Source organism: Hydra vulgaris, chromosome 08 (genome assembly GCF_038396675.1).
Source record: "Hydra vulgaris chromosome 08, alternate assembly HydraT2T_AEP".
In the NCBI taxonomy this organism is placed as follows: domain Eukaryota; kingdom Metazoa; phylum Cnidaria; class Hydrozoa; order Anthoathecata; family Hydridae; genus Hydra; species Hydra vulgaris.
This window is the reverse complement of record NC_088927.1, coordinates 14,258,675-14,330,763: the sequence shown is the minus strand read 5'-3', so window position 1 is coordinate 14,330,763 and position 72,089 is coordinate 14,258,675. Positions and strand designations below refer to the sequence as shown.

Sequence of the window (72,089 nt, the reverse complement as noted above, 5' to 3'; positions counted from 1 at the left end):
GTTTTATAATGACTTGTTTAAAAATGGAGCAATTCCTTTAATAAATAGACCAACAAGGGTAACTGCAACATCTGCCTCGTTAATAGACAATATCATAACAACTGACACATCTAATAATTTACTAAAAACAGGAATAATTAAAAGTGATACCTCGGATCATTTTCCTATTTTTTTATCTATAAATATTAATACAGATTCGATATTACATGAAAAACAGGTCATTATCAAACGCTTTATTAATGATAAAAATATTTTAGCATTTAAGGAACAATTATCCTTAATAACTGGAATTCAGTAAGTAATTTCTCAGAGGCAAATAATATGTTTAATGCATTTTTTAAAGTTTTTTATGAAGTTTATGATGTAAACTTCCCAAAATGTAAAATTAATAAAACAAAAAAAAGTTTTAAAATCACCATGGGTAACAAAAGACCTTAGAAAATCCTCAAAAATAAAACAAAAACTATATATTAAATACCTTAAAGCAAAAACAATTGAAAGCAAAACACTCTATAAAACCTTTACCAAACTATTTGAAAATAAAAAAAAAAACCTTAAAAAAAATATTACAGCGACTTATTTGATATATATAAAAACGACTATAAGCGAAAATGGCAACTTGTTAATGAAATCACATGTAACAATAAAATGAAAATATGCTCTTTGCCAAAGGCAATTAAAATAAATACTGGCATTTTTTATAACCCTACCATAATAGCAAACGAAATAAACAAGTTCCTTTTATCAGTTGGACCAAACTTAGCCAAAAACATCCCCATTAGTAATAATTCAATCAATTCAAAAAAAGATTCGACTTCCCCTGAAATATCTTCTCTAAATAAATTTAAAGTATCTTATGATGAATTTGAGATTGCTTTCGAAATGCTTAAGACTAATAAAGCAATTGGTCCAGACAATGTAAACGGGAATATTGTTATTGGTTCATATGACATAATTAAAAATATTCTCTTTAAGGTCTTTACGTGCTCAATAAACCAAGCAGTATTTCCCGACAAACTCAAAACAGCTAGAGTTACCCCAATTTTCAAAGGAGGAGAACTTACAAACCTCAGTTATTATCGCCCAATATCAGTTCTCCCAGTTTTTTCAAAAATTCTAGAAAGAGATTATATAATAAAATTTTTAATCACTTATCAGAAAACAAAATATTATATAATAACCAATATGGATTTAAAACAAATAATTCTGAAGAACATGCAATTCTTCAACTAACAAGAAATATCGGTGATTCATTTGAAACATCGCAATACACATTAGATATTTTCATAAATCTATCGAAAGCTTTCGATACTATAGATCATGAAATTCTTTATAACAAACTAGAACATTATAGAATCACTGAAAATACTTTATTATTACTAAAGAACTATTTAACTAATCGTAAACAGTTTATTCAAATAGGCTCATCATTATCATCAAATTTATCAAACATAACTTGTGGAGTGCCACAAGGCTCAATATTAGGCCCATTGCTGTTCCTGATATACATCAATGATCTCTACAAAGCCTCAAACTTAATGACAATTATGTTTGCGGATGACACTAATCTTTTTTTAACCAGCAATGATCTAACAGCATTATTTAGAAATATGAACACTGAGCTTATTAAAATCTCTGACTGGTTCAAATCAAACAAATTATCAATTAATATAGAAAAAACTAAATGGATGCTTTTTACCCAAATTCAAAAAAAATTTAATTCCAAGTATTACACCACTTATTTTTGTTGACAATATTGAAATAAAGCGAACAAAAATTACAAAATTTTTTGGCATTTATATTGATGAAAATCTTAAATGGAAACACCACGTTAACAACCTAAATAACAAAATTGCTAGAACTATAGGAATATTATATAAATCAAGAAGTTTCTTAAATAAACATACTTTAACTCAATTATATTATTTCTTTATTCACTGCCATATTAACTACGCTAACATTGCTTGGGGTAGTGTGAACAAAAGTATACTAGAACCTCTTCATCGTCAACAGAAACATATTGCACGTCTTATAAACTTTAAAGACCGTTTTACTCATGCCAGGCCCCTCTTACTTGAAATGAATATTTTAAATATACATCAGCTAAACGTTTATAATATTTTATGTTTTATGTATAAATGTAAAACCAACGATTCCCCTTCTTCCTTTCATAACCTATACTCAATAAAAGAAAAAAAAAAAAGTACAATCTACGAAATGATAATTCTATTCGACAACAATTTTCGCATACAAACTTTGGTAAATCTTGTGTTTCTTTCCGAGGAACCTTTCTATGGAATAAAATAGTTTTGAAACATTTTGACTTTTCTCATGAATGGACTTATACCTCTTATAAAAGGAAACTTAAGAAAATCATTTTGTCTATTGATAATATACTTTTATACTTTTAATAGGAAATTTATTTGAAAACTTCTATTTTTTATTTAAACTATGTTTTTCTTCTAATATTGTTAAACACAGTTTTTTTTTATTTATTTTAAATTATGTAATACGTAAATTTGTAACGAGGTTGCAGCGGTTCTCGACGACAAGACCTTAAGATCTTCTACGAGTCTCCGCATTCTTTTTTTTATTATTTATAATAAAAATCCTCTTTTGTAATTGTTTATATTATTATATCTAAACTTGTAATTTTATAAATATTGAAGAAATGTAAAAAAGAATTAAAAAAAAAAAATTGACGGTAGTATATTTGTTAGTCGGTTTGAGATTATTTTGGTAAGTATTTTGTAGTCCGTGTTGAGAAGTGATATAGGTCACGAGTTTGAGATATCGGTTTTATCCCTATTTTTATAGAGACACATTATTATGGCTTGATTTTTGGGTTCCTGGCCTTTCGTTTTTCTTTATTATATTGTTTAGGAATTCAACTAAACTTTCTCCTAAAATATTAATGTTAGATTTATAAAATTCTGCAGATAGCCCATCTTTGGTGATCCAAAGTGATTTGTTGGTTTTCATTGTTTTTATTGCATTTTTAACTTTGGCTAAATCAATTGCCGAATAGCATCTATCTAACAACATCAGTAAAACCATATTATAAAAAATTGTAAATATGCAGTTTACATTTTCTGAAGAGCTCAACCACCATGTAGACGCATTTCTGCTACAAATATTTTTGTCGGTTTTTATTTCGATCAATCAGCCTTCTTCAATGTTGCTTTGACTTTCCCTGTTTCTTTTTAGTTTTATTTTTTCTTCTCATTTTTGGTAACGGCTTTTAACGACTTCAAAGCTTGATTTTGAAGAAACACTTTTTAGCAAGCTTAATATTTTCAATCTTTTTCTCCTTCTCTGCCGATTTTTTGCTATTTATTTCAAGAGGCTGTTTTCTTTCTTTCTTTGGGTTTTTCTGTTGAGTTTTAAATAATTTTTTAGGGTTCCTTATGTAAGATGCATTGTTGTTAGAATGGGTGTGAGTTGCAGCATGTTTTGCAGAGAAAAGATTTTCCTGCAAAATGTAGAGCAATATTTATTCCATCAATTTCGATTGTATGTGGAATTTCTTCTAGTCTTAAAGAAGGCTTTATTCGAATCAGCCTTCGAATGTCTTTCATATTTCTGTTAGAATCGTACGTTGTGTGAGTTACTGAGTATAACTCGCTTATAAAGGGCTGGGTTTGTGCTCAAATTTCATAGTACTCAATAAGAGGGTCACGTTTAATGGTTATTATAAGACCAACTTCACTCCGTATCTTAAAGTTTTGTACTGTTACTACCATATAAAAAGTAAATAAATTTTTTTTAGTTAATATGAACGCCTTAATTTTTATATGAACTCTTTAAAATTTTTTTTACTTTATATGAACTCTTCCTCAACTTTTTTTGTCGTCCTTGGTGCACGAAAAACTAACCTTTATATAAAGATTAGCTACTAAATTGTTTGCGGTTTTGTTTTTTAAAGTAAAATTTTTTTATTAAATCTTTTTATTTTTAAAATAATTAATATTGCATGTGGGTTTGTACTTTATTTTTAATATAACTTTGTTCCCCTTTATAAATACATTTTTTTATTTTTGAAATTGGCTAATATTGCTGGTTTGATTTTTTTTTGAAAAAACGTTTCTAACTTCGAAGTCAAAAATATCTTCATCATTTTCTTCAATATCTGTATCAGATAAATTATCTAAAGGTGTATCTTCTTGCATTATCAATGCAGCCACTTCTTTAGCAGTATACCTTTTTTTAAACATTTTTATTAATTATTAGTCTCTAAAAACAATAAAATTTTATCAAAAATTGAAGGGTAAAATAAAATGAATCTTAAAAAAGTACTACATAAACGTTAACGGGACATTAAAGTCTCAGCTATAGTTTGTTAATTATCTGTAGTTCAAGTGATGTAATGCTCTAAAAAACAATTTTAAAATGATTTAAATAGTCCAAAAATTATAATAAATAAATATAAAATATGATTTTTAACAAGGCTGTAAGTTATGATTACAGACCACAACGCTTCACCAATATTTTAACGCAAAATACCAAAATCTATATTGCTTCGAGATAAAAGAAAATAAGTTTGTTAGATTGGTTTAATTGGTTATAAAAATATTGTCATAAAATATATAGTCTGGCCAGTTTAAAAGCGCTATTGTTTATCTAATTTTTAGCGTTTTTTAAAAACCCAGGCGTATGAAGAAGAATATTTACAAGAAGATTGTTGATTTATCCTAAATTTTTTGCAAATGCCGCGTCCTAATTGTTACATATTTGGTTCTGTAACTTCTCCAAGAAGCATAAATGTTTTTCGATTTGAAATATCTTTTTCCAATGATGTTTAAACAAAGAATCGAAAAGAAAAGTTTTACAAATTGTTACTAAAATTAAATCTTTTGTTATCTATATATATCTTTAATATATTATAACTTAAGATAAAATATGATACACTAATCAAATAACTTTTTTGTTTAGATCGCCAGGTTTATAACCTTAAATAGATTAACTAGTTAAGAACTTTACATTGGCAAATCCTTCTTTATGCAGGTTATAGTAGTTTCTCATATTACTAAAGCTAAACTCAAAGAAATCAACTTTTTCTTTTGAAGCGAATGAAATTTATTTTTTAAATATTTACATTTAAAAAAGATCAATGTTTAATGCAGTTGCGTCTAACCCTACCTCATTTTAAAAAATATCAAGGATCCAAAAATTTAATTAAGGCTCATTTCTATTTATTTTGCAACCATATAGGGATCAAAGTCCACTGTGTGTGCTTGCGAGCTGTCTTATTAAAACAAGAAATTAACAAGATTAAAAATGTTTTTCTCTTATCAGCATCTTTAACATGATGGTTTTTAGTAGTATCCAAGTCAAAGAGTCCAAGTGGATCCTTTAAAAACCTGAAACAAAATAAATTTTAGATTTGAAGCCCATTAAATTACAACATATTAGTTAAAAATTGTTTATAGATATCTATGTTTTTTTTTTTTTTTTCCCGTAATCCTACTGGTCCTGTAGGACTTTTTGGCCAGAGCAGCCACGACGTAATTAAGTAAATATAACTCAAAAAATAATCAGTGTTAACTGTCTGCTGGCACAACAACATAATTAAATTATAATATTTTATTTATAACAATATTATTTCTAAACTTCCGGTAAAACTAAATACTTTATATATATATATATATATATATATATATACACACAAAAATTAATCTTAACTGTAGGATGAGGTCAGACGTGAAAACTAATCTAAGGGATCGTCCATAAATTACGTAATGCAAAATATTTTTAAAAAACATAAGTAGGAGATATGCTCTTTTACGCAGTATTTTTGAGTAAACTTAATGGGCTATTTGAATTTTTTTTATCTATAAAAAAAATTCAAATAGTCCATTAAGTCCATAATACATAAAAAATCTACTAAACAATATAAAAAAAATCTACAAAACAATAACTAAAAAAATTTTAATGTCGGCATACTAAAGTAATACTATGATCTTTGTTTGACACAGGAGACTAGTACACTATAACAGCTTTTTGAATTGTTCCATAAAGGATTATGTTTATCCCATCCGAACTTGTTTAAAGAAATTTTGACGTTTTTGTAACAGTTGCTTAACGTTTTTTATTTGTATCTATGCCATTGTAATGTATATATGTATATATCATAATGTGTGTGTGTATATATATATATAGATATATATATATATATATATATATATATATATATATACACATATATATATATATATATATATATATACGTATATATATATATATATATATATATATATATATATATATATATATATACACATATATATATATATATATACGTATATATATATATATATATATATATATATATGTATATATATATATTTATATACATATATATATATATATATATATATATATATATATATATATATATATATATGTTTGTAAATCAGCTTAAAGCGGACATATATGTATTAAAAATCCATCCTAAAACAGACCGTTTCGTAAAGCGGACCATTGCTGTCCGCTTTGCGTTTTGCGACTAAATTTAAGCAAAGTTACATGGTTTAAGTTACTAAAAATTAGACTATAGTTTTAAAATTATTTATAAAGTAAATATAATTAAAAAAAAAGCGATTGGTTGATGGATCTCTTTAAATTTTTCACTTTCTTTTTTTACCAGTGTATATCTCCTGTAATAGTAAAAACGTGTCCTAAAACAGACATTTATAAAAAACCTTGTTTTTCATAGTTTAATTGAAATTCTTCTTTTTTATCTAAGTTATAATTGTTAATAAATAATATTTATTTGCTATATAAGTTTAGTGGTACCTTATATAAAACAATAATCCAAAATTTTGTAAAGTGTATATCTTATACAACATCTACAATTAATTTTGATCCAAGAAAACAGAACAGTTTTTACTATTTCTTTAAAACATTTTTGACATGAAAACTATTAGTTAGCAAACTAATTACTAACATTTAAGTTATTAAGAACCTTAAATTTCGTTTATTAGCTTTTTTATTCATAATTTCATTTTTTTATAAATGTCCTTTTTAAGTTAATTTTTTACTCATTACTTTTTGAATAAAGAACTCTTATTGTTTGCAAATATATAACAAATTTGTCATAAGAAAACAATACGAAATAATATTGTGTTTTGTTTTTGTTATTTAACTTTGTTATAGTTAACTTTTTATAATTAAGAGAAAAGATACAGTAGAATCCCGTTAACTCGGGACTCAGCGGCTTAGCGAATGTCCGAGTTAAGTGAAGCTTTTGGTATGTATAGAGAATTAATGGGGTATTGAAAATTTGTCCGACTTAGTAAAAGTCTAACTTATCCATGGTCCGAGTTAACGGGATTCTACTTTAAAATTGTTAGATTTTTTTGTTGCTGTTGTTGTTGCTTTCCTTTAAAGACTGTTTTTCGTTTGTTTTCAATTTTGTTTTTATTCAATAAACTGAAAAATATTTTTATGTAAAAAAAAATTCTGCCTATTCATTTAGTTAATTTATTTTATGTATGTGTGTAAATGTATGTATGTGAATATTTTATAAATGCTTTTATAAAAAGAAAAAAGAAAAACACAAGGTTTATTTTATACAAGTATACGTTTGTTTTACGTAAAATTTTAACATAAAACTGATTAATTGAACATAATTGAACATTAAATATACTAAATGACTTTTGTAGGTTTATTTCGTATTTATTTTGTAGCTTTATTTAAAATCATTGATTGATGATTTATATATTTTTAGCATTTCTTCCGAAGACCGTTTTACGTTTGTTTTTAACGCACTTGCATGATTTACAAATATACTTTTATAAACTTATTCAATAAACAAAAATTTATATAGAAAAAATTTTATATACAAAAAAAAATGTGCATATATTAAGATAATTAATTTATTTATTTTAATTATCTGCGTTAATATTTGTAAAATATTTTTATAAAAATAGTAGAAAAGTAAAAAGTTATATTTTATATATGTATATGTCCGTTTTATAAAAATATTATAAAATATTTTTCTTCGGTGGTAAGTCTTCGCAAATGGCGGTCGCGTTTTTTTAACGGTAAAAGAGAAGAAAAAAAGAAAAGAAGAATATGAATATTAAAGATAAAACCAAATTATAATAACAAGTAAATAATTATTGATTTTGTACGCATAAATAGTTCGTTAACAATCTTAAAAATCATCTTTAAACAAACGCACATAAAAAGTCATACAAAAAGGAAGGAAAAAAAAAGGAAATAAAAACTTCGAATTAAAAAAAAAAAAAGAAATTAAAAGAAAACAAAAGAACGAAAGTGAAGTAAACAAATAAAGTAAAAATAAAAGTTAAAAAGTAAAGCAAAGAAAAAAAGAAAAATTAAGTAAACTAAGAAAAAAGAAAAAGCAATAGTAGAACTAGAAGATTGTAGTGAAATTTAAGAAGAACTTAGTTTGTTTATTTTATAATACGTTTTTAATTTAATGTAATTATTCTTATTTTATTTTATTTTTTCTAGCTTTTTTTTGTTTATTTTTCATTAATAATATTATTTTTGTTGTTAATATTGCTATAATTCTTTTCTATATTAATGTTTTTTTTTAAATAGCTATTGTTGCTGTTATTATTGTTATCATTATTGTTGTTATTATTATTATTTATATTATAGTATATTATGTTAATATTATTATAATATACTCTTATTTATTACTTATTACTGATTTATATTATTTTAACTTTATATACTATTGCTTTATTATTTTCAACAATATATTTTGACATGGAAGTAAAGTACACTTGTAAATTCTGCAATAAACTAGTAGCTGAAAGTCATAGAGCCATTTTATGTGATTTTTGTTCTTGTTGGGTTCATGCTAAATGCAGTCAAGTCAATAAATCCTCATATAATCTTCTTGTAGAAAACTCTTCTGACTGGTTCTGTAGTGACTGCTTAATTAATAATTTGCCTTTTAGTATACTCTCTGACTTTGAACTTTCTTTGACTTTTTCATGTCAGACTCTTCCAACTAATATATTAAATTCTTTGGAAAGTCCAATACATTTCAAAAATTTAAGGATTTAAATAAAATCTCTAACACGAATACTAACTGCAAATATTATGATATTCTTGATTTTAATAAAACTATAAAATCAAATTCTGAATTGTACCTTCATCTAAACATTGGATCTTTACCTTTTCATATTGATGATCTTCGCAGTCTCATAAGTTCACTTCTCTCCCTATTGTGTTTGGTATTTCAGAATCTAAATTACAGATTAATGATTCTAGCATAACTGATATAAATATAAATGGCTATACTATCGAACATTGTACATCAAAAACAATTATTGATAACATCTTTTTAAATTTTCAAACTCCTAATCTAATTTCTGGAAACCTCACAATATTAATTTCAGATCACTTAGCACAATTTGTTTGTATTCCAAATACTCCTCCTAAAAAGAAAAAAGTAATAACTACCAAACGATCCTTTAGGAATTTTGATAATAATAAATTTATACAGGCAGTATCAGATATTAATTGGGAACTTAATACTAAGAATGGTGACGATATTAATGAATCTATGAACTTCCTTCTAAAATCACTTAACGCGATCCTTGATCGTCATGCCCCATACAAAAAACTTTCCGCAAACCAAATTAAACTCAAATCTAAACCTTGGATCACCTATGGAATTCTGAAATCAATTAATATAAAAACACAAGCTCTATAATAAATATATAAAATCTAAAAATCCCAACACAAAAATTAATCTATTCAATAAATTTAAATTATATAGAAATAAAATAAACAATTTATTAAAGAGTTCTAAAAAGTTATACTATATTTCCTTCTTTAACAATAACCTCAACAATACAAAAAACACATGGAAAGGAATAAAAGAAATTATTAACATCAAACCTTCTTCGCCAAATAAGTCTTATAATCTTAAATATAATTGTAAAACTATCTCAGACAGCGTGGCCATTGCTGACATATTCAACAAACACTTTCAAACTATATAACGTCCACCATCAAGCAAAATTAGTTCCTCTAAAACTATTTTTTCTGATTATTTAAAAAACCCAAGTTCCTTTTTCCTTAATCCAGTCACTGAAAACGAGGTATCTGACTTAATAAAAAATACTCTGCAAAATGAGAAAAGTTTTAGGTCCAAACAATTTTCCCACTCGTCTTCTTAAAATTACTGTTCACGTTATTTCTAAACCTTTCTGTACCATATTGAATAATTCTTTTGAAAAAGGGCTTTTTCTGGATGTGTTTAAAATAGCCAAAGTCATTCCTCTCCATAAAAAGGGTTCTCAATTCGGCCACAAAAATTATAGACCAATTTCTCTTCTTTCTAACTTAAGTAAAATATTTGAAAAAGCCATGCATATCAGACTCTACAACTTTTTTGAAAAAAATCAATGTCTTTACAATCACCAGTATGGTTTTCGTAGCAAACACTCCACAATTTATGCACTTATTAATAAAACTGAGTCAATTAGGAAGGCCCTTGACAGTAAACTATTTGCGTGTGGTGTGTTTCTTGACTTAAATAAGGCATTTGATTCTGTTGATCACTCAATCCTTCTAATTAAACTAGAACACTATGGTGTTAGAGGTATTGCTCACAAATGGTTTTTATCATATCTTTTTAATAGGTCACAGTTTGTCGCTATCAAAAATGCTAAAACTTTGCCAATATTTTTCTCCACAGGTTTACCACAAGGTTCTGTATTAGGTCCACTGCTTTTCCTTTTTTTTATAAATGATCTCAATATGTCTTTAAAATTTTCAACTGCTTACCATTTTGCTGATGACACAAACTTACTCCTTACGAACAAATCATTAAAAAAAAATCAACAAACATATAAATCATGATTTATCCAATCTTCTTCAATGGCTGCGATCCAACAAATTAAGTCTTAATACCAGCAAAACTGAGCTTATCATTTTCAAATCAACTCAATCTAAAATCACTAAACACCTTAACTTCAGACTAAGTGGCCAAAAAATCTTTCCTGTAATTTCTTTAAAATATCTTGGAATCAAAATTGACTCAAATCTATCCTTTTCCTTTCACCTTAAAGACTTAGGACTGAAACTATCTAGATCTAATGGAATGTTATCCAAAATTAGACATTATGTCAACCATGAAACTCTGCTCAACATATACCATGCTATTTTTGGATCACATTTACGATATGCTTGTCAGGTTTGGGGACAAAGCCAGACAAAAGATTTTTTAAGAATATCTTATCTACAAAACAAGGCATTAAAAATAATATACTTTCAACAATATCGCTCTATATCTAATATCCTATACTTTTTATCCAAGATTCTGAAATTGTGTGATCTTGTTCATTTGTTAAATTGTCTATTTGTCTGAAATAGCAAGCAAGTAAACCTCCCTCCCTCATTTTGTAATTTCTTTACCACTATAAAATGTTCTCGCTACTATCTTCGATCTTGTAGTAACCTTAAATTATTTATCCCAAATCATTCTTCGGTTAAGTACGGTCATAAATCAATCACAAATCAATGCGTAAAATCTTGGAATAAGTTTCCTCTTCACCTTAAAACCTTAAACTCTATTACACAATTTAAAACCCGTCTTCATGCTTTTTAATTTGGAGAGATACTGTTGTAAAATGTATATATATGTGTGTGTGTTTGTGTGTATGTATGTATATGTGTGTGTATGTATATATGTATATGTGTGTGTGTGTATGTATGTGTGTGTGGGTATGTATATGTGTATATGCGTATATGTATGTATGTATGTGTGTATGTGTATAGTGTGTGTGTGTGTATGTATATGTATATATGTGTATATGAATGTATATATATACATATATATATATACATATATATATATATATATATAAATATATATATATATATAAATATATATATATATATATATGTGTATATATGTATGTGTATGTATATATATGTGTATATATATGTATATATATATATATATATATATATATATATATATATATATATATATATATATATATATATATATATATATATATATATATGTATATATGTATATATGTGTATATGTATGTGTATGTATATATATATATATATATATATATATATATATATATATATATATAAATATATATATAAATGTGTGAGTGTATGTGTATGTATTTATATATGTATTCATGTGTGCGTATGCATATACATATATATATATGTTATACATTTTTTGTAACAATATCTTTTATTATTATTACTACTATTATTATTGTTAAATTTTGTTAAATACTAGTGTTGTTCCTTATTATTATTGTTTTATATCATTATATAAATATATTCCTAATAATTACTACTGTCATTCATATTTTATAATTATTTATCAATTTAATTTGTATTTACTTTATATTATTATAATATCTGTTATTATTAATGTTATTTTTATATTATTACTAATATTATTATTATTCTATTATTATTACTGAATTATTTTAATTTATAGTTATTATTTATATTATTGTTCTTGGTATTATTTTGTGGTTAACATCGTTATATAACTTTTACAGTTTCTATTATTTTTTCCTTTTTTTACAATTATCACCTTTTATCGGACTTTACTTTTCTTGTTATTATCACTATTTATTATAATTTTATTTGATAGGTGTTTACTTGAGATAAGTATCATTACTATTTGTAAATATCCTTGATGTAAGATCTTTATTCAGAATAAATTTGATTTGATTTGATTTGATTTACGTTGAATTTTATCATGAAACTAATTGAATATCTTGAATGACTTTTATAACTTTTTTTTTTCATTCATTTCAATTATTATTACAAAATTTTTGCTTTTCGAATATTTTTGAACTTATTTTTTTTTAACCTTTAATAACATTAAAAAGCAACCACTATTAAAGTTGGAGGTCAAAAAAACACAAAGAAGTTTAAAGAGCTAAATTAGAACAGCTCCAGCGATGAATCCAAAAAAGGAAGGGGAGTGATGAGTAAGGAGATGATGCATTCTTACCTCCTCAATACCAGAATCTGAAAGTCCTAAAATGTATAAGAAATGAAGAGTTTTTGTTTTTTCAAGTCGCAAATGGGATACAAATAAAAAATATTTTAATATTCCCCTTTTCCCAATAAAATCCCTGGATCCGTCACTGAGCAGCTCAAACATACTGTCAATTAAACAAATCTTTTAGTCTATATTAATAAACAGCGTATCACTTCTGATACCTCAAATAGTACTTCAATATGAAAATTATTGACGTTGTCGCTTTTTCGACAAAGATGACGAAAATTCATTACCAAGTTTTAAAAAAATTAGATAAATAGAGGAATTATTGAATTGAACTTATACAAAAATAATACAGTAAAATTTGGGAGACGGTCATTTGAAACTCATTTGAAACTCAATTGTTTTTTAATTTTTTTAGATTATATTCTTTCCTTTTTCTTTAATAAAGCATAATCTTAAGATTTTGTTTTTTCGAAATTTTCAAAATTTAATCGAAGTAATTGTTATAACAATAAATTTATTTAAGTTTTGCGATAGATGAAACTATTTTTTTACACGTGAGAGAATCCATGGCGCAAATCTTTTAATGTTGAAATATATTTTTTATCGGATATTAAAGAGTGACGGATACAGAAATATTTTTAAGAAAGATGCTGATACACAAATAAGTTTTTATTAAAATTAGGTTCTTGACTTCTTTGACATTGAAGGACTTAAATATTCTGCTCGGGGGTTATGTAACTCCCTGGAGCCGTCACTCTTTGTATAAAAAATTATTTTTGAGACAATATTATAATCGTATATTATCAAAACTATTTTAGATTTTATCATCTTCCTGTATTATTTTATATTACACCTATATTTCAATTATTACACGGTTAAGTAAGATCTGCTAAATCCAAATTTATATGATACGACATATAAACTGAAATAATATAAATATGTTTTTTAATAAAGAAAAATTTATGACTTTTTTTATTTTGAAAAAGTATAGTTTTTTTTTCACTTTATTTAAATTACTTTCAAAGTCAGAAGAGTTTAGCGTAAAGAATGCATATTATACAAGAGAGATTAAGGTGGTACAACACCAAAAAAATAGGAAACTAAAAATTTTTTTGAGTTTTTTCGATTTTGCATAAAATAATTGTCGAAATAATCAAAGTACGTTTAGGCAAAGTCTCATAGCTAAATAATTTATCTTTCTTTAGATATGAGAATTTTTTTAGAATTCTATGTATCTTTGTTTCCTTAGCAACGCAGATACTAAATATTTAACATGGTTGTTAGGGCATTTTCTCCCTAAAAATAAGCTCAATTTTACTAGAGTCTTCAAGCTTTGTAAGCTTGATGTTTTCCGAATTGAAATTCAATTAAAAGTCATTGTTCTTAACCACTAAACACGTTTTGTAACAGTTAACAGATTTGAAAGATTTGGAGTGTTTTTGTTTGTTTACCCTTTGGATTTATATTATATATATATATATATACATATATATATTTTTAAATTGAATAAAAGAAATGCCAAATAAACAAAATAGTACTAGAAAGAAGCGCAGATAATGGAATGGGTTTAAACCATCTGATATTCTCAAATCTAAACCTGCAGATCAGGAGATTTCTTGTGTTATGTTGTAGAAAATTAGATCCCATGAAATATTAGATCCACTGCCGTAAAACTCAAAACAAGGATGCGTTTTTAATTTATTATCTTTAGAAATGTTCCTTTGAGTCCGAATATATAATAATATAAAGACATTAATAATAATGCAAAAAGGGAAAAAAAAAAGATTTACATTTGTAAATTTGCCATTTTTAAACTAGATGGTGAAGTCTACTTATCTTTTAAAAAATGTTTATATTTCGTTAAAGTTGTTTGCAATTTTACGCGATGGGATCATTTTTTTTTAGATTTTTTTTAAAATTATTAGATCTCAATGTGTAAAACTTATATATATTTATGCATAAAAGTAATAAATTGATAAATGACATGTAGAACTACCATTATCTTTACATCGCAAACATAAAAACAATAAAATAGATGTAAAGTTAGTTTCAATTTATAGTTTTAGTCGATGGAATCTAATAATATTTGTACTTAAAAATAATTATATGTAATACATTTTTATTTTCTAGTAAATAAATCACTATTATTGTTGAATAAACGTTCTTTTCCTTTATTCGATATTGTGAAGATTGAACGGATTTCAAATATGATATAAAAGTAGTGTAAACACAGATATTATAAAACATGCATCATATATAGTAAACACTTATTGTGTGTTTTTGATAATTATGTAAGTATAGGAAAAATTTAAAACTTTAAAAAAATATTAGTTCCTCTTTTCGTCTTTCGTAATGTCTTAATGTAAATATTCGGACTTAAAGGAACATTTCTATATATAATATATTATAAACGCATCCTCGTTTTGAGTTTTACGGCAGTGGATCTAATATTTCATGGGATCTAATTTCCTACCACAGTAAGTTCAAGAAAGTTAGATGTATAGTTCAGCTCGAATAAATGTGAATCTGACGACTATTTTATACTTATTAAGTTTTTATTTTTAAACAAATTAATTGCACACACTATTTGCCCCAATTGCTTTATTGGAAATTTGTTAATGAAAGATAACGTTGGTTCTCGCATGGGCTTTTGTCATTTACTTGAGATGAAGTGTACCAAGTGCAACTTTTTTAAAAATTTTAGAACTTCACCAAAGCCAAAGAATTCTTTAAACACAAATGAGTTTCCTATTGATACAGTTAAAAAAGAACTTCCTTCTCCAAAATCACCAAATGAGATAAACCTGCGAGCTCTCATCGGATTGCGAGAAATAGGTGTTGGTCATGAGTCGACGAAAACTTTTTCCTTCTGTATGAATCTTTATTGTTTGTTGCCCAATGGCTTTAATTAGTTAAATAAAACTGCCATGTTAGTATACAGCATTACTGCTGAGGAAAGTATGCGAAAAACTGCTTTTGAAACCAAATCAATAAACAAATCTCTTGAAATGAAGTTAGAATTTCTATTGATGGTTCATGGCAAAAGCGAGGTAATAATTCGTTGAATGGTGTTGTTTACTGCTGTTTGTAGTAATAAATGTATTGATGCAGAGATATTTACCAAACAATGCAATAGATTAAGAACACATCTACGAAAAAAGCGGTTAAGAACACGTCTACGAAACTTTGTCAAAGCTCAAAAAGGTACTAAAAAACCAATATCATGCAGAGGTATACACACTGAAAACTGCATTAATTCAATGCAAAATTTCTATGGCCTTGCAATCAGATTTAATGTGGAAAACTTGTATTCAATGAAGAAAGCAGTTTATACCATACTTTTCCACTCCACCGATTTTCCTGATTCCTACTCACGCCACCAGTTTTGCCCTCGAGGAAAATATAATTGGTGCAAATACTGGGCTCTAAATCATAACAATTATAAACCCAAATCTACCATACCTCTGTAGATAAAAGATTTAATTCTACCAACAATTTTAAGTTTACCATCAGATGAATTGTTATCAAAATGTTTGCATGGAAACACACAAAATGCTAACGAGGCACTTAATGGATTTATTAAGGCTCCAGTATCAAAAAGATGTTTTATTTTTAAATCAACACTGGAAATTGGAACGTATTTAGCTATTTTAGCATACAATGATGATGCAATGGGTGTTATTAGTGTTTTTAGACATTTTGGTTTACATGGCAAGGTATCAAATATTTCAGCGACTTCGAAAAATAAAAAAAGGATTAGTCAAATGAGGTTCAAGTCATCAGAGAAGGGAAAAAAAAGAAGAAAGACTCTTAGAACCATTTAAAAAAGGTCACCTAGATGAGGAGAAAGCAAAAGAATGTAATGACAGTTATGTTTCATGAGAATTTAAATTAATATTGTAAATAATATATAAGGAATTTTTCAAAGCTGTTTATCTCAGTTCGCGTTTTTTCGTTTTTGCTTAAACTTCAAAACACAGTTTTTTGAGTTAGCATTGTTCATTTGATCTGAAATTTTCAGTACTTTCTCGAAATACCTAAAAAATTTATTTAAAAGATGGATTTTTTTTTATGATCAGTAGTTTTTTTTTTTTTTTTAGTCAGATCTCTCTAAAACGTCAAAAAATAAATTAAAAATATGAGGAAAATTTACTTAGCTCATCATCATTTACTTTGGTATTTAAAAAATTTTTCTGTTAAAGGGAATAAAATATTTAATAAAGTGTTAAGAGTAAGTGTACAAAATTTCAGGTCGTATGATGATGGATATCATGCCTTAGATATTATGTTTTGAAATTTAGTTTAAAAACGCATTTTTTTATATTTTTTCCGCCATTATGGTCCTAATGCCATTTTTTTACATTTTTTTTTGTGCTTTTTTTTTATTTAAATCATTTTAGTAAACCGTATTTAAAAGTACAATTAATAGCTTTTTTTAAAAACAAAAAGTTTGTATTAATAAACAAAGCAGACCAATGTTCATAAAAAAGCTGGTTTACGCTCTTAAGCTATAGAGAATGAAAATAAAAAATGATGGAGTTATTCTTTACCAAAAATAATGTATCTTAATATATCAAATAATTTTCTAAACCGATACGGTACAGCAATAAAAAATGAAATAAGACAATCATGAAAACAACTGGAGCTACTCAATTCCAAAATAAATTTCAATTTATTCCAAAGTTCTCAAGTTATGCAGAACCTTGTTCTTAAACGTTGCAGAACCATATTATTATACGATGAAAAACTGTTTTGTTAAAAAATGCACAACTACCTCAAACAACTCATAGCTGTGTTATTTTAATAATGCAGAGCTGTTTTTGTAAACAATGTTTTCATTTACAAAGTCTATACAAAAAACTACGGCAACCTAAGTAACAAAACTCTAGATGAGCAAAATTTTCTTTTTTTTTTGCAAGTAGGTGGGGTAAAACGAAACATTTAAAGACTACCCTTTATTCTTTGGTTGCAAAGTTCTAAAAATGAAAAAATGTCCGCTATCTATTATTTGAGCATGTTCGAACATTTCGCTCACAAAAAATCACATAACTGCATAAACGACACGCCCATACTCCAAAAAAAAGTCATTAAAAAAAAAAGAGGAAATATTTAACTTTTTTAAATAACTTAAATAATCTAGATGATACACAAAAATCACTTCAATAAAATTAATAGTAATCAAAAAACCTCAATAGGCAATTTTTTAAAACCAGATTCTAAAAGAAAATAATAAAAATATAATGTTATAGAAACTCCCACTTTTTATTTGTAAAACGAATTACCATTAGTACAAGATATACTTTTTGTTGCTGAATCGCATAGAAAAATACAAAATTTAGTTCTTCATTTGGTACTTATAAAAAAATTCATGACAGTTTTTTATTTTTCATTTTCATAATGAAAAAAAAAGTTTTATTTTTTTATCAAAAAAAATTAAAAAAAAAGCTTTATGATCTACGCTTCGAAGGTTTTTTTGAAACCCTCTCTTATAACTTTTTTTGTTGTTCAATTGTCTTGTTTAAGTTCTTGTCTAATCTCAAAGCCTTTACATATATTGTCCAGTTCCATATATACAGAGTACATTGCATAAATTTACGGCGTAGGTATGCACAGATAGGTTAATTAAATGTATGCATAGTATGCATACATTTAAATAACCTATATGCGCATTAGGGTGTCCCAAAATTATACAAAAAAACACTTTTTTATAAAAACTCCTCTTGTACACCCAAAATTCCTTGTCTATACTAAGGCAGAAGACAAATACATGCTAAAAAATTTTTCTCAGATCATTTTAAGTGCTTACTGTAAAATTCCAAAATCTCTATTTTTTAGCTTTTCAAAATATCAAAATAAAATAAATAACAGTGTGATTATTTTGTCCACTAATATATATTAATATTATCGTATAGAGAGCTTTAAATATTTATAAGTTCTTTTTGAGTTACATTCTTTGTTACTTTTTTTCTCTCCTCTCTTGCTATCAATAGTATATTTTGGCGCTGTTCTTCCTTTTGAGAATATTTAAAAAAGTCGTTTATTAAGCCAATGTTTCTTTCAGCGCAGTCATTAGTTACACTAAGTCCTTTAACAAAAACTTCAAAAACACCATATGATTCAGTTTTTGAAAAGTTGGGATGAGAAGAAACCCAATCTTTAACTTGATTTGTGATTCCAAGGCGTAAAAATATAAGCCAGCTATCAGCAGTAACAAGTTCTGAAAGCTTGCTGTTTGGTAAGATTAAAACTGGATTAGGTTTTTCCATATTTATATTTTTTTGCTCTGGAACTGGAAAAGAAATTAACGAATTCAAAATCTGATACTTAACAGACATTTCCAAGTGAGAATCAACGAGTGAAAACACAACTATTGCTGGAGAAAGATACCACGAATATTTATGAAAACTTTTAATCAAAGCATTACCAATATCAGCATTAAATTCATCCTTGATAACATATGCTGCTTTAAAAGCATTAAAATCATTAAGTACAGCGTGTTGAGCGCATCTAGATTTAAGTTACCATGGAGCATAACAAACAGCAACAATAAAGACGCATGTTTCTATTTCTTTTTTATTTTCATCAGGTAAAAAGCTTATAATAGTGGATGTCATCTCTAGTGAAAGAATATACAAAGCATCCGCCATAAATCTTGCTTCGTCACAAGCTCCAGGTTGATGAATTTTAAATTCTTTAAGCTTATCAGATTCGACGCCAAGATAAAAAGCCAAATATTTTACAAGGTGATTATAGTCATTTCTTGGAAAAATTTTATTCTCTAATGAATACTTTGCATAATCTTTAGCTGCTAGCGCCAGGATGTGAAGCTTGCTACCTATTTCGAGCTTGTTCCAATCAAATATTTTCAGTTCTGGAACTCTTGAATTCACAGATTTATGAGAAGTTTCCCAGTTTCTTTGAAAAGCCAAGTACATAGATTTACTTGGACCCTTAGATTTAACTTTAGTGATAGCCTGTATTGCATGAGTTATATGAAGTTCATATATGTGGTGACGACACATAAACCAAAACAAACATTTATTAAGAATTCTACTTATTATTATTATAGCTCCGTTAAGTCTACCTGTATTATTGATGTAGTATCAGTACAGACTCCAATTATATTATCCGCTATTTCAAAGTACTCTAAAATGTTTTGAATAACAATGGTCTGATTTTTTCCTTTAGTGCTCTCTACAGGTATAATTCCAAGTAGGCGATCGTCTTTTGTAGTAAATTCAGGACTGGTAACAGATATAGCAACCCTTTCCTTCTTAACAGTAATTTTTAACTTTTCCTCTATTTCTTTTACCAACTTACTGTCAAAGTGCAAGATCAAATTCTTTCCTGCCATTTCTTCGCAATAGCTTGATCTGATGGTGGTACTTAAATTAAAAAGAATTTATTTCTCTTTATAACTACTATTGATTGTTTTAATATCAGTGTGTTAGCCAAAATTAAACATTATACCACGTTTTTGCTGTGTTGGGAATATTTATTGTTGTTGTTCAGGAAAATATTGGAAATTTTCAAGAAATTGTCCTAAAAAACTCAAAATAAGAATTGAAAAAAAAAGTTAATTGATTTTTAGGAATTTTGAAACCATTGTGAATTCCCCAATATACACCTTTGGGCTAGCTAACACCCTGAATATAAATATTTTGAATGTAAACAAATCTACCTAAATCTTCAATATACTTGAATCTACTTCTAGCTACTGAGCTTCTAGGTATATTTAAGTCATTGACATTTCCGCCTAAAGCTTTAATAACAGCTCCTAGAAACATTGTTTGTGAGCGAATGCTGATTCCGCATCTAACACTAACAGGTGTTGTAGCTAATATAAGATTGTCTCTGTCAAACTCTATTGCAATTTCTGAACAGCCCAACTTAGAGTGTTTTTGACGCTTTAGCTTTGTGTGTGTTGGAAGCTGGGTTTCACCCCTTTCTTGAAAATCTAAATCACTATCACTAGAAACTGAAGATTGGTGAGCAGCAGAACCTAAGTAACGAAAAGCAGTAACTACTTTATAAATCAAATATAAATTTTAATTAAACCATTATTAAGAATAATTATTTAAAAGTTTTCAATTAAAGTTAAAATTTGAGATATCATTTACCTGATGCCTCAAATTCATCTGAGTTATGAGAGATCACTTCATCCATTTCAAAATCAACTTTTCTATCCAGTCCAAAATATTCATTAACTCTACATTTTTCTTCATAAGATCTCATTCTTTCATACCTTTTAATTCTCCTTTCAACTCTTTGCTGCATATCAATGTCATATTTATCACTTATTACACCTCTCCTCATTGTTCTTTGATCTTGAAGAAAAGCCAAATCTTCTATAACTGCATCATTCGATCTTGGCATATCTTTATCTGATTTGATTTTATCTTCTATGTTGTTTTGAGAAATATCAAATAAATTCTCAAGAAATTCTTCAAACCGATTTTCGTGATTTTTTTTGGTAATTGTGTTCCAGGAAAGATAACTTGTATTTCGCATAGAAATGTACAGTTTATTTAGTTTAATAAATTTTTTAACAATTTGTACTTCAGAAATTATATACTTTCCAAAACCAGCATATTTCCATATGTTTACAACTTTTCTAAGGCAACATATCTCCATACTTTCACAACAAAAATCTTTGTCATCGCAAACCATATCCCTACTCCCACTCTTTGTTTTGCAAGAGAAATTTTCTTGAGTAGACTTGAACCTTTTACTTTTTTCTGTAATAACATACTGATAATATCGTAGAACTGTTCCATTTGTTGGTAGTTGATGTATGGGAAAAACAGAAATTGGACTTCTGAGAATGTAAAGCGGTCGACGCGGGTTTAAATTAACATTATAGTTGGATTTTTTTATTTTAGCAGTCTTCTTTCTTTTCGCCATAACATAAATATATTTTAATTTTTTTATAATTAATTTTTATCAATATTTAATTTGTAATAATAAACTACGCAAAATATTCTTTTGTAAAGAGTAACAGTTTGATTCGTTGTTTTTTTATCAGAAAAAAACGATTGGCTTAAGTTTGTTTACCTTATTTAATCAAGATTGCGGCTTTCAAAGTTGGTGTATTGACAAGTCGATATTTTAAATAAGATAAAGTTGGTTTAATCAAAATCAATAATTGCAAAGAAAACAACTAATTGTCAAAAAAGTACAAAAATAATACTCAAATAATTATTGTATTAAAAACATATCAGTATATATATATATATATATATATATATATATATATATATATATATATACATATTGTTTTTAAAAGTTCTTAATATTTAGAACAGTCATCAAGAAAAGTGTGATAATACTAAGTTATTGAGTTGCCACCATATCCTACTACAAAGCTACCAATATTTTTTTTAATGATTACAGATGTTTAAACTATAAAAAACTACAGTTATTAGAATTGTTAAAAGAGTAAGTTTTTATTTAGAAGAAGCGGAAATATTTGAGTTTAAAAAAAATCAGTATATTTAATAAAATCCCTTTTTTCAAATTTCAACAGTAAGCACTTGAAGTGATCTTAAAAACCTTTTTTCAATACAATTGGTCTTCTATAAGTTTATAGACAAAGAATTTGGTGTGTACAAAATTTTTTTTTTTTTTTCGTATTTTTGGGACACCCTAATGCGCATATATACAATACAATTAAATAACGTTACTAAAGTTATTTTTATTTTATTTTATCAAATTGAAAAAATTCAACAAACGATCCCGACTTTCGTGAAAAATGCATCATGATCAGAAATCAATTTAGATCCATATGTTAACTTTGTAAATAATTTTTGAACACATACTGTTTTTATCAATATCCTAACAAAAATAATTTTTTTGGTAAAAATAAAATTCTTTCACAATAATAATAATGATGAAAACATAGAGGTTGGGGGAATCGTAGTATGGCGTATTTTTTGTATCAACATTCTCTCCCTCCACCCCACTAAAAATTAAATAAGTCTGTCACTAAATATTTAAAGTCTAAATAAGAGTTTTGAAAAAATTTCGACATTTTGTAGAAAATTCTGGAAATAATTTCAATAAAATTTGCTTATAAGCTAGTTTTATATAAAAAAAAAAACTTTAATTCTGATTTCTGGGCCGAAACGCCAGGGGTGCGTGCCATAGACTTTTTTTCTAAACGACCTTTTTTTTATAATTATTCTTTTAAAGTTTCTAGATACATAGGATATTTCTTTAGAGATTGACAATTGTGCCCTCCTACTTCAAAAACCGTCGGCTTGGATTTGCGTAAAGGAAAACATTGTATATATAGAATGAAATGTGTATTTCTGACACATTTCAAACATTTATACATATTTTATAACATTTTTTTGATCCATTTATTTAACCATAAAATTAAAATAATTACGAATGGACGTATAATTTCACAAAATAAGGTTTAGTGTCATTCATTATAGTTAAAAACTAGTCATTGAAGTGACACCTTAATAAAAGGAACAAATTTAAAAAATTAAAAAATTATATTGCGACCAATATGAATCAAAACAAAATAAAAAGAAGAAAAAAAATATTTAAAAAAGCAAGACAAATAACACAAAAAAGAGCTAAAGTAAATAAACGTGGTAGATAACGAATGAATGATATAACACAACGTTTGGCGATCAGAAGGATGATAAAAATAATGAAGAAAATAAAAAAAGATGTTTTTAAATACTATGATGAAACAAAAAATAAGAAATAAACTTAATAATAGCATCAAGCATAAAAAACAACGATAATAAAAATAATTAGCAACAAGACCACAAAATAAATGCACATCAACATAAACAATACAAGTGTAAACTTCAATTTAAACGATGCACAAAATTACACAATAGTATAAACAAAACATAGAAATACACGACAATATAAAAAATACAAAAAAAAACACGACATTATAAACAATACACAAAAATACACGACAGTATAAACAATTCATTCAACATAAATTAATAAAATTAAAAAAATGTTATTTTTGTAACTTTTTAATAACTCAAAGTTTTTTATTTTTGAATTTATCACGAAGAGTTTTATTCTTTTAACTTTGCGTTTAGTTATTCTGTTTATTTAATGTTTTTCTTCAATTTTTAATCTTTAATATTTTAATTGTTTTTACTTTATTTATTTTATTTTATTTTTTAAATCTCCTATTCTAAACAATTTTTTATTTGTTTTTCTTTAGCTCTTTTATCTATTTTTCACCTTTACAGCGTTAAAAAAAATGCTTCCTCCATTTGCGATGTCATTGCAAAGTGTCATTGCAAATTTTAATTTCTTTGTAGTCTAAAATACTATTAGCTGTATTGCTTTTTTCAAATTAGGAATTTTTGGTAACTTCTTTTAAACAAAATTTATCTAATATTCATTTTTTAGTTTTACTACCATTTTCTATTCAGTTAAAGAAAATATAAACTTTGATATTCTATATGATGTATTTTTTTTGATAAAATACAATTGTTTTTTAGATGGTAAAGCCAAATACAAGCATAACTCTATGTAAAACTATATGTAAAGGTGTGATATTTTGAATTATAAATATTTCAATAATCTCCTCTGAGAAACAATTTGAAGAGAAGTTTTTGTTGAAATTGATTTGGGGGCCTATTTTGACTAAAATTGACGCACAGTGGGACGAAATCCTGATTTTGTGGCCAAAATTCCCAAATTACCTACATAAGGGTTTTCGAGGTCGCTGATTAGGAATCTGAGGTCAGATTTAAAAATTTCAAAATGGCGGCTCCAATATGGCGGCCAAAACTGTTCATACGCTGAAAATATGAAATCTTATGTAGTTTGGTTTTCAAGGTCATTGCTAATGATTCAGGAGTTAAATTAGAGCAAATACATTGCAAAATTATTTTCAAATTTATACTTTTAATAAAAAAACAGAAATTTGTAATTTTTTTTTTTTTTTTTTAATTGGTAAAAGATTAACTCACATATATGTAAAAAAATTGTTTCTTTAATCCTAGTAACAAAAATCACGTGTGTCATATTCATCAATGTTCGAATCATTGGATTCGGAATCTGATGTTGAACCAATTGTATCTAAATCGAAATCGTTTCTTGTCTCTTGTCTGGTGACTTCAGGTTGTTTTAACAATTGTATAGCTTCTTGATGTAGAGATTTTACCGGTCTCTGGGACAATTTCCTGATGCTCGAGCGAAATGGATCTGATATTAATAAGAGCCTGTTAAAAATGTCTCTCATACTCGATTCTCTTGAGCATTTTCTTGAATGATGTAATCTGAAGTTTTTAATGTCTTTATTGCGTGACTCTTGGGCATCTTCAGAAAGTTGTCTAATCGGTAAAAGGGCATACTTTACAATTTCTGCTCCATGGATCATTATCAATTTATGTGCAGATGTAGGCATGTAATACCTCGGATATAAAGCAACAAATAAATGGGCGGTATTTACACAATATTCTTTGAATTTTTCATTATCTATATCAAACCCGCTCGAAATTACCTGCAAAATAACATGAAATCGGTAAATTAATTTTTCATCGACTCCTGTTATTTCAGCAGATATAGCAGCATTTTAAAAAAACCCGCTTGCTGTATTTCCATCGTTAGAGCTTCCATATTCTGGCTTTGGTCGATCAACGATAAGCCCCAGTTTTATCCTAAGTTGAGTCTGCATTTCTTCCTTACGTATTTTCACATTCTTTTTATCTTCCTCTCGACGAGCTTGCCACTTTTCAGTTGTTAGCTTATACGACAGATGCAAACAGCACTCGAAAAAACGAATCCATGCATGCAATGTAGATATACCAAATCTTAAATTATCTGTTCTAATGTCCATTTTTATAATGTTGTTGATGTCATTAAATTCTTTAGAGGAGGCTTTGCACAGGAAGCAGCGTTGTGTAGCAGTGGTACCAGTTACTGCATTACAGACTTTACCGTCTATCATCGTAAATAACATACAATAAGATACTGAGATGGATTTTCCATTTTATTTATTAGCATATGGTGCAAGACCCTCAATCTGCAGTTCAATGTTGCTAACTTCTTTCAATGTTGACTGTACATCTTCATGTACAAACTGCAATTGTATTGGTCTGCAGAATCGCGGAGATGATGGTCTAGGATTTTTTCACACAATATTTGCTTCACCCGTCTCGTGGTTGTTGTGTATTAATTGTAAAGGTACAAGAGAAGTATAAAAAGTGCTGTCATTAGATTTTCCAGTCTCAGTAAGTTTTTGTTTATAAACACTTTGACCGCAGCTTCCATCACATCCCCATTTGCAGTAAAGTACTAATTTTTGCAGAATTTCCGGATTTAGAGTATCAACGACATCAGCCTGAAGTTGTATCATTCTAGATGTGGTATGATCAAGTAAAGCCTGTAGTTCAATCTGTGCGCACGACTCACTAACAGTTGTGTACACAACTAATAGATAACAACGTTTTTTTGCTTTTTCTACTTCAAGGTATGATGGGTATAATTTGCATTTATGTGCTCTAGCTACATTTCTTGATAGTTGATAAGAGTGCCTTGATTCTCCTTTCTCGATCATTAAAGAAAGTGCTTCATCTGGGTTTAAAGGTACTTCATTTTGTGAACTAACAGCGGATATATATTTTGAGGCTCTTGTTGGGGTTGTTAATGTGACATCTTTAACAACTTGAGCAGCATGTACTTGACCAGAAGTCCTTAAACTCATTTGAGCAGCATATGCCAATTCTTCTGTAGAAAAAGTAGAACGTACTTCTTGAGTCTTTCGCCTCTTTGATCTTTCACTAGATGAAGCAAAGGATTGCGAAAGTTGCATACATGTTCCTTTTTTATTATCACTCTTCACAATCTTCTCAGGTGTTGTGCATTCAGTATTGGATAATTTTAAAAATTGTACGGTGCCCTTTAACCATTCTTCATTTTTTTTCAGAAAAAAATCTTCCCATCATCCTGCTGCTCTCCATCTCGATCGAAAATTTGAAAATAACCGTGATAATGACATTTCATCCTCGCCTACTTGTATCACATGTTCCGTTTTTTTGAAAATTGCATCTGTCAAAACATCAATGATGAATTTATATTCAATTTTTAAACTGTCTTTCACCTTAAAGAATATATTTTTTCTTGAAAATTCCATATTTGAAGACTTGGAAGACTCTGTAAAAAAAAATACAGTAATAACTGCTGAAAGTTCTTTGAGGACTACAGGGTTAGTCAAAAGTTTTGTCTCCCCTTAGTGGCACTTTTTTTTGCAGCACATTTTATCTCTTGTCAGCGTTGTAATTTATAGATAATTATTTTCAGTATCTAACCTTGACCTTAATACTGTTGTTTACTGATGTTATTTTTAAAAATATGTTTTTGACATAAAAACTATTTATTTTAATATACGAAGATTTTATTATAAAGCAGGAAGGTAAGAATATTTAATAAGGTGCTGTTATTAAATAAACGTAGTTATTTTATAATGAGCATGATTAATAGATAGTATTTTGTCTGTATTATTATAAAATGAAAACACGGATTGTTAGGGTTTAGTTTAGTGTTCAAAATATTAAAGGTGAAATTTTCATCATGCATGTCAAAAGTTTTGTCTCCCCCACCCTAAAATTAAATTTCAATTACAAGCGAAGTATTCTGGAAAACTTATGTTTTGTATTATTATTTTAGATGGGAAAAATAGCTGGTGTCACAAATACAGCTCCTGCTTTAAGAAAAAGAATGGCGGAACTGCAGATAGCCGGCATGACGAAGACACAAATTGCCAAAGTGTTGGGGTGTCATCCACGAACGGTTCAGCGGTACTGGACAAAATCACCATCGTCAAAGTTTAACGACAAGTTTTGTTCTGGTCGTCCGAAGGCTTTGTTACCAGTGTCAAAAAAAATCATCACCCAAACTATAAAAAATAAGTGGGGTTCATCTCCAGGTGCTTGCGCAAGAAAGCTGAACATGTCGCATCGATATCGGGAAAAAAACAAAATCGTATCAGAGTCAACTGTACGAAGATTCGTTCGCGAACAACCGTGGGGTAAAATTGCTTATAAACAGCCAATAAAACCCCTACTAACTGCAAAAAATAAAGACGATCGCTTAAAGCTGTGCCAGTGGTTAGACGAAAACGGGTATCTGGACGATAACCATTTGGGGCGTATCAAGAGGAGTCACATCTTTGGACGGATGAGTCGCCAATCGAACTTTTCCCGACTTTGAACCGACAAAATGTCCGCATTCGCACTGACGACAAAACTAAAATTATCCCGGTGCAGAAGCCAAAAAATGGACTTAAAATTATGGTTGCCGGTGGAATGTCAGGGTATGGTTTGAAAAAAATAATAATTGTCCCAGAAAAAGTTACGATCAATGCTGATTATTACATAAATAATATTCTTCCAGTTTATAAAGAAGCTTGTGTAGGAAAACAAGCCGGTAATGATGCTGACTGTCGCCAACTTGTGTTTAGCCCTCAACATGTGTTATTTCAGCAAGATTGTGCTCCAGCACATTCTGCGAAGAAGACCCAGAAATTTTGCCGCCTTTATCCCAAAAGGTCGGTGGCCAGGTAACAGCCCTGACATGACCTGTATCGAACACTTGTGGGCAAAACTTCAAGACAGTGTGCTGCATGAACCACGGCCAAAAAATAGGCAAGAACTGGTACGCCGTGTTCAAAAAACTTGAAAATCGATGGATGGTGATTATCTGAAGGCTCTGGCGGAATCTCTGCCGAGTCGTGTTGCGGCTGTTCGAGCTGCAAATGGAGGACATACTAAGTACTAAGCATGAATTATATTTTTATTTTATTTGCTTATGTATTGTTGCGTTCAACAAATATGCATTCCTCGCAAATCATCACTTGTTTTTGTATTAAAGTTGAAATTGTTAGACCAGTGGGGGAGACAAAACATTTGACTAACCCTGTATTTTTTAAAACTTTGAGATTATCATAAAACGGAATGCGAAGTAACTTTTAAAGCATATATTTAAAATAAAAAATTGTTGCATTAAAATGTAATTAGTGCTATTAAATAATGTTAATTCGCTAATTTCCATGATCATTAATGTGTGGTGCGACATTAATCTATTAAACATAGTTTAATGTCGCACCACGCATTCTTCCATAAAAACTAGTCTCATTAATAAAATGCCACTCAATGGCAGCCAGTTTTTTATTATCTTATATTTAACACTATACGCGATCATTTACTTGTCAAAAGAAGGTGGAAAACCGCGGTTAAATTTTAAAAACGACATTAGAATATCGATTTCAGATAAAAAATCTACAATTTTTTATGTTTACTTGTCGCGCGATTTAAATATGAAAAAAATTAAAATTAGCAATAACAGTGCATAACCATATATTCTACATGCCTCCAGAAAGTGATTCCATTTTGCCGAATTCCAATTGAAATAGTTTCTTCAGTTTAACAGCACTTTAAAACAGGCAAGAACTTTTCGACGTGTCCACTTGTTTAGTGCGTACCGAACGGAGGCTAAATCTCAACTGACGCCCAGGCCACCCTGGAGCAGGTATATACCTGCCCTGTTCGCAATTTTGTTCTAGGACTATCTGTAAACAAGATCTGAACGTAAAAAGACGAAAATATAAAACTCAAAAACTTGACTTGTGGCCACGAAATCGGGATTTCGTCCCACTGTGTGACGTGTTGATTCCAAAACTGAAATCGTTTTTTTTCTAAGAAGCCAACTTTTTTCTCCACCCCTTGCGCTTTAGTTAAAAAAATTTCACAGTAAAAAAGTTACCCTCTGATGCCGATTGGATTCGTCTACCCGACAAGCTACAAAAATAGTTTGTCTGGGTTTCAAGCTATTTTTTGTGTGAGTTTTTAATTTTGGTAAAATGTTTTTTGTTGTTTTTAAAACATGTGAGTTTTACATTTATATGTAAATGAAAATAGTGTTAAATGAAACTTGGTGATCAAGACAAGCCATGTTCCCCTCACAAAGTCTGCAAGTAGTGTAACACAAGAAAAGTAGTCATCGGGATTCCCAAAGTTTGGTGTGAGGTAAAATATCATTTAACAGACTGATACTTTTGTTTTGTTAAAAGTTTTAACTAATTAAAAAAAAAAAAATATTTTACTCTAATTGACCAGCTTTAAGACCAACGTGTCATTCAAATGAAATTCCAGTTCCAGTATTCAAACAACTATCTTCTCTGGAAGAAATTAATGATGTTCGAGAAGACATTGACTGGAATAATGCAGATTTTGAACATCACAATTCAGGTCAAGGAATTCGATCAGCCTCAACTGAACGATTCGGCACAGGATCCGGGCCCATCAAAAAAAGCCTCAGAAATTCCAGCGCCAAGACTAAACGAGAAAAACAAAGCTGAAAAAGGAGCAAAAGTATTTACTTTCACACAAGAGAATATAAATTTCCGCAGCATTTTCAAATTTAAGTGGTTTTGTGCTTTTCCATAACATTTCTGGTTTACTTAAGGAATTGGGATTTTCAGACTACAACTTATTTGAATAGTGAATGTTCAATGATTATGCAAAGAAGAGCTTCAAGTGCGTCCTGCTACATAATAGCGATTTATTTAGTGCAGTGTATACTGGGCATTCTGTCTGTCTTCGTGAAGAATATTGTGATTGAAAGAGAGTTATTGAGTTATTACAGTATAAGAAGCATCATTGGACAACCTGTTTTGACCCTAAAATGGTGTGTTTCCTTGTTGGTTAACAACGTTTTTACACAAAGTATCCTTGCTTTTTCTGTATATTACATAGAAGAGCTCGAGGTAAGCATTGGGTTAAAACAAACGGGCCTCCAAGGTCTGATCTTAAACCTGGAGATCCAAGCATTTTACATGAACCACTTGTTGACAGAAAGAAAATAAAATTTCCACCTTTGAACATAAAGTTAGGTCTCATAAGGCCGTTTATAATAGCACTGGTAACTAATGAAGCCTATTTTAAGTACATTGTTATTGCATTTCCTAGACTGCCAATTAAAAAAATTTGATTGTGCACTAATTCGGCAGCTTATCAAAGAAAAATATTTTACAAGAACTATGTCGGATATTGAGAAGAATGCTTTGATATCATTATAAGTCATCGTTAAGAACTTTCTTGGAAATACATACACACATAATTAGAAAAGAATTGTTTAGCAACTTTTGGAAAATTATGAAGCACTTGGTTGCAATAAGAGCATTAAACTACATTTTAGTTCAATATTTATGAGACCTCTCTAGCGTTTTAGTTTGTAGAAAGACAAATACTAATTATGTTGTATCCCATTTTAAAGCTCCTTGGTGGAATTTTTCATGACTCAATATTTTAGAGGAACAACAGTTACTGTCTTAACTTATTTTACACTTTAAAGTATTCTTGATAAAATTTAAAGCTGTTTTACCTAAATAAGGTTTTCCTCAGCTTAATAAACTTAATAAACCGACTTAATAAACACCCGGTTTGCTAAAACTTTGTAGTTTAGATTTGTTCCTAGTTGTTGAAAATGACTATAAATAGTCCCAAATTTAAATACGATTTTATAAAAAGCATTTCGAAAATTTCTCTAAACTTAGTACCTTAAAACTTTGGAGGTATGCATATAAACATATATGTGTATTCATACCTCTAAAGCATTTTTTATTGGGAACGGCTGTAAACATTAATCATTGATATAGTATAGAAATTTTGAATATGTCGCTTTTAAAACTTTTTAATTTGAATAATGAATATAATCAGAATGTTTTCCAATTGAATTAAAACCTAAGTTATAAGTAAAAAAGTTGCGGAAAAAACATTAGTTATAAAAAACAAATTATATGCCGTCTCCTTAAGTCTTTTCTTTTAATCGTTTAATCTCAAAAGTTTAAATTGTGGAGATAGAATAAGATAATTCTAATGTCGCGATGTATTAAACTTAACAATATAGTTTATATTAAAAAATTATGTGACTTTATATTGTTTAAGCACTTTCGACTATATATGTTTATAAACTTGATTTATCATTTAAAACTATGATATATCACTCAGTGGCGGACACAAAGGGTAAAGTGGTGGGGGAGGGGGGTTAAGAGTAACTAACCCCCATAAGAAATATCAAATATCAAAGTATTATTGAAAAATTTGTAAAAGAAAAAACAAAATACAAAAAATTATTCTGCAGCTAACTATTTACTTTTTTTAAACTCAAAAAACTTTAAAAACTTACGAAAAATAGTATATAGGTTTGGTTTTAATAGTAAATTTGTTTTTATAAATTTAATTTTAATTTGTAGTATAATTTATATAGGTGATGAATATGCTAAAACTATTCTTAAACATACCATAAAGATATTAAGTAAAAGACGTCAGAATAAAGAAAACTTTAATGCTATATTTATGACTGCATCAAAGTTACTGGAAGACTTAGGTTTAAAAATCAAGATTTCACGAATTACAGGAAAACAAACTAATCGCGCAAACCCCAATACCAATGATCTTCTAACTTACTATAAAGTCAATGTTTATTTAACGTTACTTGATAGCATACTTCTAGATTTACAGTTCAGATTTTCTGATGAAACCTTAAACTCTTTTGAATAAAATGTAGCAATACCAAGAAATTTATTAAACAAAACAAAGACAGAGTTAACAATAAACGTATATGAATTGCTTCTGTGAATAAAATATCATATTCATATCTATCCAATCAAAAAGAATACTCAAGCATTTACTTTTTGGTGATGATAGTAATTTAACTATAGAAAATCCTTTTGCATTTTGATTATATCTCGATTTCGGAAACTTTTTTTATTCATAATAGCTAACATATTTTTAAAACTTTTTATTTATATAATTATTATAACTATTAGTCCGTATGATTAGTTAGTAATAACGATAAATAGTATTTACATCGTTGCAAAAAATAAAAAATAAAAAAAAAGGAAAAGGAAGTCTGTGTGAATTAGGAAATAATGTAGGCTGAATTTCAATCTTTTGAATTGTTTCCTGGTTTCAATGTTATCCGGTAATCCAATTTGAAGCTTCAGTTCAAGTTTTAACTCTTTAAAAAAATATAAACTTATCGTCAATAGATGGTATTTTGTGCACCCATAACTAATATACTGAGTTTTATGAAAGGGCTTCCCAACATTAACACTGTTGATGAGAATGTCTAAGTAATGAAAGTTTCTTTATAATTCGAATTTTCAGAGCTAAAATGGAAAGACGCAATCAAAAAACAACAAGACCTACCTGAACGTGTACGGGAAGCATACAAGCAATGTAATGGTAATGTCTTCCCTTTAACTAAATGTATTTTGCAACTGCTTTGCACCCTTCCTGTTAGCGTTGCTTCGGGAGAACGAAGTTTCTCGATTTTAAAAAGACTTAAAACTTGGTTAAGATCCAATATAGGACAAGAACAATTAAATGGATTAGTTATGATGTATATCCATAGAGATTGTATCATAAATGTCAAAAAGATTATTAATAGTTTTGCATCTTCAAAAACTAGAAAGCTCAATTTTATATTGTTGCTTGTTAAATTTATAATAGTCTTTATTAATAAAAAGAATATACTAAAGATATTATTTTGTTGCACATTACAGGCAGGGCCAGATTTACCTATAGGCAGAAAAGACTGCAGTCTGTGTACCATGATTTTAGCGAGCTCAATTTTTAAATGGGATTTCGTTGAAAAAAAATTGTGGTGTTAAGAAGTGTTTAGGGCCCCGAAAACTTTCCTGCCTAGGGCCTTTGTTTTATTTTTGCTTTTAAAGAAACGCTGAGTTTTTAAAGAAACATTATTTGTTATTTGTTTTAAGTTTATTTGTTATTTGTTTATTTGTTGTTTGTTTATTTGTTATTTGTTTATTTGTTATTTGTTTATTTGTTATTTGTTTATTTGTTAATGTTTATTTGTTAATGTTTATTTGTTATTTGTTTATTTGTTATTAGAAACATTATATGTTATTTGTTTAAAGAAACATTATTTGTTAAATTATGTCATACTTTGTTAAACTTGTTAAACTACGTTATATTAGAGATATATTTGGAGATTGGAAAGTTTTCTTACCACTAGACACCAGAGAGTAGGAAGAAAATCTTTTCAACGCTATCTTAAACTAAATTACAATTCAATAATAGAATTCAGACTTCATCAAAAAATGTCTTGGTTTTGATGGTGACCGTGCAGTAGTTAAAACCCAGCTCAATTGGAAAGAACTCGTTTAAATCACAGAGATCTGGCTTGGAAAAATTAAAAGATTTGAAAACTCATTAATTTTGGAAGTTCATATTTCAGAAGTGTTTTTTAGGAATCGCTTTAAACATTAAACTTAATTTTTACATACCTTAAGACCAACAAATATAGTGATAATCTGGTTTACCACAAGTAGTCTGATAAATACGTAATATATCAGATTTGATAATTGGATAATCTGATGTCACGTGACAATCTGATTTATAACAATGATACATTTTTGTTGGACAGAATTTAAATTGAACATAAATCTTTTTGAACTGGTGTAATATTTTTATATTTATGGTGAGAGGCTCGTTGTAATTACTACAAGTAGTTTGGTAGTTTGTTTATAGATATGATACTGATATTTTGATATAACTTTGAATTAAAATACGACAATACAATAATGTAAACATATATCTCTGTATTTTCCTATTAAGTTTCTGCATTTTTCAGGTGTTTTAATGAAAATGAATTTATCGTATTGCTTAACAAACTACACTTTTTCAAAGGAAAAATGTTTTTTTTGTTGTTAATTTAATCACCTCCCCAATGTCGAGACAGCCACTAAAGTCAAGGAGCCTGGTTTTTCATTTTTTTAATGTGGTAACAAATCACTCTCAACTCTTTTAACTCCGAAACACAAAACTTGACGAACAAAAGTTGAGCGCGGTGTTTTCAAACATGTGGTATGGATCGAACTTGGAACTTCAAGCTAATGATCCAAGCGCTCTATTACTACACTACTACCGTCGTTGAAGTTTATGCGGTACAAAAAAAAAATTAACAAAAATATTTATTTACTGACTGATCCGAGTATTATACATTATTGAATGAATGATGGACTTCCAATAATATTAGTTGGCTTGCTGTAAAACATCTTTTAAAATTGCACATTTTCTTTCTATATCTAATCAACTAAGGAATTTTTTAGTTTGGATTGGAAAAATAAAACTTATGAAACAGTAGCCGCGGCGCAGTGGGTAGAGTTATGGCGCACAATCAAGTGGTTCGATGCTAGCTCTGGTTAAACAATCTTGCGACACATGAAAGAAGGCGTGTACTTCCTGGTAAGATGCTTTTTCACGGTACTCTGTGATAGATTGCCAAGTTTATTCTTCTTTAAAAAGTCCATAATATCTTATTTAAAAACCTTTATTATATAGTATTACTGTAAAATCCCGATAAATATAACCCTCAAACTTCAGATAACTCAAAGTATTTTTAAATTTTCTTTAAATCTGGTTTTCATAAAAATCAATAACTCGAACCTTAACTTTAAGTCTAGCCATTTTCTTTGTCTTTTTATGGCATCGTAAGATTAGGGGTCTAATCTAGAAATTTTTACTAAATCTAAGAAAGACGATGATCTGTGCGCTGAATTTAAATAAGATTTTCCTATTATAAATATAGTTTATTCTGCGAAATGTTGTTTTTTAAAAAGTACTTTTATCTCATTTGGTTGAGAAGATGTTGTCCAAAGTTTTTAGCAAGCTGCACAACCTGCCCCAACAGAGTATTAATAAATAAACGAATATGCATGATATAAAACTTAAGCGTAAGTAAGCGTGCCTATAGTTTATAAATCTTCTATATATTTTGTGTGGTATTTAAAGCGCTTCAAGAAGTCCTCACGGTCTTGTCACAAAGTATCACTCTGTAAAAAAGCATATAGCGTAAGAGTATTTAACAAGGAAATTTATGCCTCCTTCCTTTACACTTTAATGATGTAAGAGAAAAAATTAAATAGCGAGAAACATAAATTGCTGTCAAATCAGCTTAACTTACCCCTGTTAGACTAAATGACACATTAGTTAGATATTAAAATGAACTGTCGGATGTAGGATTAAAAGACTAATTATAATTAAAATTCCTATAATTTGGTTAAATGATAACTCTTTAGGGATGTAGATAAAAAATGCATCAATGCATTCAATGCATCTAAGAGTGATTTTTTTTTTTAAAACTTTTATGGTTAAAAATAGAAAAATGCTCATGCATCATACTTGATTGCTATCTAATCGTTCTTTGCTGTTCATTGTTACCATTCTAACTACTTAATTTTCATTCATTAGATGTTTTGTCATGAAATGCGTAGTTATCAAGATTATTTAATTGCTCAAACTGACATTTTTACTTCAAGAATAATGTTAAAAATTTATTAAGATTAAATGGTACTTCTCTAGCAAAAATATTGAAAAATTAAATTCTAGTAGATGTCATGTTTGATAGAGGTTTAGATTGTAGTCATACTAATTTTAACACGTTTTGGAAAAAATTTTCAAAGCGCTTTGTCAACATCATATAATATTTGAGAAACTGAGGAACAAAAAGTGATTTTTTTTTTTCAAAAAAAAAATAAAGATACGAATTAATTTATAATCGGTTGTACTAGCCACCAGGCTAAAAATATTAGTTCTACAACAAATTACAAAAACTACTTCTAGAAAATTGCCCCTTAGCAACTATAACATTTAATTTTTAAATAAACAACCAGTGACCCAAAATAATTATGAAAGTTCACGCGTTTGAGTTTACATGCATTTTTTTTCTGTGAAACTTCTGTCAATTTTTCACTTAATTAAAAAAATCCAAAAAACCAAATTTTTTTACTTATTTAATGGTGAAGCACCTTAAAAATCATTATAAAAAAAGAACTTCAATTTTTTAAATAAAGATTTAAAAATACCACAGATGCTATATATCATAAAGAAGCAGAAGAGATAACCTAAGGTTTACGGGAATTGAAGAAGATGAAAACAAAACGTGGGAATTGAGTAAGGAAAAGATTCAAAATGTTTTAAAGACAAAACTTGGATTTAAAAGTTATGTTGAAATTGAACGGGCGCACAGGACAGGGAAAAAAAAGTAGCGATGGAAAAAAGTACAACAGAACCATAATAGTTAAATTTTTAAACTACAAAGACAAAAAAACTGCGTTGGATAACTATGTTCACTTAAAATTGTGGAACGATCGATTTTACGTAAATGAAGACTACAGTGAAAGAACTTTAGAATTGCGAAAACAGTTATTTAAAGAAGCAAAAGATTTGAGAGCCAAAGGTAAATATGCTAAAGTTGTATATAATTAACTTGTAACGCGCGACTTTTAAGAAATTCTTTTATTATAGAGTCATTTAGAGATATTTATCTTTATTATTTACTTTTAATTTTTATTGCTTTTAAATACAAAAATGGATTCAAGTCGCTCTAAAAATGTTGACATTTTTAATGATTTTATACTTAACAAAGAGTCCGATCCGGATCAAAGTTATTTTAGTGAAACAGATGCTTTACAAAGCAACTGCAGCTATTTTTATACTTTTGAAATAAAAGATTTTCTTGAGCGTGATAAATTTAATGCAATTCATATAAATATAGGAAGTTTAAAAAAAAAGTTTGAAAATCTTTGCAATAGTTTTGAGGAAAATCTAACTATTTTTAGTGTAATTTGCCTAACTGAAACCTGCTGTGGTTCTGCTGACTCAAATCTAGATAATAATTTTAAAATACCGGGCTATAATTTAATTTCATTAGGGCGGAAAGCAAACAAACGCGGCGGTGGTTTCATTATTTATGTAAAAGAAAACCTACAGTATATTGTTAGGCATGACATGAGTATTTCTGACGTCAATACAGAGGTTTTAACGATTGAAATATTAAGCAATAAAACTAAAAATATTGTAATTAGCTGTTGTTATCGCCCACCTACTGGCGAAATTAATACATTTAGTTCATTTTACATGATGATATTGTAAATAAAATCAACCACGAAAAGAAATTACTTTACATATTAGGTGATCTGAATTTAAATTGCTTTGAGTATCACGTCAAAAAAGACATTAATGGGTTTTATAATAGCCTATTTGAAAATGGAGCAGTTCCTCTAATAACTAAACCAACAAGAATTACTCAAACAACAACTTCCTTAATTGATAACATTATAACCAATAATATTTTTAATAATTCGCTTAAAAAAGGCATTATTAAAAGTGACATATCTGATCATTTCCCTATTTTCTTTTCAATAGATATTTATGCGAATATTTTATTTAATGAAAAAAAGCCATTCAAAAAACGACTTTTTCATAATAAAAACCTAGAGTCTTTTAAATATCAACTTTCTTTAGTTAATTGGGAGATTATTAACTTTTCTGAAGATATTAATTTAATATACAAATCTTTTTTTTAAATTTTTTATGAAATTTGACATCAATTTTCTCAAAGTAAAAATTAATTACAAACATAGAAAAATTAAATCGCCATGGATTACTAAAGGTATTCTAAAATCATCTAAAATTAAACAAAAACTTTATATTAAATATTTAAAATTGAAAACAACTGAGAGTAGGACCAATTATAAAAATTACGTAAGTCTATTTGAACGCCTAAGGAAAATTCAAAATTAATATATTACACTAATTTACTTGAAAAATACAATTTAAACTCTAAACGCACTTGGCAACAAATAGACGAAATTACGGGTAACACTAAAAAAACATCGCAATCTTTGCCCTCAGTTATTAAAGTAGATGATAATTTAATTCTTGATCAAAAAACAATTGCTTCCGAATTTAATAAATATTTTGTATCTGTAGGACAAAACCTAGCCGAAATAATTCCAAACCCTAAATAATCATTTAAGGCAACATATGACCCTCTAAACTCGTATCTAAATTTTTTTGATTTGTCTTTTGAAGAGTTTGAAAGTGCTTATAAATTTTTAAAGTCAATTTTAGCAAATATAGTTTTTAAATAAAAATTTTAAATCTAAAAAAAATTTTAATTAAAAAAAAAAAAATTTTAATTAATTTTAAAAAAAATTAATTTAAAAAAAGTTAATTTTAAAAAAAAATTATTTAAAAAAAAAATTAATTTTAAAAAAATTTTAAATTAATTTAAAAAAAAAATTTTTAATTTTAAATAAAAATTTTAGTCAAATAAAGCAGTTGGTCCAGATGATGTCAATGGGAACGTTATTATAAACTGTTTTGACGTTTTAAAAGACATACTTTTCCAAATTTTCAAATGCTCTATTATTCAGGGAGTTTTTCCTGATGATTTAAAAATAGCAAAAATTATTCCTATATATAAAGAAGGAGAAAAAAGTAATGTTAAACACTATCGTCCAATTTTATCCTCTCTGTTTTTTCTAAAATTTTAGAAAGAATTTTGTACAACAGAATATACAATCACCTTTTATCAAACAAATTATTATATAACATGCAATACGGATTTAATAATTCTAAATTCACATTGGGAGTATTTATTGATTTAGCGAAAGCGTTTAAAATACCATTAATCATAAAATTCTTCCTAAAAAATTAAAATGTTGGGTATAACAGGCAATGTTTTAAAATAGTTAAAAAGTTGTTAAACTAATCGCACACAATTTGTTTACGCCGATGAAACATTATGATCAAATTTGTTAAATAATACATGTAAAGTTCCTCAAGGATCCATATTAGGACCTCTTCTTTTCCTTATTTATATTAATGACTTATACAAAGCCTGGGATTTAAAAACAATTATGTTTGCTGATGACACCAATTTATTTATGTCAGACAAAAGCATTCCTACTTTATTTAGTTGCTTGAACATTGAGTTAATCAAAATATCTGACTGGTTTAAGACTAACAAATTATCTCTTAACATTAATAAAACTAAATGGGTTCTTTTCCATTCTCTTATCAAAAAAATAAACTGCCAATTAACATGCCTCATCTTGTTATTGACAATATACAAATTAAACAAGTAACAGTAACCAACTTTCTAGGTGTTTGTATAAATGAAAATCTTACATGGAAAAGTCACATTAAAAACTTATAAAGTAAAATTTCAAAAAGTATAGGAATATTGTACAAAGCAAGAAATGTTTTAAATAAAAGTACTTTAGTACAATTATATCACTCATTTATTCATTGTCACAAAAACTATGCAAACATTGCTTGGGGTAGTGCAAAGAAAATTAAACTTAAACTTCTTTATTGTCAGCAGAAGCATGTAGCACGTATCATATATATTTTTAAGACTGTTATACTCATGCCAACGATCTATTGTTTGAAATGAAAGTTTTTAATACATATGAGCTTAACATTCTTTGTTTTATGTTTAAATATGAAACCAATTCATCCCTTATTTCTTTCCATAATTTGTATTCATCGAAAGGTAAAAATAAACAAATTTTGCGGAATGATAATTTTATTAGGCAGCCCTTTTTTCAAACAAATCTTTTTAAATTTTGTATTCTTATGGAATAAAATAGTTTTAAAAAATTTTACTAAGGGTTTTATTCATCAAGGTAACTAAAGAACTCATTTTTATAACCGAAGATGTAACAATATACTTTAATATTTTTTTTTATTTTAGTGATCTTCCTTTTTACCCCCGATTTAACTATTGATTTATAAAAATTTTATATGCATCATTAACAACTGTAATAGAAAATAATGTATCTTGAATTTGTAACGGAATATTTTAAGTTTCTTACTTCGTTAACTTATTTTTTATCTTGTAAATATCTTATAAATTTTAACACGATCATTTCTTAGCGGTACTCGACGATAAGACCGTATGGTCTTCTACGAGTTCCCGCGTTCTTTTATTATTTAATAACGATTATTATTATTATATATATATATATATATATATATATATATATATATATATATGTTTTTATTATTATATATTTGTATTTTAAATATTGTAACTAAATATTTATTTATTATTTAAAATAAAAAAAAAAAAAAAAAAAAAAAATAAACTACTTAGTTTACAAAAATGCCATGTAACTTTTATGAAAAAATTTTGTACCGAAATGCCTTGAAAGTGTTATAAATAATTTGAGTGAATTACATCATGATATAGCTACATTTTGTGCTAATTGTAAATTGTCATAACTTTAAAAATTTCCAGCGAATATAAATTTTTTAAGATTATTTGATTATTTTAATGTAAAATTGAGTACTTTTAAAAGTTTTTATTATATTATACTGAATTATCATTATAGTGAAAATTGCGATCTAATGATCATAATTTTTTTTTTCTTTTAAGTAGAAACTTCAATAATAATCAATTAAAAAAATCAAAGCGAATACTTTGCTCTCAATGCCTTGATATATCGAGGTAATAAAATTTTTTGAATGGGTTATGTATAGGTTCTTTTAGTAATGTCTAAAATTTCCCGCCTTTTAAGAATATTTTAAGCGCTCAAAAAAATTCGAATTTTAAATCGAATTTCCAATACTTCTAAAAGTAAAATTTTTTTTCGCTTAAAACAATTTTTGAAAGAAACAGAGGAAGAAAAAAAGTAAATTTGCATTCATTTAAATTTCATTTATTTGACAATAAAAAAATTAACTTACACAAACTAACGTTACGAAAATTAACATAAATTACAATTTAAAGAATATTTTAGCTTATAAATGAATTATAAGTTTAAAATCTTTTTTGTTAATTTTTTATTTAATCATTTTTAAATTTATCTACATGATATATTAATGGACGTGCCTAGAGTCAAACTAACCTTCACTTTATAAAAATCTAAAATTTTTCTGCTTTGATAATTTTTAAATTATTAAAACATTATTTTATTCATATTTTTTGTATAACTTAAACACTTATACTTAGGGGTTATCAATAAAGCGCGAATGCTTTGTTTTCGACCTCATCCTCCCCGCATTTTGAGTACATCCGCTTTTAAACCACCCACCCAACAATTATGTATATCTTTTTTATTTGTGTCTTTCTTTTATAATTGACCCCCTCCCCCTCCATCTCATATACGCCATTTGCAAACCCTATTTCCACTCAGAGCTTTATAGACGATCCCTTTATACTTTATAGACGATTCGTTTTTCATATTTTAGATAATACTAAAAATATTTATATATATATATATATATATATATATATATATATATATATATATATATATATATATAAATTTATATATATATATATATATATATATATATATATATATATATATATATATATATATATATATATTTATTTATATATATATATATATGTATATAAATATAAAATCCTCTTTTTAACGCTTAAATTAAGGGTCAAAATATACAATAGGGTGGTGCTAAAAGTTCTTTTTTTAATTGACGGGATAACCCCATCAAAAAAAAGGACATGAATTTATTTAGAATAAAAATTTTGCAAAATATATAATAATAATTCGTTACGCTTTCAAAATATCGAAAAAAGGACATAGCCAGATAGTTTAAAAGTTTAATATATTTAAGTTGTAGATTTTCTCAAAGTTTGTCTCTATGTATTTCCAAAGTTATCTTTATATATTTCCAATGTCCTAAAAAAAAAGAAAATTATCAAAAACATATTGAGCATTATATAATACAATAAGTAATGGAGAAGCAAGAAAGTCTCAATGCAATTAATCAATAGTCTTATATATTAAGGTGTTAAGCAGGATAAAAAATGGTTATTTTTGGTAAAATTTTGAAAAATACTAAATTGAATATTTTAAATTCTTTAATCTATCTATTTTAAGATGCCTTTTCCAAAAAGCCTAAAATCTTAATTTAAATCAAATTTGCATTTTTTAAATGGCCTTAGCAACGCTTTTTCTCCGAAATCTTTTAAACCAAAAAGCTCAAGACGTTGGACTTCACTTTAAATATTATATGAGGCTATAAGCTGTAAGTTTACGTTTATGTTGCCATATAATTACAATATACTACTTTTTAAAACTTGTTTTAGCTTTTTTGCAACTTTTTTTCTCGCTAAATCTTAATTTTTCAGAAATAACCTTTCCTCGAAAATAGAAAATGGGCTGGAATTTTGCAGATTTAAAGATTAACATTTTAGGAATGTTGTCTATGAAGCAAAATTTTTTAATTCTTTTAAAACTCATTTTTATCATGTTTTGGTGCTAAACTTCCTTCATTTTTTATATCTTAAAGTTTGAATGTCAACCTGGTAAAATTAAATATGTTAAAAAAAATTCTATTTCACAGGCAACATTTTAAATACATTAAAGAATTCATGTTCAAATTTTTAAACTAGTTTTTAAACTTAATTTTTGAATTAGTTATATTAGATAAGAGAATAGGCTGTTTTGGGGGTAAAATGACACTAATTATGCGCATAAACAATGACGTCATCACTAAAAAATTTTTAAGTCTATTGATACTAATACTTCTCAATTTTTTGTTAAAAAAGTTGCTTTTACCACCTTAACATTTAACTAAGCAAAACTAATAGGAAAAGTAAAAACATTTAAATTGATCTATATTATTTTAAATCATTTTACTCTTGCTAATGGTTTTGATTAGATTAGATTATAAAAACAATTTAATAAAACAATGAAGAGTTCAATATCGTCTGTATACAAGGAAAATGTCTAAAAACATCATTTTGAGATATTGAATAAGTTATTAAGTTTTAAAAAAACTCATTAATCACTGATTTATTAAATTTGCGTGGTAATAAAACGATAGAGAATTTAAAATACTAAATAGTGGTATAACTCCATACTGCTAAAATGGAAAAATCAATTAATTAAGATAACTTTTTCCGTTTTGATGACCAATGTTAGCAAATGATGACACCGGGTCTCCCTTAATCAACTTAAAACATTACACTTGTTTCTCTTAAGTTAAATGCCATCATGATGGCTGTTGATACAATACGTGACATACTTAGGGGCATGGGCAATTTGGTATACATCACGTATTCTTCGTACAGCCGCATAACACAAATCTTAACATAACCTAATAAAACTTACGGTACTTAGGGAATAAATTAACTAAATTAAAACATTCAACGCGTAAAAACTTCATGAATACATGAAACACATTTGATGTGAACACAGTAACATATCCAAACATATAATGCGCAAAGACTTCGTGGAAAAACGAGGCATATTTAACACTATTAAATATAGAAATGCAGTGTTGTATTTATGCACTAAAAATATAGAAATGTAGTGTTTAAAATATAGAAATGCTTTATTTATGCACTATTAAATTGCTATATTTAACACTATTAAATATAGCAATGCAGTGTTTTATTTATAAAATAAAAATTTTAAATTAAACAACTTATTCATTCCGTTAAAAATATACAATTGTTCTTAATTTAGAAAATATACGAATTTTAAGAAATAAGTTTTTATTTCTTCATGAAAAAATAATTTACTTTGCTGTTACTGTACTTTATAAGAAAAATATTTCAACATATAATTTCTTATATAAGCTTAATATAATGTAAACAACTTAATATAATATAAATAACCGAAGAACTGTCACTGACTGATATCACAAGTAATTCATGAAGGATTAAATTACTTAAAAAGCAATACTGAAATATTGGTAAGCTCGATAGAAAACTGAAACAAGTCTTTTAACAAATATTATTTGAAAGTAAATAATAAAATTAATTCACTTTTTAAAAGAGAAAATATTTTTTTAAAAAAAACAACAACATTTTATTAAATAAATAAACAATGAAAAACACAAACAAAGCATTAGGTTTTTAGCATAAAACATAAAAATCATTTTTTTCGTTAACTGCGAAGATGCAATATAACTTGCAATTTAAAAAATAGATATGAACCTTAAGCTTTATTGATGCTCCAATCTTTTAAACTAATAATACAAAAAATAATTATTCTTAAAAACAAAGCCGAAACCGAAAAACTTTAACATAGATTTTTAAATTATTAAACATTTCTATTAGCATTTCTACATAAATTTTAACATTTCTACATAAAATTAACATAGATTTTTAAATTATTAAACACTTTTACATAAAACTTTAACGATTCAAATGATAATTTAAGATTAAACGATACTAACTTGTATATAGCGTATGATACTTATTAGTTTGTTGTAATTGATGTAAAAGACTTATAATCTAAGGAACGCGTTTAGTTAAAAATAAAAAGTGTATTAAAAATATAAAGCGGGCTGCATATTTTAAAACCTTATAAAGGATCAGAATAGGCGCAATCTGATTGCTTTGATTTTAGAAAAATTTGATTTTTCTTTCAAATTTTGTGCATTTAAGTAGTTATCCTTTAACAAAATTTTACAATTCAAAAATCCGTTTTTTTCAAAATATTTTCTTAAAAAATAAAAATTTTGAAAAAGTAGTTTGTTTTTCTAACGGTTTTGATACCTCTGTTATGACATAAATAACAGTTTTAATAACTTTGATTATCGTAAAAAAAAATATTACCTTTGTAACAAACTATAAAGCAGATGACGAAATTTGACTATGCTGCGATTTAGTAACTTAGTATAACTTTTTTCACATTCAGTTCTATCATTCATAAAAATAATTTTTTTTTTACCTTTAATAAGGTCAAGAAGATTTAATTTTTAAAAGCTTCGTTTACCTGTTACTGTGTCACACTTTTTCTTATCATTGCGGTTGGTCCCTTTCATGTTGAAGCTCATCACCACTTTGTATGACATCAGACTATAAAAAAAAACAACATGTTTACAGTTAAATGTAAACAACAAATTAAAAAAGATTGCTTTATAGACCAATAAATCTTCTATTATCTGGTCTACTTATATATGGAAATAATAATGGCTATAATACATCATTATTACATGAAGTAAAGTAAATCGTTTAAGTCAACATCTTTAAAATTACCTTTCCATTATGTTTTTAAGATTATCTTTTAAGGAATTCCCACCAACCTTTGAAAGATGAACTACCTATATAAATATAACGTATTAAATACTTACATACAAATATAACTTTCTAACTTAAAAAACAGAACATTTTTTATTTGTTTGTAAAATAAAAAAATCGGCTTCAAAAAATGGCTATTTTTTTATAAAACCATCTAATTGAAATACTCATTCAACAAATAATAAAAATTTGTCAAAGAAAGTGTTTATAAGAAATAATACTTGTTCAGAAAAGTAGTTAGTAGATTTAACAATGTCTTGTTAGGAACCTTTATATTTAGTGATTTGGAAAAAATGGACATGGGAGACCTGATAAATTTTTATATTTAGAAAATGTAATTGAAAAACAGCTTTTAAACAAAAACTTTGAATATTTTTAGTCAAAAATTTCAAAGAATCAAATTTTATAACTACATTTATAGAACTTATCTTTTATGAAAATAACATTACATTAGTATTTTTCCAAAACTGATTTTTTGAAGTGTTTGCTTTTTACACATCTTATTCAATGCAAAATCTTTTTTATCTAAATTAGTTTACTTGCTTATTATACTTTAAATTACTTTTCGCTATTATAATTCTTATTTCATTCCTTCTTTATCATAAAAAAGGAATGAGATATTCTGACAAAAGAGTTAAAAAATAAGTTAAAATTGTGACAATGAATACAAAAAAGATAATAAATAGAACTACAAATATTAAACTTACCAATTGTTTATATTTTTCAACATCATAATTTAAACTTGTATCTAATTTAAGAAGCTCTTCGACATCTGTGAATTTTTTAGGAACATTTTCTGCTGACTTTTCGGCATCCTCAGACCATTTTGTAAAAAAGCTTGTCGATTTCAATTTGTTTTGTGAGAAGTTTCGCTACAATATATTGGAAATCTTAAATGAAGTTAAAAAATAAATTTTTTGTATATTCTTGTAAATTATTACATAATTCTTGTCTACAATTAAAAGAAACTTTAAAAAATTTAGAAATGGTGTAAAATCATATTATGCAAACACAGCAATCATATTAATACAAATGCAGTTCAAATATGATTTTTTCATTTTACTGACTCAAAAAGCAAATCAAATTTCTCACAAATCATAAGTATTGCAAACAATTGAAATTAGGTAGCAAATTAATACTAATTGCTATTTTGAACATTTTTGGGAACCAATTCTTTTTTCACCCGCAAACATTCTTACAGCTATGCACCAATTGTTTTCAAAAAAATTATATAAAAAGGTCCTCAAAAAATCAGCAGACTTTTTTTAATGGTGTCTTCAAATAACTTCTTAATATATTACTGAATAGCCTCATGAAGTATCTTAAATTAATTTAAACCTCAAATAAATAGAAAAATAGCCATTAACTCTTACTTTTGAACTGACATAATGTTAGTTAGCTAAAGGGAAAAATTAGAAAGCTTTATTCCCCAATATTTCAAAAATTAAACCCTGTTACCCTGATTTTTTTTGTACTTGCAAACAACAATAAAGGTGGATTATTTTTAATTATATTAGTACAATTTCGTATTTTTTCCAGCCCCCTACTATTACTTTTGATATGTTTACCAACCACCTACTATTAACAATCCTTTATTTCAAGCTTAATATAAAGTTTATACCTTTAGCCTGTATGCAAAAATGCTGCTGCAAAGAATGTTTTACATACCTTCAAGTTTCTGTTTTACCAAGCCGAATTAGCTCCATCCAGACTTAGGAGGTTCTAAATTCATGAAAGGACGTTTTACTTGCAAACCATCTCGCCAATAAAAAGTCTTTTGGCTGTCATTGATCCAGCATGATGGCACAGTCCATATTCTTGATTTTTTTCTGTCCAAACAGCTCTTTTATATGCTATTTTATGACCTACTATTATTTTAGTAACCTTAAGGGCTATCGCTTTTTAAACATTTGCGTCTGCAACTTTTAATTTTGATATTTATACATTAATAGAGCAAAAAAATATTTTTCATAATGTTTAAGTTTTAATTAAAACTTTGACTTGAAAAACAAATTTGACAGCAAAAATATACTTGAAAAGTTTTTATGTATATATTTATATTATTATTTCAATAGAAATAATAACTTATACAATAATCTAAATAATTCATAATTCTAAATTTTGTGCACAACTTTCCAAATTACAATAGAGAACCTTGGACTTAGCATTCCTGACATTTAAATAAATAAACTTGTAAACTTCGTCTTTTAAATTTTTTTAAGTATCATCAAAAAAATCAATAAACTATATCAGTCCTGTCTAATATAAAATAAAAATAAATATAAAATGAAAATAAATAAAAAATGAATAAATCTACTATAAGTCTAATTTATTGTCTTAAATCATGCACATATGGAATTAAAATATAACTATCCTTTCGAGGTAAACAAACAACTTTACAAAGAATATCATTCTTTAAAATGTTCTTGCTGTCCATTTGAACTATTTGTATAAATATCTAAATCTCGTGAATCACATGGTTTGAGAAAAAGATTTCTCATATATGTCTTCTTAACAAATTTACAAGAAAAAAATCACCTGCCAACTTTTCTTTTACACAAACAAAATCTCCATTTTTTAAACAGAACCAGCTATCTCTATTTTTAGAAGAGATTTTTAAAATTAAAAGCCTGTGATTAATTCTCTCACGGGCTTTCTCTAATTATGAACTTTTTTTAATAATTTGAACAAGTGGACTCTTTGCATTACAAACAAACTTTTTTATTATGTGCATGTGATTTTCAAATGAGATACTGAAAAGCCGACATTAAAATTAGATCTTCTTTTTGATGGTATACATCATCATGAATATGTATTAATGGGTGTATATTATTGTTAAAAAATTTTGACTATATATGTCAATAGACTTATATATTATAGACAATCCACTCAAGTAGCTGTTTGGCATACTCCAATAAATGTATACTTTTTATTAAATCAGCATAACACATAATTCTTATACCAATATTCAACAATAAGAAACTAGTATAAACATTATTAAGAATTAAGATTATTAAGAATTCCCTTTAACACCACAGGTCCAGTATAAAGAAGAAACTGTTTAAATTCTGTGGCTTTCCATCTTTTTAGTTTATTTAAAGATCTAGGCTGCCTTGCGCATTCACTTGGCAGCTTCTAAAAGCTTCTAAAAAACCCTCAAAAAGATTTGATATCTTGTTGATTTGTGTCTGGGAGAGCCTGCATATTCTTGGACCTTCCTTTAAAAAAAAAGTAACTGCTTAACAACACCTAACATAACTAGATGCTAAGAATCAAGTAAGAAATTCAGAACACAAGAAATATTGTAATCAAGAAGAAAACTTCTCTTTAACTGATAACCTGGGTAACTACCTTGGAAAAAACCAATATCATGAGTACCAATATAATGAGTTAAATTTTCATATTAGCAGGAAATTAAAATGCTTGTAACCGATTAAAGACTGACACCAAAATAACACGGAACAACTAACGTCGAACATCTGACATCGATTTAGCTTAAGATTTTGTCAGTTGATGTCGTCGATGAAAATCTGAACTCCAATGTTAGATTGCCATTGGGTGCCCACTTGGTAGCTAAACATGCAAACCACGTCTAAGTTCCTTTCTTCTTGCATACTGTTCTCTTTAGACATATTGCGCTTAATTAAGAGGGGAAAAAACTTCGACTATCTAATAAAAAGTACTAAATAAAAAAATACTAAATAAAAAATCCTTTTTTGAAAAGTTTTAACATCGTTTTTAAAAATGTAATTCAAAACAACACAATGTAAATCAACGTAAGTATAATAAATAATATAAAAAAGATTTTCTAAAAGTAACACCGTAAAAGTTTTTAATTATTATTTAAACTAACAATACTTGACTCAAAGATATAGTATACCTTTTAAATGCTTTCTCTTTTCTTCCAGGAAACCAAAATGAGCTCGTTTACTTTTAAAAACAGTGAATTAGAAAAAAAAAAGAGAAATTTCGAGTTGTCTGAACAGCCTCTAAACTTCTCTGATTTATTTGGTGAAGGTAGTTCAGCTAAAGTGTACAAGTCAGTTGTGCAAAAGAAAATTGCAGCAGTTAAAGTTTTTAAAATCCAATTTTCAAAGAAACGTGTTTGGACGGTTTCTGATCAATTAAGACAACTTCAACATAAAAATATCGTTCAATTCTATGGGTTTAGTTTACGCCCTACAACTCTTTGTTTTGAGATTTGCTGTGTTCAACTTGATGATGTGATTGTACATTCATTAAAAGATTTATTAAATATTCAAAATGACAATATATTTTTCAAATTAAGTGAAAGGGTTGACTATATAACTCAAGCATGCAAAGGAATAGATTATCTCCACCAAAAAGATATCATACATCGGGATATCAAACCAAATAACATGCTAGTGAGTGGCACTTTAGAAAATCTCATAGTAAAAATTTCAGACTTTGGAGATATGACAACAATAAAAAATACAACAACAAGTAACACAACAACTGCAAATGGATCAAAATTAGAGGGTTTAATAATAAGCTATGTAGCCCTAGAGATTGCTAAAAAAAACGAGTTTTCTTTCTGTATGGACAGATATTTATGCTATTGCTGTTTCAAGCTTTGAAATTTTATTTAACCTTGCCTCACCTTGGGAAAACATACTGCCTTTACTAAACGATGTTTTCCTTCTCGATGCAATTAAAAACAATGAAAGACCAGATGTCAGCATATTAAGAAATCTCTATCCTGAAAATGAGAAGGAGATTTCTAAACTTATTCACCTAATAACATTAGGTTGGAAAACATTACCAGAAGAGAGATTACCACTGGCAGATGTAAAAAAAGTTTTTTTAAATTACCAAGTATTTGTTTACTTTCATTTTCAAAAAAATTTTGATTTTGATTTTTTAGTTTCACAGAGAATTGACTTTAGTAAGTAGTAAAAGATTGGATGTAGAAAATGGAAATGTAAGTCACACTTTTTAACATTTTCTATTATTTTACGACTCATCCTTAGGCTTAACAAAATGATAGTATACAAATCTCTCCTTAGAATGAACCAGAAGTCATTTTTGAAAATGTTCCTGACTCGGTAAGTGGTGGCAACTTTTAGCATACAACTTATAACTTTATCTCCTACTTCTTACAGCATATTATGTTTTGGAGCTAATAACACAGATAAACAAATAGAATTTTATTGTGCATATCTTGTTAATTAGGTGGTTTTTTAAAACAAATTAAATATGCTGATTTCAAATATGCAAAACATTTTTCACCATCACGTCAAGTTGTAGAGATATTTGGGTTCAAATCTTTAGTATTTAAGGTAAAGTCCCTAATATTGTCGAAAAAAAAGTTATTCAAAAGTATGTCAACCTGGGTCTCAAAAGAAGCGTATTTTCATAGAGATTTTAAAAATGGTATTTGTTTGTAATAAAAATAAGTACTTTTTGTATTATTGCTGAGAAACATTTTGTTAAATTTTTCTTAAAAGTCTTTAGCATTTTTTCACATAATTTTTTTTGTCAATAAATTTTAAGTAAAAATATTTATCTTTTCTAAAATCTCTATGAAAATGCGCTTCTTTTGAGACCCAGGTTGACATACTTTTGAATACCTTTTATTTCGATAATACTTTACCTTACATACTAAAGATTTGAACCCAAATATCTTTACAACTTGACGTGATGGTGAAAAATGGTTTGCATATTTGAAATCGGCATATTTAATTTGTTTTAAAAAACCACCTAGTTAACAAGATGTGCACAATAAAATTTTGTTTGTTTATCAGTGTAATCAATACATTTAAAAGCTAATACTTTACAGTTTCATTTTTCAGCATGAAGACTCTTGTTCATCGAGAGAACCACATGTCACAACAATAACTGTTGAAAAAAATCAGTATGTAACTCCATTTCCTATTATTATTCCTTACATTGTTTTTACCCATAAGATATTTTAATATCAAAGTTTTTTTAAATATTTTAATACATTACCATAAAAAATTTTTTTTACAATTACCATTTTAGCGGCGTCTTCCTCCAACTGATATAGCAAAAAATTATATATCAATGATGACAGATTCTGATTTTATATACAAGAAATTTATTAACAAAACAAAAGCTCAGGAGATAACTTTAAGTTTGGAAAGGAAATATAAAAAGTATTTACAAATATTGTAAACATAACTTTTTGGTTTACGTAGGATATGGAGTTTTTGCATGTAAAAATATTCAAAAAGAAGAATTTATAGTTCAGTACAAAGGGGATTTATGCCTAAAGTGCGAAATGATAGAAAAACAAAAAAGTATACGAACAAACTAATGCTGGGAGTTATGTATATGACTTTATGCACAATAACATTGAATACAGGTAATAAACTTATCTTGTTTATTTCTATTTTGATATTAAAGGCATTACATAAAATCTTTTGAAATTTTAGTATTGATGCCACTTCTCATGAGGAATACTTGACTCGGTATGTCAATGACTCCAAATACTTTCCGAATGCAGTAATGAAAAAAGTTTTAACTGAAGATCGAAATCCACATTTGTGTTTATTTGCATTAAAAGAAATCAAACCTAATCAAGAAATTGTATACTTTTATGGTGTCGATGGTTTAACGTGGCATGCAGCGGTAAGGTTTTTCAATTTGGCGATTGTAACGTATAATAAAACCTACTTTTTAGTTTCGGTATTACTCCAAAAAGAAAAGAAAATTTGTATAACAACAAGAAAAAAAATTTTTAAATAGCAACATTTTGTAACATTTGAAAACTCTAGAGATAGATTAAAATATTATATAAATATTGCATAAATATAAAGTATTTGAAACAGTTTTAAGGTTTTGTTTATATACTTTAAGGAGTTAGAAAGGAAACAAGAGCAAATTAAGGAGTCAAAGGTAAACGATATTTTTCTAATTATTTGAGAATCTGTCTGTTAGTGAGATCAATACCATATAAACGTTTACTAAATATTAGCTGCTAAAAAGTAACAGTATGTACACTAAGTAGAATTTGAGTCGAGTATTATATATTATACTATTATATAAATATTTTTTATATTGTAGAGTAATAAATCAAAAAAAAAACAAAGCTGAAATAAAACTGGCACAGAAACAGTCGCAAACAAATCAAGTGTTAGAATTTAAACTTAGAAAAAATGTTGCAGAAAATCCTCTATTTTTAATTAGTGATAAAAATCAAGTATCTTTTTTTATTACTTTTAAAACTTTTGTGCATTTTCAAATTAAATGGAAAACACAAATACTAACACAACAAGAAAATGAAAAAATAATCAGTAACCTTTTTTTTTTTTACTTTTTACTTTTTGTCAACAAAATACGGAATTTTTACTTTTTACTTTTTGTCAATTTTTACTTTTTGTCAACAAAATACGGAAATTTTTTTTGGTCTTTTATTTTTTACGGAAATTTTTTTAGGTCTTTTATTTTTTTTGGTCTTTAATTTTTACTTTTTGTCAACAAAATACGGAAAAACTGTCAGACAACCAGTTAAGAGTTTGATCAGGTCTGGTATTGGTATTTTGTACCAGCTTTTGTACAGCATTTAGGTCAAGTCTACTGGCACAATAACAAATCCGACGCTCAAGGTTTGATATATTACTTGTAGACCATCCATTATTGTACACATCCCACTTAAGCATTGCCCAATGGTATCTTCTGGGTTTTTAACCATTTTGTCACCGAATTAGCATAGTGAGATTTTTCTAAATCGGGCCAAAAGATATACTTGGTTTCTTGATAATATTTATTGATAAAAGGTTTTGTAAACACTCTTTTAAATAGATCTCTTGGTTTACCGCTTGGCCAGAAGGAACAATGTAAATTGTGACCCCTCGAGGGGAGATTGCCATCCATGCAAGTAATTTTTTTGCAAATTTTGCAACATCATAATACTTAACAATGTATGGTGTCAATTTTTGATTATTTGAGTAGTATGCATTATTACTAGCCAGTGTGCTATTTGACAAAGTAAAGTATGACTCATCGTCAATAATAAATTCATTGTCGCGATATTTTGAATAAAGTCGACCATATTTTCGGCGACCTCAAAGCCTCTGTTCTGGAGTTCTGATTTGTCTTTTTTTTTTATAACAAAGAATAGGCTTTTCAAAGCATTTTAAGATTCGTCCAATGGTGCTTTAGCTACAACCAAGTCTTCTGGAAGCCTTTGAAAGTGACACACCTCTTTCATTGTTAAACATTTCCTTAATTTAATGCGGTTGTTTTGTGTATTAAGAGTAGGCCTACTTCCACTTCCAGCTCTACGACCCAATGGTTTATTTTGATCGTAACTGTTTATATATCTATAAATTGTAGCTTTTGAGTAGCCCTCTATCTTAAAATGGTTCCAAACAACGTGTTTTCCATCTTCATGATTTTTTAATGAAAATTATACACACAACTTTATAGGGCTTGTTAATTTGGCATTTTTAATTAATATCGAAACAAAAAATAATCAGAGAATTTGTATGCTAATTAAAAGAGGAAAGATAGAGCTTTCATTTGATACCAAATACTAATTATTTTATCAAGCTTACTAATTAAATTTCGCTAATTCAAGTTAGTCTCAAATTTTATGAAATAGGTGTTATATTTATGTATGTATATATATATATATATATATATATATATATATATATATATATATATATATATATATATATATATATGTATATATATATATATGTATATATATTATAAATATATACACACAGTGGTGGCCAAAAGTCTTGGAACAAAACATTTAACGACCAAAAATATTTATTTTTGATCTAAAGTATAAATTTTGAAAGTTTGATGCTTTTGTTTTTACATAGCAATATGTTTATAGTACATATTTTTATATTGCGCAATTTATTATCGTTTTTATTATTCGTAAGCAATTTATCAGATATATTATGCCAGAACTTTCACCTAAATAAAGAGGAATTATTGCTGCCTTGTATGAACAAGGTTTAGTTCAAAGAGAAATATCTGAAAAGCTTAGTTGTTTATTATCAACTGTAAGTAGTACTTTAAAAAGGCATAAAGAAGAGCCCCAATTAAATTTTACTTCAAAGATGAGATCAGGCAGGCCCGGAGCAACCACCTCAAGAACTGACAAACTTATTGGCCGGATCAGCTATGCAAATTTACGGCTATCTGCACACGAGATTTCAAAAGAAATTTTTAATGAGAAAAAAGTAAGTGACCGAACAGTTAGAAGAAGGCTTTTGGTTGATTTCAAAATGAAGGCATGCAAGCCAGCAAAAAAACCTTTTTTATCATTAAGAAACCTAAAAGATCAAAAAACATTTTGTCAGCGCTACAAAAATTGGACTGGAGAAAATTGGTCTAAAGTTCTTTTTTCTGATGAAATATGTATTAAACAATTTAATGTTACAAACAACTTTGTAAGAAGACCAAAAAACTGCAGATATATGCCAAAATATACAGTTAGCAGTGTCAATGCTCCTGTGTCTTGTATGGTTTGGGGTGCTATTTCTGCAAAAGGACGTGGGCCATTTTGGATAATGCCCAAGAATACCACAATAAACAGTAAAGTCTATTTGGATGTTATGAAGGAGAAGTTGCTACCTTTCATGCAGATCTTGAACTGGACTTATTTCCGACAGGATGGTGCACCATGCCACACAGCCAAAATTTTAAAGAAGTGGTTTGCTGATGAAGGAATTCAAACCCTTGAAAATTGGCCTGGGTCATCACCAGATCATAATGTTATTGAAAATTGTTGGCATATTATGAAAGTAAAAGTTGCTGCCAAAAAGCCTAGATCCTATAATGATTTATTTGAAGCAATCAAATCAGTGTGGATCCATGAAATTACACCAGACTATTGTACAAAACTTGTTAACAGCATGCCAAAACGTATCCAAATGGTACTTGACAATAACTACGCTTCCATTAAATATTGAACTTTTATCATGTATGTGCATGTACCTATCATCTTTAAAATTGTTATAAACACTTATTTTATTCGAAAAAATAAAAAAATTTACTAATAAATTGTTTTTCAGACAAATATATTGATTTCATAACAAAAAATATGATGTTTAGGACTTTTGGCCACCACTGTATATATGTGTATATATATTTATATATATATATATATATATATATATATATACATATGTAAATAATTACTTTTATTATTAAAAAAATTTGAAAAATATTTCGACTGATTATATGTTTAGTAAAACTTTTTAAATTAAAGTTGATTTCAATTTTGTTTGCATTTTCAACAATATTGGCTAACAAGGTTTTCCCTATTGACGATGGATATTTTGAAAATTTTTCTTAAGGAAAACCCTGTGCCCTAATAACATTTAAGACATATTTCAAGTATGGGATAGGTACCTATATAAATATCTGCTGCAATTCTTTAGGCAATTTTAGGCGACTAATTTCTTAAAAAAAATATTAACAATTTAATAAAGATTCAAAAAAAAATCTTCAAAATAATTAATACCATATTTTTGGTTCAAAATGTCGGCTACTTTAATACAAAGATAATTTTTTTACATTAACTTCATTATTTATAAGTGTAGCTGAAACTATTATTAGAATTTTTAAAACACATTGCAGAAGATCAAATTGGTAATAAAATTTAAAAACTGTTTTGAGAACAAGATTATTAACAGAGTAAATAAAGATTTTTGGATCCTTAGGCAACAAAGATTATCAAAAAAAAATATAAAGAAAAAGTTAAAGATATATCAATAATTATCAGAAACATAAGCGAAAAAAATGTCTGAATGGACTGAATAAAATATCTAATAGTTTAATGCATAAACTGTCTAATATTCAAAAGCATAAACTCTCTTATAGTCTATTGCATAAACTGTCTAATAGGTTAAATAATTGGCATATCTAGCAAAAATTTGATTGGCATGGCAAATCTTGCAAAAATTTAGATTGAAAGTTCAAATCTTCAGATTTAAGTAAAAACTAGAATCCTTTTTCAGATGCAGTAACTACTACTGGAGCACCGCCCTGAGTCAGACAAGTAACAGCAACAACTGCATTGCCAAGATTTGCAAACTCCTCATCCAACTTTAAAATTAAACAACCAAATTAAAAGGCAAAATAAAAGTTGAAGAAAAACTTCAATCAAAAAAACTTACCACTTTAGTTTTGGTATTTTTTTAGATTTTCACTATTTCTTCTCCTTTGTATGAGGAAGCAAGCTATTACACTGCAACAAAGCTTTGTTATTCAATTTTGCTTTTTCATCGTTACTTAACAATGACCAGTTTTTTCCAAGTTGTTTAAAAGCAACATTTCTTCTTTCAAAATCAGAAGCTTGTTTATAGATATTATCTTTTTTAGAGGTTTATGAACTGCTTATCAGAAAAAAAGTAATACGTATAAACTCAAATATATATATATATATATTCATATATATATATATATATATATATATATATATATATATATATATATATATATATATATATATATATATATATATATATATATATATATATATATATATATATACATATATACATATATATATATATATTCATATATATATATACATATATATATATATATATATATATATATATATATATATATACATATATACATATATATATATATATATATATATATATATTTATATATATATATATATATATATATATATATATATATAGATATATATATATATATATATATAAATATATATATATATATATATATATATATATATATATTTATATACATTTCAGGCTTCAGTGCATTAATCGACTGATTTAGGTAGAACTTGCAAAGTAATTGATAACACGTCGAATGGTTTTAAATTGATTCCGACGAAGATTATTTCATTTTTGTTTTACTTCTTCCTGTTTACTCTTTATATTTTTTGGTAAGTTTTACTTCCATTTATCCACTTGCGTGGTTTAGATGGTGTTTTGTAACGACATATAACTGCCATTATAAAAAAGTTGAAGCAATGTTTTACAACCTGATGCCCTTCCTGACATTAACATGAAGCAAGTTGTACTCGATTACATTTAAGCTGTAGCAGAATAACCGAACTTGTTGTAAGGATAATCTGACCTGACAATATAAAAAGGTATACAAAACACATTTATAAATGTATAAAAACACATTTAAGAAAAATAACATTTTTTATCACGTTTTGCTTACTATAGCAATATATTTAATATAGTATAATTTCTATATATTACAATATATCTATTTATATATAAAATATCTATTTATATATAAATAAAAATATATATATATATACATACATATATTTATATATATGTATATATATATATATATATATATATATTTATATATATATATATATATATATATATATATATATATATATATATATATATATATATATATATATAAAATATCTATTTATATATAAATAAAAATATATATATATATACATACATATATTTATATATATATATATATATATATATATATATATATATATATATATATATATATATATATACACACACACACACACACTTATATGTATATATATTAAAGTAATTATCTCATCGCTAATACAATTATCATCTCATATAATTATCTATCATAAACATCTCTATTATATTTCATCTACATATCCAACTTATTATCTTTTTCACTGTACTTTCCAGACATTAGAGATCGTCAACCTTAATTGCCAATGTTACACTATCATATACTTTAAAACTCTGAGAGCATGTGATGTATACTTTTACCCTTTTATAATAAAGCTCTTGATGTCAGAAAAAGAGTTATCTGAAACTGGCCATCACTGCAACACTTGTCTTTTTATCTAGCATTCATCTGCTTTTTGATAACATAATCTGATCAGCGTTTTACTATCGGCATGGTAGCCATTCCTGCTTTCCCATCATCTTCATGCACTCAAAACAAATTTTTTCAAGATGATTTTTTAAAATTGTCTTTCTACGAGATGATTTACAAAGAAAGTTGTAAATGGCATGCACCATTTCAAACACACAGGCTCTCAATATGATTTTGCAGCATCAATAACGACTAAATTTAATGAATGAGCATGCCATGGTACAAAGAAGGGTCTGCTTTTGTGAACGGTGCGAATATGTCCTCTTATATTCGCACCGTTGTCAATTGGAATCCCAGTTTGAGTCAACATTTGTAGAATAGTATCTGTGAGTGCTGCACTAGTTGTTTGCTCTACATGTAATTTAATTTCAGCATTTTCCATCTTAACAAAACGTAGCACAATTGACATTTTTTCCACTTTACTCACATCTTGGGAACAATCCACTATATTGGAAAAATATTTAGCCATTTCAATTTTGACTAAATTCCTTTACGAGTTCGATTCGCAATTATTTGGATGAGTTCATTTTGTATATTTTCCCCCAAGTACTGGGTGTTAATCTCTTCATTCTTTAATCGGTGAACATGATCTGCCATAACTGCATTAAACTGTGCTAGGTGTTCAACCAGTTTCAGGAAGTATCCATTACTTTTCTTATGTAAAACATCAGAAATTCCACGAATGAAAAGACATTGTTCTCCTAAAAATGTCACTCTTGCAAATAATCTTTTCAGAACTAACTGCCAACGCTGTATCTCTGCACTGAGAAGTCGTTGTTGTGATGCATCAATTGTTTGTTGGTATCTAATCGGCTTGCTAATTCCATCCATTTGCTTAATGAATAGATGTGAATTTTAGAAGTTTCATGTTCCTTTAGCTGAATGTGCAATTTTTCTAGTCTCCAAAACCGATTGTCTTCAAATGTATGTTCATGTCACCAAACGACTTACATAAGAAACAAAACACAACATCATTTCTTTTTGAGTATTTAGACCTGGATCTTTAAATAACTTCACCATTGTTGAGTACTTTTAGCGTGCATGACAGATTAAATTTTCTGCTGTTGGCATTGAAGTCACTCAAAGGTCATCTGGAATTCGACCAGACCAAGTGGCAGATCTGTCAGGTTTGTAGTTGGTAAAGTTTGAAAACTCTGTTCTTCTTCTGGCAATGCAACTTGCGAAGTCGTAGATAAATTTGCTTTATCTTCCAATTTCGATTTTAAACCTTTCCGCTCATTTTCCACTTCCTAGTTTGAACTTATTTTTGCATCTTTGATTTTATGGTTTTCATCTAAAACACTAACGTCACAAGGATTTCTCATAGTTATTGTTGAGGATCTTGGAGCGTTATTAAAAAAATTGCTAAAAGATTCAGACATTTGTTTATGCACTTCTCTTCGTTTTTCTTTTTGCTTTCTGTAGAAATCACCAGATTTCTCCCATTTTAATCTATTGATGTCAGAAAATATGTAACCAAAACTCAAAATGCTGCACTAAAAAAGTGCCACCCGAGGAAGCTGCCTCCCTTACCTGTGCCTAAAACCGGCTTTGCATAGGTAAAGACAATTGCTTTGTAACTTTTATTTATCTTTAATCTTAATCATAAAAAGCGATATGTGGACCGAGTGACAGTGGTAAGTCATTTTTTGCTAAATTAATATATTCAGTCTATCTTTCTCACGAAATAGGGTATTTCAATTGCCCTATGGGTCCTTCACCATCTGCGTTTTATTTCAGTCACTTGGTCTTGTTTCATCACATCAATAAGTCTTGCTTATTGATGTGATGAGATGGTCTTTGAGCATCTTGGAGTTACACAGCTGATGAAATTCTAAAATGACACTCATTTGAATATTTTGTTTTAAAAAATCGTTGCACGAAACTATGTTTTGGTTACCCGGTTTCTAAATATATTTCCCCAATCTGAATTGGACGCAATAAGTAACTGTTGTAATGAACTAATGTATTTGTTGAGCGTAAACAAAACAGATAGACCAACAGAAACATCCGGTGTATTAGACAAAAATAAAGGTTACGTTTTAATGTAATAATAACTATTGTATTTCAATTTTGTAAATATATTTAATAAATTGTATATGTTTTTGTTTTTTATTTTCTGTCTGTAACTTGCTTGGGAGCTTCTTCTATTTATGTAGTAGAAAAAGCTGGGAAAAACTTTTTATAACTGTTAATAAATGATATATTACCACCATTTTTGCTAAATGAGTTATAAATAGTTGTATTGGTGTATATGCAGTCTTTATTCAATTGAATTTGCATTGTTTTATTATATTCCCTGTTAACCGGCGAAATATTTACTCCATAATAAAACTATTCTTTTCCATGTGTCATATATAAGCTCAAATTTAATTTATATCGAACAAAAGATGATCAATATATACTTTATATCAATATATACAATATATACTATTATACTTGATCACGAATATATACTGGATCAAAATAGATAAAAAAATGGTCTGGTAGTTTTATTTCCTGAAAAAGGTGTTTTAGTTGGTAAATAGCTCCAATCACCTAATGCGCTTCCTTCGGTTGAAATATCATAATTTGCTCTATTTTTGAAAGCAGTGGCATTATAATCAAATTCTAAATATGGATTAAAGTAAAAATAAAAATTAGGTATTATAACAGTAGGTTTTTTCGTTGTGGAGTCAGGACTAAAAGGAGTTATTACTTCAAGGTTTCAACCAGCGACATTGGAGATGCAACTATTAAGTCTTAATATTTATTTATGCAAGCAAATCGTGTATTTGATCAGGGTTAGCAATCATTGCTCTAGCAAATAAATTTCCTAAACAAAAATGACGGAACGTAAAATGTCTAAACATATAATCAGCACAATAAGTATTGAGTATATTATATTTTTATGAAAAGTAGCGATATTTTCCTAAATTAGCCGTTGCTTCTAATCTACTTTAAATACAACCAGCACTTTTGTTATCTACTTATCCACTTACGACAGCTTTATTTAATACTAATGTGACTTTAATATCGGGTTTGTTTAACAATATTTTTATAGACTTTTGTAACCCAATATCATTATACCATTCCAATTAAAACATTGTTTTTCAGCACAATTATTTCTCTCTTGAAATCGTGGATCGTTTGTATTGCCCTTTGATGCATATCTTGTACTAACCGGTTTACCGGCATTATCGCCACAAAATATCGAGCTCTCTAATAATTCTATTGTAGGTAATGGTTTTGCCAGTTTGCTAGTTTAATTACTTTAAAAAACCCCTATAATTTTCCAATCAGATGCATTAGCTAGTGGATTTAACCTGTCTGTTATTGTTTAAACATGTTCGGTAAGAGTTATTTATCCGACAGGTTATATAACTCTTACATCGCACATTTATAATTTAAACTTTTTATCAGTTTAGTAAAGATCTGTTAGTTCAGGATGATATTGCTCTCTAACAGCCCATAAATTAGGTTATTCACATGGAAATAATATATTTTATGAACAACATCTGCTGTTAAATTTATTCCGATAAAAAATGTCTTATTAATTGTAAATTCATGAAAATACTTTTCACTGGGTTCGTAACCATTATCTCCAATTGCAAAACATATATTTGAAGGCTCTATTATGTTTGGTGATTGTTCTTTCATTATTTACTGGATAATTACCTCTTTTAGACCAACCGCTTCTTTCTTTTGGATGATAAAATTTTTTTCTGCGGTCCATTTCATTTGCTACTATCGCTTCAAATGAACTGTTTCCGAAAAGTGCTTATATTATAGGCTGCAATTATTTCCCACAATACTACTTGGTAGCTAATTTAGGCAAGTCGAATTCGAATTTAGAAAGTGTAAATGGTTCCATCACTAGATATGAACCCATTTCCATGTGCGTCTTTAGCCTCAAATAAAATCAATTAGTTTGGAAATTGAATGTATCTTCGTATTTTGTTATCTTTTCAATCTCATATATTAAGGAATGTCATCCTATGGTACTGCTTTGTAATCACTATGTTGATTCCAATTATTATTTAATGATGTATTACTAGTTGTTGAATTATTTTTAAATGAAGTTACTGAATCCGTTGACGATGATATTGATGAATTGCAAGATTTTTAAAAATCGCCAACATCACTTTCGTCGTATAAACATTGTTTTAACGTGTTTAACGGGCTAGTTTTTCCTAATACAATTAATACTAACTGTTCATAACCCGATGTTCTATTTTTAAGCAAAAAAATTGGTTTAAAATAAAAATATCCATTGTTGTTTATACTATTTTTGAACATAATTTGTTTATTCCTTAATGCTATACAAAACAGTAAAAAATAATTTCGCTTTAAGAAAGACCCATCATGAGATTTTATAATGCACGAAAACACTTTATCACTTTTACGTTTATATTTCACAAAATTTAGCAAGATAAATGCTTCTTAATTACTCTTGAACGTAACTACCGTGCCTTTTAGTGTTGCTTTTGCAGCTAAGACATATATAATCTGTAACTCTCAAATCGGAAAATATTCGCGCCTTTAAGGGCCTTTTTTTTTAATTCGACGTCGAATTAAAGCAATTTCCATTGCTTTTAGGTGCATGTATTTGTACAATTCTTAATCAGAATAAAATTCGCTGTCATAATCAATTATAAAAACATAAGGGGAAAAACTGACCAAAATTAACACCAGAATTTCTAGTATTTATTATACCATAAACCGAAAATCCAGGTTAATTTTGCAAATTATTACGCTAACTAACTAGATTGAATTAAATTTACTTTAATTTGTCTAATTTAATCCTGTGCGCATCTGTGTGTAGCAAAAATTGCTTCAAAATTTAAATAAAGTCTCCTAATTTTTTGCTGTTAAAAAGGCTACACACAACCGTGAAATTATAGTTGGCTATATGTAGGATGATTAAATTCATAAAAACAAAAGAACTATATACAATGATACTGTGACATAATTACGTAACAGTAGTACGTAATTTTTGTTATTTATTGACTCATAATATTACTGCAACTACAATTAACGGGTGTCAACTAAAAAACGAGACTGGATTTAAAGACACATATCTCTCTAAAGAAGTAAGCTAAAACAAATAGGAAAAATGTTCTAGAAAGAATTTCAATTCTAGGTTTTAAATATATAATCAGTTGTCTCAATTAAATAATTTCTTTTGACTTTAACGACTAGGCCTGGTATAGACTGAGCTAGGCTCCGTATGAGCTGAATATCAATTTTATTAAGGCAATACTTGATTCTAGAACGTAATTTTTTAAGATTTTCTGCATGTTAATTATTCTTGTAGACAAGACCTTTCAAAACACTTCAAAAATTTTGGATAAGACGATATTCTGGCAAGTTTGCAGGGCTATCCGCTTTTTCAACATAATGCACGTTTTCCTTGTTTAGGTACATGATTACTGTTTTTGCATAGTGAGATGATGCTAAATCTGGCCAGAATACATATGCACCATCTGAATGATATTTATTGATGAATGGAGTAAATATCTTTTAAATAAATTTGTTTAAATAGATTTTTAAATTTACAGCCAGTCCACTTGGTACAAGATAAGATTGAGAAATTCCACTATCAGAAAAAGCAATCCATAGAAGTAATTTATGTGAAACTTTTCTTTTGTTTGGTATTTAACTGTATATCGAGCAGATTTTACATCTCTAGTATGAAATATATTATTTCCATTGATAATGGAGTGATTTAATGTGAAATAAGACTGATCGACAATGATTGATTTACGATTTTGGAATTTCTGACACAATCGACTGCACTTAGTTCTAGCTGCTGCTTTTTGCTGGTCAGGGCATTTGGAATCGTCAATTTTATGAATGTTTTACTAATGTGTTGAAGCGGAGTACTGTTGAACTTTTTAGCTGCCTGTCGTTGAGAAACTCCGTCTATATGGTCAAACATGAGTTTGAGCCTTTCAATGTTTGTTCTGGTCATTTTTTTAGCTTTGATTCCACTTCCTTGAACTCTTTGGACCCAGATTCACTTTCAGCACGTTTATTTATCTTGAAGAAAGTACTTTATAGGTATATTCTCAACTGTAACGTGGTCATAAGTGAACTCTATACCAGCATTTATGTAATTTAAATAAAATTCATACGCACGTTGTCTAATCTTTTCTTGTTTCGAATTTGTTTTTTTATTCATTCTTCTGTAAAAAAAAACAAAATAAATATTCAAAAACTAGAATGAAAATACCTTCTTAAATAGTTTTCCTATTTTCAAAATCTTATTCGTTTAAGAAAATGTCTTTAAATGTAGTCTCGTTTTTTTGTTGTCACCCCTAACTATTTGCTATATATAATTATAATTAAAAATTGAAATTAGAATCTGTATATAGCTATAATTAACAATTTTCAATTAGAATCTATGTTATTCTTATATATATTTATCATATTTAACCATCACATTTAACTACTCGTACCATTACAATTGGAGTGACACTGATGTAAATTGATGAATGATATTGGATAAACAGTATATGACGTTTTTAGTCGGGTTTTGATACAATAATGGATAAAAATATGTTGAGTTTTTAATCATGAAATCAAACAGAGCACTAAATAGAAAACCAACAATAATATTATTTGCTAGTTTAACTGATTACTTGGACAGATGCACTGACACTAAGCTAAATGAAAATTATTTTCAAATAAACCAGTCACACTCTGAAAAATTCAGGGAGCGTATTCACTAATCTTATTTTTGCGTTAATATTTTGTATGTTCAAAACTGTGAAAGTCGTATTCACAAAACTTGCGCAGTTTCGTTAAAAAGTGTAGTTCAAAACTGCGTAAGTTCAGCGCTAAAAAGTCAATAAGTTCAGCGCTAAAAAGTCAAGCTGAAATGGTATTCACAAAATTATTTAAAATCTTGCTCATGGCCTAATGTTATTACACGGACTGATTTGTTGCGTTTTCAGTCAATAAGCAAGAGGTCATTTTTTTTATGGCAAATATTTATTTTATTAAAATGGTCAATGAATAAATGAGATTATCACATGTAATACATTATTCTATACAATATTTTTCGCTAGCTGATTCCCTATTTGAGTATATTCCAATAACATATGAAATACTGAAAAAGGCTTTCAAATAGCTATGTATCAAAATGCTACTAAAACAACTTTACTTATTGCAAAGACTACTTACAACTATTATGAAGTAATAAAAACTAAGGTTTGTAATTTTATATGTATTAAGGGTTTGAGAAGAATTCTTTCATTAGCACTAGCTATCAGTTCTTTTTTTTTTTAAACTCTTTTACCTGATCACATGATTTACCTAATCTCATGATTTACCTTTCTCACAGACTCTGTACTTTCTTGTTGTATTTAATATATATCATAAGTCATATAAGTCCATCTCTGGATAATATTTTAAGATATTCGTTATTAAGAACATGTTGGTCTGTTAAAACTATTTTTTACCACAAAATAGACATTTAATTATTTTTCAATTTTTTAGCAATGTAGCCTGCTATAGTAATAGCAACTTCCATGCTATCTTCAGTAAGCTGACACTCTAATATCTCTGAAGACAACAATGCACCATCTTGCATAATGCATTCTAAAGTAGAGTATTTGAATGTTTGATAAATATTTTCATCCCAGAAATTAATATGCTCCTTTAGAAGACTTCTTACTGCCAAAATCTTTTCAAACTACTAAAAGACTTACAAGAAATCACTGCTCATTTATCTATACTAACTAAAGCGTAGCTCCAAAGGATCACTTTGTAACCTGGAAGTATAAACAAATGTATAACTTTCTTCAAGCAAATCATCAAGATACAGTTGCACGTAATTTTGTAATAAGAGCATGAGAAGTTTGTTTGGTTAAAGTAAAATATTTACATGTTGACTAAATTTCAATCCAATTTGAAATTTCTCTATAAATGTGGGTCTTTTTACAACAGCTTTGCCGAGCTGATTGGGTGTATTAAACATCTGCTTTAAATTAGGTGTGATAAATAACTTATAAAACAATGATAAAAATTGTGCTGCATCATTTCTCTCAGGAAAATAACTTAGTATTGCAGCTGTAGTTGTTTCATCAAGAATCGCTAATGCAAGGTTAACACCTTGTTTATTGTTTCCAGTATGGGTGACTTAATGATTAATTTTTTCGGTTTTTTCAAGTTTTCATTTAAACAATCGGTCTTTTTTATAAACTTTATGAAATAAATCTTAAGTAATAGAACCAGCTGGAACTTCAACTTTGTCTCTGAAGAAATCAAACGAAATAGAAGGAAAATTAAACTTTTTTCTATTCAAAAAATTTATTTATAACAAATTTTTAATAGATGGATTATATCATAAAATAGATATGTTTTTAAAACTCCATTATAAGCTGGATGAATAAGAAATAGTTTTCCATCACCAGTATAAACTTTATGTAACTCTGAAAATGCTTAACCATTGGTAGAATGATTATCTGTAACAAAAGTTCTTACTTTAAAACCTGATTGGTTTAATGAGGTAATGCACTCATCAATTTCTTTTTTCAACCATGATCTTGTTGTACAAACTTCAGGTAATGGTCTTACAACAAAACGAATAGCTTTTTAAAGCCCTACAATCATAAAAACAACAACACCTTTGTAAAGATGACTTTCTAAATCTTTACCAATTTCCTAATTTGATATTGGGCTGCATTTTGAAGATACGTTTCATCCACAAGAAGCACACATTCATTTGATACACAATGTTTTTGTAACATAACTGCTATTGCTATATACGCATTTATCACCACTTTGGGTTTTACTAACTAAAACTAAAAGATAGTAAAGGTAGTTGTTCTAACAATAACTCATAAGACTGTTCTTAATTGTGACGTGAAATTAGTGCATAACATAATAAATGCAGGATATAGAGGTCTGCCTTAAGGAGAGTAGTATCTAAGTTCATTTCACTTCGTCAAATTTGAATTCGTATAATTAGCTTTATTTCTAATATAGACAAAAAAATCTTCTAACATACTACATTTTGTTTATTTGCACGATGAAACCATTCAGGTAAAGAAATATGAAAGCCTTTATATGACAATAAAACATAAAGATCTTTATTTACAGTTACTAACTGAAAAACAGTTAGTATGCCTGATTTTTCATCAAATCATAGTTCATAATAAACAACACTATCATGAGTTTTTTAAAATAAAAAGCCTGGCTAAAAATGTTGTTCTGTCAAAGAATCAAGAATAATTATCCAATAAAGTATACGATCAAAATTTTGCATAAGTTTTAACAAAACGTTGAGTATTTTTACACGCCAAAAACACGCTGCAAAGATTTCTAAAGTTTTTTAAATGTTATAAGCTGAAGTAGAAAGTCAACCACAAAGAAATAGCAGAAACTGAACTGTTTATCACAAAATTATTTAAGAATACTGGTTAAACAAAAAATAGAATTTTGGACCCCCATTACTTAGCCAAGCGTAATACGTATTTTTCAATTTTAAACACAGTTTTATAAATTATACGTATGTTTATAATCTTTATCTAATAGCTATGTATGTGAAGTTTATATATGTATGTATAAAACCTTTATCTTCTTCTTCTTATCTAAGATTCTCGTAGGGTTTGTAATGTAGTTTGTTATGTTTTTGTTTTGTCGTTATTGTGTTTGCCTTTTCGTTTTTATTATTTGTGCTGTGATTTTTGTTGTTGTAATGTGTTTTCATATTCTTTTGTCTTTATGTTTAAAATATTATAGTTTATTCATTCTTTTTTCATTAATAATTTAACTTACACTTGCTTTCATTTATTAATACTACTGTTGAGTTTTTTTGTTTGTTTATTTTATTTAGGTGTCACTCCAATGACTAGTTTTTATCCATATAAGTGACACCTAACCTAATTTTAAAACTATTTTATCAACACTTTGAAAATCTATAAGTTCATCTTTTCCTAAATATCTCAAAGTTAGTTCTTTTTGGGGCAACTTTGGAACCTTTAGAGTCGACGGCACACTTATTTCATCGGTTTGAATAGTTGGAACTGAAAAAAGGTTTCATTTCAAGGTGCATCTTTTTCCGTAATTAATAAATTTGTCATCAAAATGATTCACACAAATAGCTGAACATTTTGATGGAACCCTGTCTTTTCTATTAACAAAGTATATCCATCGTTTTCGCAAATCAAATTCTTCAGAAAAATGAAATGTTGACTTTTTTGGACCGTAAGAGTAACCAGTTTTACAGTTTAAAACAACACATTTATTAAGTATTTTATTATTAAAACGAATCGAAAAAATGTAACACAGTCTTTTTTTAATATAATGTTTACTTACATTTTTCATTGGAATTATCTCCACTTAAATAACATCGCATAAAAAAACAGTTCGACTACATTCAGTAATAATAATAGACTATCTGTGTGTCTATTTCATTACTCCACTCTCTAATGGAATATAATGAAGCAGACAATCATTCAGAATACATTCACATACTAATCAGTTCAGAATACACTACATATTAAATGACTGTAAAAGCATGCAAGAAAATATTTGTATAGTAATTATTACAATATTATAACTCCATATTTTATTTAACACCTTGGTAAAATATTGTTACTGTTGTTGTTGTAAACAAAACCTTTCATACATAATTTAGATTTTTAAAGTAAGCCGTTAAAAAACTGTTTTTTTTTTACCTAAAAAAAAGCCATAAAAAATAGATTTTTCAAATTAACAAATAGATTTAATAAAATAAGACAAAAATAATCACTTAAAATCGATGTAACAAACTAAAAAAGAAGAAGTTCAATAAATGTTCGAAAAAATAACAAAAAGAACTGCTTAACACAAAAGTAATTCACTACAATATTCTATGCTTTCTGTATCCGCTAAAAGTTACAAATATAATTTATTTTGTTTTGTAGAAGTTTTTGAATTTGTAGTTTATTAGTTTTGATTTGCATAGTAGTTTATTAGTTTAGTTTGTTTGTTTATTAGTTTACAATGAAATTGTTAACTAGTTTGTTACTTATTATTTCAATACTTTTCAATTGGTCTATTATAAACTTAGTTTACAAAATTAATAGCGAAGTATTATCTAGCGAAATAAATTAAATCAACTTTTATTCATTTTAATTGCTAGTATCCAATCAAAATTTTGCATAAGTTTTAATTAAAAGTTGCGTAACTTTACACGAGAAGAACAAGCTGCAAAGACTTCTAAAGTGTTTTAAAAGGTTAAAAACTGAAATTGAAAGTCAATCACAAAGAAGTAGGAAAAACCGAATTGTTTATCACAAAATTTAATAAGAATAACTGGTTAAAGAAAAAATATATGGTTTTGGACACGCCTTACTTACATAGCCGTGCGTAAAACGTATTTTTTTAGTTATAAAAACAGTTTTATGAAATAATATGTATGTTTATTATCTTTATCTTAAATGTATGTATATGATCTTTATAAAGTTTATATCTGTATATATAAAACCTTTATCTTATTCTTCTTATCTAAGATTCTCGTAGGGCTTGTTATGTAATTTTTGTTTTGGTTTTGTATTAAAAGCAGAGGCGGTAAACTTTATAAAAAAATTACTTTCGTTTTCAAACCTGTTCTGTTTTTACATAAGTAGTAAACTTTAATTGATATTTGGTTTGTTGCACTTTTATAACAATAATTTAAAAGTAACATAAGTGATATTAAACTTTTTGTTAAAACAATTATATCTTTATAGTCGATACAATTAGCTATTTGGCTTCAGTAATTTATTAAGATAAATTCTTTTGAAAGATAATAAACATACATATTATTTCATAAAACTGTTTTGATAACTAAAAATGAAGTATATATTACATAACGCATTCCAACTGCTTTTAAAAGTAGCATACATTTGTAAAATATACCAACACAAATATGATAAATTGTAATAAGGTTCATAAATTATGTTAAACAAACACTTCAAGATATCTTTATAATTATATTGATATATCTCCTCGAAAACTGTTATAACAGACGCTTATAATGATTTGCAAAACTGTCATAGCAGACTCTTATAGTATTTTGCCATTGTTTACGATTTCTTTGTTTGCATATATTAAATACCAATAATTAAAAAGTTGTTCGGTTTGCCATTAACAGCCAATCAAATTTATTTAAAAGTTTTCGCCTTTTTTTACGAGTTTTTTCTATGCCTTAGTTGTATTGAGCCGCGCAATTTAAGCAAGAAAAGTTACCTTAGCTATGAGCTACTTAATTATGGCGTAAGGTTAGTGTCATTAAATATTAGTAATGTGTAATACTATAATTCGTGTTTAGCTATATTGTCAAATAGATATAGAATCCTATTAAATATATACCATTTATGTCTATAAATTGTGTTTTCTATAAAATGTATATTTTAGATGTTGTATATTATAAATTATACATTTGCATGTTTATTACATTATAATTAAAATGTATTTCTTTTAACTCATGGTTTTTGAAAAATTATTCAATATCTTTTATATAACTTCAAAAAAGATTGTTTATATAATTAAATATAAGTTGAAGAGTAAGCATATTTGGGCAATGTTTATGCTGCTACTTGTCTTACTTAGGGTAGTGCTTCTGTAGTTGCAACTGCAAATGAGTTTCTACTACATTCTGAGGAATAAAACTTTCAGTTTAAGTTTTCTGAGTAAAAACAATGCCATTATTTAGTAACAAGTACTTTTTATAATAATTAAATTGATTTTCCTTAATCATCCTGAATTATTTCTAACAAATGGACGATGAAGAATAGTTAAAAGAGGAAATCGTTTTAACTGGGTCGCATTTTAAGTGGTGTGCCGCAAGGTTAAGCTATTGATCCTTTCCTTTTTGTTACTTATATTAACGACTTACCTATGATAATAAAAAACATCACCAAGATATATGCAGATGATACAAAGACTTTAGCAAATGTGGATTTAGATCTGTGTTTGAAAGAAGTTCAAAATGACGTAGATAGAGCCTTTAAATGGACCTAAGATTTGCTATTAAGATTTAACCTAAATAAATGTGTTGTCATACATTATGGTTCAACTAACAAAAACAGTCCCCTTTTTGTTATTGGTGTTCGTCTGCTAGAATCGAAATCAGAAGGAGATCTTGGTATTATTTTCAATACACATCTTAAATGGAAGCACTGAGTCTTTATCTTGCATTCTTCCAGTATATGTCTCTGCAACAAAATTTATGAAAGAACTAGAGGTAACTGATACAATGATTTTTTTACACGACCACTTCTTTATTATATTCATTTGTTCTGTTTAAGAGTTTGTTATTCAGGTTTGGTCTCCGTATCGGAAAAGAGATTGTGATGCTATTGAAAGAGTGTATCAAAGAGCAACAGAATTTGTACCTTCAATAAGTAATCTTACATATGAAGATGGACTTGTTTTTTTA

At 27.4% G+C, this 72,089-nt stretch overlaps 1 protein-coding gene and 1 long non-coding RNA gene across 2 annotated transcripts; both read right to left on the bottom strand.

Moving 5' to 3' along the window:
* Nucleotides 1-20,598: 20,598 nt before the first annotated feature.
* On the bottom strand, nt 20,599-21,621 carry LOC136084185 (uncharacterized). The gene is made up of 2 exons (XM_065804307.1): nt 21,109-21,621; nt 20,599-20,990 (listed from the first exon to the last, which is right to left on the bottom strand). Exons 1-2 carry the CDS (start codon nt 21,497-21,499, stop codon nt 20,623-20,625), a joined length of 759 nt encoding a protein of 252 aa, XP_065660379.1. The 5' UTR covers nt 21,500-21,621; the 3' UTR covers nt 20,599-20,622.
* Nucleotides 21,622-42,382: 20,761 nt separating this feature from the next.
* LOC136084184 (uncharacterized) lies at nt 42,383-45,096 on the bottom strand. The gene is made up of 3 exons (XR_010640382.1): nt 45,016-45,096; nt 44,774-44,805; nt 42,383-42,506 (listed from the first exon to the last, which is right to left on the bottom strand). It is a non-coding gene; the product is annotated as an uncharacterized LOC136084184 (long non-coding RNA).
* Nucleotides 45,097-72,089: the final 26,993 nt, after the last annotated feature.

Bases quoted from the DNA above. Each gene is read 5' to 3' on its own strand.
- LOC136084185 (XM_065804307.1), bottom strand. From the start codon at position 21,499: ATGCGAAATACAAGTTATCTTTCCTGGAACACAATTACCAAAAAAAAT. The intron at 20,991-21,108 runs GTAAATGATATC...TTCGTTACTTAG, and splicing joins AGATGAATTTGAGGCATCAG to GTTCTGCTGCTCACCAATCT.